Source organism: Vicia villosa, unplaced genomic scaffold, assembly GCF_029867415.1.
Source record: "Vicia villosa cultivar HV-30 ecotype Madison, WI unplaced genomic scaffold, Vvil1.0 ctg.003790F_1_1, whole genome shotgun sequence".
In the NCBI taxonomy this organism is placed as follows: domain Eukaryota; kingdom Viridiplantae; phylum Streptophyta; class Magnoliopsida; order Fabales; family Fabaceae; genus Vicia; species Vicia villosa.
In genome coordinates this window covers 70,594-142,682 of record NW_026706300.1, presented here as the reverse complement: position 1 = coordinate 142,682, position 72,089 = coordinate 70,594, and the positions used below count along the sequence as shown (strand labels likewise).

At 36.3% G+C, this 72,089-nt stretch overlaps 2 protein-coding genes across 6 annotated transcripts; both read right to left on the bottom strand.

Annotated features, from left to right (window-relative positions):
• Positions 1-22,310: 22,310 nt before the first annotated feature.
• On the bottom strand, positions 22,311-40,172 carry LOC131641505 (uncharacterized). 5 transcript variants are annotated; one of them, XM_058911807.1, is made up of 8 exons: positions 39,981-40,169; positions 39,377-39,410; positions 38,830-38,961; positions 37,956-38,019; positions 34,140-34,393; positions 32,196-32,312; positions 24,681-24,729; positions 23,461-24,407 (listed from the first exon to the last, which is right to left on the bottom strand). In XM_058911807.1, the coding sequence occupies exons 3-8, from the start codon at positions 38,914-38,916 to the stop codon at positions 23,986-23,988; spliced, it is 993 nt and encodes a 330-aa protein (XP_058767790.1). In that variant the 5' UTR covers positions 38,917-38,961; positions 39,377-39,410; positions 39,981-40,169; the 3' UTR covers positions 23,461-23,985. The 5 variants fall into 5 exon arrangements, with proteins under 5 accessions (XP_058767793.1, XP_058767792.1, XP_058767790.1 ...); XM_058911810.1 differs by lacking the exon at positions 37,956-38,019 and having other exon boundaries at positions 22,311-24,407; positions 39,981-40,172; XM_058911806.1 differs by lacking the exon at positions 39,377-39,410 and having other exon boundaries at positions 23,467-24,407; positions 39,981-40,167.
• Positions 40,173-57,144: 16,972 nt separating this feature from the next.
• Positions 57,145-58,711, bottom strand: LOC131641503 (probable UDP-glucosyl transferase 73B6). The gene has a single exon (XM_058911805.1). It carries the CDS (start codon positions 58,664-58,666, stop codon positions 57,215-57,217), a length of 1,452 nt encoding a protein of 483 aa, XP_058767788.1. The 5' UTR covers positions 58,667-58,711; the 3' UTR covers positions 57,145-57,214.
• Positions 58,712-72,089: the final 13,378 nt, after the last annotated feature.

Sequence of the window (72,089 nt, the reverse complement as noted above, 5' to 3'; positions counted from 1 at the left end):
TGCGACTATTGATACTGGAGCGACTTATTCTTTTATTTCTTTGGATTGTGCTAAAAGATTGAATTTAGAAATATATGATATAAATGGAAGTATGGTTATTAACACTCCTGCGTTGGGTTCAGAGACTACTTCGTTTGCTTGCTTGAATTGTCCGATTAACATTTTTGGTAGGGAGTTCAGAATGGACTTAGTGTGCCTTCCGCTAGAACAACTTGATGTCATCCTGGGAATGAACTGTTTGGAATTCAACCAGGTTCATATCAATTGTTTTATGAAGACGGTTATTTTTCTTGAAGTTGCTGGTGTTGAGTGTCATACCCCAAAATTTGCCCGATCAAATCTACGTCTGTTAAATCATCAAGGGTTAGAATTAAGAGCCATGGGGTTTGACATTCCTATTGTCAAACCCGCCCTCTTATAAAATATCCTGAGTTAAAATGTGGTTAAGGTTAGAAGGTGTTTGGGCCCAGTCATCTGGCCCATCTATTCCATTTTTTGAGGTTTTTAGTCCATTCTCACAAATTATTCACATGGTTTATTATTTATATTAATAATTGGTTTAATCATTTTATTATTATAACTAGCTATTATTATTAATTAGTAGTGGTTTTAATAATATTATTATTAAGATTATTATAATTATTTTCAACTATTATTGTTATTATAAATATAATATACAATTAATTAATGGGTTAGTAATTTATTTTGGCTAAAATGATTAATTAGACAATAGGCCCATTAGGAAAAAAACCTAAATAACTAATATAAAAAAGAAGCATTTTTGTGCACAAAGGGGGGATTTTGGGGCCACAACTAATAATCCTATTTTTTTCTGACCTGGAACGGTAAAAATCAAAAAGCAACAATTTACTCTTCCCTTGCTCCTTGTTGGTTTTTCTTGTTTACAGGTGAAGACTAATAGTCATCAACACCCCCCATGGATGCCCCCCAGTAACCCCGCGAAGGCGCGACGTCAGCCTCACGCAACTCCCTCCACCACCACTCAACGTCGGTCAACAACACAACCACCTAACAACCTCGACGGACCACAGCAATAACAACCACGCTCAGCCGCGACACTCCCTCCGATTCAGCCGCATCCAGATCCGCAAGTACCATCCGCGGCGACCATCTCCTCCGATCAGAACCGCATATACAACGCAAGCCCACCGGAAAATCATCGTTCATCCGCACGACCACCACGCCGGTAGACGAACAAACCGAGCAGCTCCACCCCGCATAACCATCACCGCCGTGGTTTTGATTGAAATCTTTCAGAAATTGCTGTGTTCTCTAAAACACCCCACGAGGAAGATGAAGATAGGGGCACGAATCCCCATTTTTTTCATTTGAGTTCTCTGGCTTTGTTTGTCTTAAATTATGTTGGTGTTATAACTATAACAGATTATCATCGCAGCAGGAATGGCTAAATAAGCGCGCTGGCAAGGGGAAAGGCCTGGATTTGACTCCTTCTGGCCACAATAATTTTTCTAAATTGTCTGTTTACAGATTCAGCGTTGCTCATCAACGAAGGACTACGGTGCGCCCTTCCACATCCACCGCTAGATCGTCAGCAATCCAAATCCAATGATCCAGAAAACTTATGTCCATGGTGCACTCTCAAAGGGCTGATGCATTGGATCTAGTACCCAGGTTCTATACATTGTTAATTATTTTATTATCATTATTATTTAAATACTTAGATTAAGGTATAATTAAATATGTTTAATTTAGTTAATTATTTAAATTAGGATTAGAATATCAATTAGGATTAGGATTTAGGATTATAATATTTTCCCAATTATTTTGAGTATCTCGATTATTCGAGTTAATTTATTTTAATCAATATTAATTATAAAAACCCTAGAAGTCAATTCTTCCATTAGGGTTCGCCCAATCCCATTGGTCACTTGGCCGAAATTTTAGGATTTAATTTGTTACTCGTTCCGACTAAACCTATTGGTCGCAATGATTAACAATCGATTAATTTAATTAATCAAATCCTAATAAAAACATCAATTCTAACTTCCCCTTTAACGGATAAATGGCGGATGAATATCTATTTCATCCCGCCTTCGAATTAGTCGACTCTCTATGTCGTACTGATCAAATATCTGAATAAAGCAATAAAATATAAAACTTAAAACACTTTATTTGCTGCCCGCGACGATCGAATTCATCGATCAGAGTAACCAGCAATACCCCGTAATCTGTTAGCTATAATGATCAAATCTATTGATCATCGCATCTAACGGTGACATATTAAATCAGGGTTGTACGCCAAAACATTCAAAACACTTCAAATCAAACTACGGATTTTCATCCTTATTCAAAACTACGATAGGCCATTCAAAAAGCCTATAAAACAACTTCAAACCATATCAAATCAAATTCAATTCTAAGGCGTACAACCCTGTTCCCGAACTACGTTGACTCTGATTCTCCATAAGGAGATACGTAGGCACTTGGATAACCAAGGCGAGTCCCCCTCCCTAAAATCTCAATTCACTTGAAATCTCAATTTTCCCCCTATTCGCTTCCTTAGCTATTAACCTTAACGTTTAGCCATAAAACTTGACCATTAGATTCAAAGCCATAGGAAAGGGTTGAGGGTGCCTAACACCTTCCCTCAACCTGATTATGATAACTTACCCCGATCTCTAAACTGCGTAGGGTTTCCTATTCGCCCTTCAGAATAGGTGGCGACTCTAAGTCTTAATTTTTAGGCAGGTTGCTACAGCTAGCGACTCTGATGGGGATATCTATAATGGTGAATTATTAGGCTCCTAAGGCTTGAAAGGGTTTAGGTTTTTGGCAAACGGTTTAGGTTTTTTGGCGAAATTTTTAGAGTTTCGGATTAGGGTTTATGGTTTATTGTAAATATTTAAATTTTATTTTATTTATTTATTCACAATTTCATTTATTTGCAGCAATTTCATTTATTTACAGTAATTTAATTAAATATTTGTTTATTTTACTGCATCTTTTGGGTTGTATATAAAACTGTTGTCAAACCTAAGCGTGGGAATTATATTTAAGACCAGAGGGGAATTACATCGCCTACGAGTCTTATTATAATTCCACTCAGAGTGGGTTGAATATCCGGAAATGTCTGATACGAAGCTTGACTTTGTTGAGGGCAGGACTTGGTATTTGGCTTATCTCTCTGGGAACCTACCCCTAAAATTTGAACCTCATGGATAAATGAGTTGTTCTAAAATCCAAAGAGACAAAAAGTCTCGGCGGCTACGAACGACCCCATGAGACCTTCTAGAACATACCAATGGGAAGGGTAGGCACCCTAAGCCGTTACGTCGAACCTATGAACCTAGGGCTTATGTGCTTACGTGCTTATTATATATGCAATTTATATACTGCGAATGTATGGCGTTTTGATTTTTGGAGGTATTCCTACGCGTTCCCTGGCCTGCAGGGACTCTATTGCTAAAACCATGTCCTTCCCACGAAGGACACCTCCATTTAGGCACGTTGATTGGCCTCTCGATGGCCATGAGACTTAGTGACTGTCATGAACAGTCACCCCGCGCCTGCATCTACGCACTCCCTAACCTGTAGGGAGTTTCCTTTTATATCTTTGTATTTTACAACTACGTGTCCTTCCCACAAAGGACATCTTCGTTTACGCACGTCAATTGGCCTCTCAATGGCCATGCGATTTAGTGACTGTCATGAACGGTCACCCCGTGCTTACTCCTACGTACTCCCTAGCCTATAGGGATTTTCTTTTACATCCATGTGTTTTCACAACGACGCGTCCTTCCCCGAAGGACAACTTCATTAGCATGCGTTTGATTGGCCTCTCGATGGCTATGAGATCTAGTGCCTGTCCTGAACGGTCACTCTATGCTCGTTTCCGCGCACCCTCTAACTTGTAGGTTTTGGATTCCCATTCATACATTTTTCAATCCCTAGCCTGTAGGGATTTCACTTCATCCGATATCATCCTTAGATAGGTTGTGTTCCGCATAGAGAACCTTCCCACGAGGGACAACCTCATTGGTACACGTCGAACGGCCTCTCGATGGCCATGAGACTTGGTGACTGTCTTGAACGGTCACCAGTCGCTACCTTCTGCATACTCCCCGATTTAAGGGATTTTCATTGGTGTGTCATAACATCCACCTTGCAAGGATTTCACTAGGGTCTAATATCGCCTCTAAGGCTATCCCTAGGATTATACGTCACGCGTCTGCATTGCATACAAGGAGTTATAATACAAAAAAAAGGAGTCCCACATACCCACGCATTCGCATTTTCATGCAGTCATACATTTGCATATACATTTGCATTTCTATCCACACCTACCGCGCTAGCCGATTTCCTGAGACTCGCAAAGAAAAAGGATAAATTATCGAGAACGAACTTGGTTTCACAAGGAGGAAAAAGGATGCCTTTCGTCATGCCACATGTCCATGCCTTGTCGCAATAGAATTATAAATACAACGAAGGTCATCGTCGAGCAAGGATTAGTTCAACAAAGAAGTTCCCTCATAGATACACTCAAGGGGTATCTAGTCATAAAGGGGTTCGTCTTAGAACATATCAAATTTACAAGGACGCTCTACAATAACCTGGGGCAAGGATTAGTCCAACTGGGGCAAAATCCAAAACAAAGATGCATAACTACGATGGAGAGAAGGCGACGTGTGTTAACTCCACACCAAGGGGAAAAAGGGTCATAGGTTCTCTCTATCAATCTACAAATTCTGAAGGTTACGAATGGTGTGATATTATCCTTATGAAAAGCAAAAGAGGTTCAGTCAAAGGAAACTCATGAAGTTCCGATACGACGAAAACCCACCGCTAATAATTCATTTCCGACAGGTTTGACGTGCCCAAGGAAAATTCGAGGTTACCCTTACTTCTACAAGTCCATGAACCAAGGAGTAAAACAAGGTCAATGGATTTACAAAGGAGATTGTCCCTGAGGTTAATAGGTGTTTATCATGTCAGAATTTTAACCCCTACGATCGCTAAGTATTACTCACGATAAAAGTTGTACCTTCGGATTAGCAATTCTAATGGGATGACCATGCAGGTTTTGGAGTCAATTCATTCGCTCGCGCACTTCCATTCTATTCTATTTCAAATTTAGGACTATTAACAAACTTAAGGGAGAATGACGAATACAAATAACTAAGTCCAGCTAAACATATACTTTCAAGGTAAGACCGAGCTGAGGATGTACAGGCATTGTTTCAATTCCAAAATAGTGGAGATATAAGGATGTTAATCCCTCATCACCCCCTCGAGCCAGGAGTTGGAGTTTGTTTCTAATTTTTCAATTAAACCTTGATTTCAACCAGGGGCAGGGTAGATTTCAATTAATCCAATGGCTTATTTTGGTTGTCAAGAGAATTAGTAAATCCAAGCAAGGATTCAAGCAAAGGTTCAAGCATAAGGACCAAGCAAAGCAAAGGTTCAAGCACATCTTCTTCCTCGTATTCATCCAAGAATGAGGAAGTAATGGAGATAACATTCACAACAACCTTCTTCCTCATTACATCATTAAAGATCGAGGAAGTTGTTAGGAGTAAATTAATGGTAAATTCATGTGTTAATATAAGCGATTTCTTCTCTAAACTAATGCAAATTGTGATAAATCCATAGGTTTTTATTAAGAATTGAACTGAACAAGTTTAGTTCGTGCGTAAAGCAAATCGAATCACTTGTGGGTGTTATTGTTGCAGGTTTAGAGCTGAATTGAAGCTTGAGAAGAACATGAGGAGGAAAGAGAGCTGGAAGTCTCAAAGGCAGAAGAAAAGGATGGAAATTGCAAAGAGCGCGCCGCGAGAGTCCTAGAGCGCGCCGCGAAAATATCTCTGTTTTGAAGCGCGTCGCGCCAGTCCGATGCCGCGCCGCGGCCTCGGCGTTAAAAGCCCAAAACTTCTATTTAAAAGCCCTAGCTTCCAAGTGGTTAGAGAACTTTGTGAAGAGCGAAATTAGGAGAGCATTCTGAGTTTGCAATCAAGAACAACAATTGAAGGCCAATTCTTTACCAATTGAAGACATTCCATTGATGAAGATGAATCCTTCTATTAATTCTTGTGTGTTCTTCATGTCTATGGAGAGCTAAATCCCTCTTGTTGAGTCTAAGGTAGTAGTTAACCTATGAATATACATTACCATTGATTAATTCCTGTGAACAATTATTTGAATTCATTATCAATAAGAAATCTTGTTTTTATTCTTAAATTATCGTTGAATCTTTGATCGAAAGAAAGGATTTAACTTTTGCCCTAGGTTACTATATTGATTCAATTGCAATTTGCAGAGATGGAATTGTAATTGGGTTTTCATAATTATCGTGCTTAATTACTATTATCGTTATTGATATTTGGAGAGATCGAATCTCATACCGGTAAAAGTTATCTAATTTGATTTGCAGACATGGAATCTTATTTGAGGATAAGTGAAGATAATGATTCAAAGGATTGTTCTATTGTGAATTAATTGATAATTGTATAGGATTAGGTTGATGAACCCTAAAGGCTCAACATCTTTCTTTACTTGTTAACACAAAGTCCTTTACTTGCTTTTATTTTATTATTTGTTTTTGATATTATTAGAAGTATAAAACAAACCAAACTCAATTTTCCTAACTCAAAATAAACAACTATAGAACGGCAGTGATATTAACCAATCCCTGTGGATACGATATATTACCGAAAATATTTACCCAAAAATACTTTCAACAAATTGGCGCCGTTGCCGGGGATTGGTTTCAATATTGCACGCATTGCAATAGTTTTTTATTTTGAGTTATTTCCTTATTTTTAGTTATTTACTTATTTTTAGATTTTTTGTTTAGTTACTTATTTTTAGATTTTTTTTTTTTTTGTTTAGTTACTTAATTTTAGATTTTTAGTGTAGTTCCTTTATTTTAGATTTTTAGTTAGTTACTTTATTTTAGATTTTGTTATTGCAATAGTCTTTTAATTGTTATTTTATTATTATTATTATTATTTTTTTATCCTGTTATTTCACTTGTTTGCTAGTTTTGTAGAATTTTGTTTGTCGGCATGTTCGACCCAAATATAAATGCCGCGATTCATGCTCAAAACGAGATCCTAACTCGACAAATGGAGTATCTCTTTCAAAGCGTGTCACAGTTCACACCTCAAGTTAGTGAGTTTCATGATATCGGATGGGGCATACCGGAAGATGCGATGGAGTATCAGATGGCTAACCATGAATACCAACAACAAGGGTTTTCACACTATACTCAAGATTATCAAAGAGGACCCTCTGAGTTAGAGGAAACCATGAATCAATTCATGCAATTCTCTTTAACCATTCAACAAAACCAGGAAACTCAAGATGCTCAACTTACCAAATTCTTAACCGAGCAAAACGTAAGTCAAGTCTCAACTTTTCAAAACCCTACGACTTATGTAGAAACTTGCAATGCTACTTCTATAAGGAGTGTAAAAGTGATTGGTAAGGATGTTGGAAAGAAGAGAGTGGAGGAGGAAGTTGATGACAAAGAAGATGTTGTTGAAAAGGATAACATAGAGTATGTAAACATCAAGAAAAATATAGAAGTTGAGTATGAGCTCTCAATGAAGCTACCTTATCCAAGACCTCCTAAAAAAGTAGATGATGTGTTAGTCGAAGGAACAAAAAAGGAGGATATAATCAAAGAAGTCATGAATGAGTTAGAAACTTCAAAAGTTGAAACTTTTTCAAAAGGGAATAGGGTGGACTTAGAGTTGCAGAAGAGTAGTAATGCAAATGAGCATAAACTCTCATTGGAATTACTTCCTCCACAAGTTCCTAATAAAGAAGGGAAGGAGAGTCATTGCTTTCGACCAATGGAAATGTTTAGCCGTTTGCAAATCACCATCCCATTTTTAGAAGGTTTAAAGTTAAAGCCAACATTTGTCAAGGATAGGTTCTCACCGACGAAGAAATTAACGGATAAGGAGGTTATCTCTCTTGAGGAGAGGAAAAAACAAATGAAGGAAGAGAGATCGCGAGTTGAAGTGGTAAGAATTAAGGATGAAGAAACCAAACAAGCAAACTGTAAATACTTTTGGGGCTTCACATTGGTAAGAAAAGTACCAAGAAAAAGAGACAATGGTTGATGATTCAACCATGAACCGTCAAGCTATGTGACGTTAAACGAGGCACTTCGTGGGAGGTAACCCACACTTCTAATGTTTTATTTTGTTTTGTTTATTTTTATTTTTATTTCAGGAAATAATAAGGGAACCTTTCTGGTGAAAGCTAGGAAGAGGAAATTGATATTGCAATTCCCTCTGTGAGTCAACCCTCTCGGGCTTGTTACGAAACATTGAGGTCAAGGTTTAGTTCAAGTTTGGGGGTGGATTTACTCTTTTGCATTTTTCAATTTTATGCTTTTATGTTTGTTATTTGCTCCCAGTTAGAGTAAGTAGTCCCATAACAAAACGAGAATCGCAAGCGAAGTATCAACAATGAAGCAACATGTATGAAAGTGGTAGGAAGTGAATGTTCAAAATTTTTCAGTTTCACTCTCTTTTTCAATAAAAGTAACAAAGCAGGTATGATTTTTCGAACTCAAACTCTTAATGTGTGCATGAAACACAGGTTGTTAGTAAATTCTTAACAGAAGTTCTTTATGGTACACTATTGTATTGGATTGGTTTAGCCTTAACCATTGTGAGGAAAGCTTTCCATTGTTTACTATATGCAGGAGACCATCAATTGTTTTGACTTGTTTGTATCATGCTAAACCATTTGTTGCATCGTCTGTGGAAATTGGTGAAAGTGATTTAGGCACTTGTTTGAATCTGAGAGTTCTTTTAGCCTGTTCTAATGCACAACTTATTTTCTTCTGTGAGAGTGTGATCCTTTGCTAACCATTCTTTGAGCCTGAGGTCAAGATAAGCATCATAATATGCACCAAGGAAAATACCTGGTGAGTTTTGATCTCAATAAAAAGTTTTGTTCTGGATCATCAATCATAAAATTTGGTGATGTGTTCTCTCTTTGACCCCTTTTTAGAAAGTAGGGGAGCATTCATATAATCTGAATACAGGTTGATCTCCAAGTTGGGGAGAGTCACATTCAAAAGAAGAGTAAGTACTTATGGCAATCGGTGAAAGATAAAAAAGTCGTAGCTTGAAAAAAAAAAAGAGAAGTAACAACGTTTGAATATAACGATTGTTGAAAAAAAAAAGTGAAAAAGAAAAACCAAGCTACGAATGGAAAAAAGATGAACGGATGAGAGAATTAAAGTTATAGAGAAGAAGGAATGAGTTATGATTTGGATGCTTCCCTAGATTAGGAACAACCCTTGATTATCTTCTTTTCTTTGAATCTAAACCGCATTACAACCCTAGAAAGACCTTCTGATTCTCAGATTCCACAGTACTTGATGCTAGCAATTTGGTGAACGTATGATATGGATCTTTGTTGATTTAATTGTTTGGATGAGTGTTTAACCCCTCTTTTATTCATCATACTTTTTGATGAGAGTGATTAGTGCTGATTCAATTACAATTGTGTAGTGTCTTGAACTCCTGGAGGTAATTTGCTTTCAAAGTCTGTTTCATGTGTATATTCTGAGTTTGCAGGTAGAAGAGGAGTATTTGACTTAGTTATTGGATTGAACCACTTGAGAAAACCCTTTTTGAAAAACTTGTTGCTTGATTGTCGGTAAACTTTGCTGGAGGAAAGTAATTTTGTTTAGGGACAAACAAAACTCTAAGTTGGGGAGAGTTTGTTAGGAGTAAATTAATGGTAAATTCATGTGTTAATATAAGTGATATCTTCTCTAAACTAATGCAAATTGTGATAAATCCATAGGTTTTTATTAAGAATTGAACTGAACAAGTTTAGTTCGTGCGTAAAGCAAATCGAATCACTTGTGGGTGTTATTGTTGCAGGTTTAGAGCTGAATTGAAGCTTGAGAAGAACATGAGGAGGAAAGAGAGCTGGAAGTCTCAAAGGCAGAAGAAAAGGATGGAAATTGCAAAGAGCGCGCCGCGAGAGTCCTAGAGCGCGCCGCGAAAATATCTCTGTTTTGAAGCGCGTCGCGCCAGTCCGATGCCGCGCCGCGGCCTCGGCGTTAAAAGCCCAAAACTTCTATTTAAAAGCCCTAGCTTCCAAGTGGTTAGAGAACTTTGTGAAGAGCGAAATTAGGAGAGCATTCTGAGTTTGCAATCAAGAACAACAATTGAAGGCCAATTCTTTACCAATTGAAGACATTCCATTGATGAAGATGAATCCTTCTATTAATTCTTGTGTGTTCTTCATGTCTATGGAGAGCTAAATCCCTCTTGTTGAGTCTAAGGTAGTAGTTAACCTATGAATATACATTACCATTGATTAATTCCTGTGAACAATTATTTGAATTCATTATCAATAAGAAATCTTGTTTTTATTCTTAAATTATCGTTGAATCTTTGATCGAAAGAAAGGATTTAACTTTTGCCCTAGGTTACTATATTGATTCAATTGCAATTTGCAGAGATGGAATTGTAATTGGGTTTTCATAATTATCGTGCTTAATTACTATTATCGTTATTGATATTTGGAGAGATCGAATCTCATACCGGTAAAAGTTATCTAATTTGATTTGCAGACATGGAATCTTATTTGAGGATAAGTGAAGATAATGATTCAAAGGATTGTTCTATTGTGAATTAATTGATAATTGTATAGGATTAGGTTGATGAACCCTAAAGGCTCAACATCTTTCTTTACTTGTTAACACAAAGTCCTTTACTTGCTTTTATTTTATTATTTGTTTTTGATATTATTAGAAGTATAAAACAAACCAAACTCAATTTTCCTAACTCAAAATAAACAACTATAGAACGGCAGTGATATTAACCAATCCCTGTGGATACGATATATTACCGAAAATATTTACCCAAAAATACTTTCAACAGAAGTACCAAAGGCGAAGCTTACAAATCAAAGTCAATACGGCAGTCACAACATTCAATATCCAAGGATCAAATCTCAAAAGGAGCCTTCAAAAGAAAAACGCCCGCTAAGTCAAAATGGAAAATTTCAGGAAAGGAAAAAATGACTTAGGCAAAAATTAGGGTATCCCGATGGACCAAACTCAAAGGAGTTGGTTCATGCAAAAATAAGGGATAAAAACAAAGGAGAAATACAAAGGATAATCTTGTGACTGCTAAACCATCAAAGCTTCTCATAAACGCTTGGATCTTTACAACATTTTTCATCAATGCTTGGATCTCTACTAAGGCTTCTGCTCAACATCAAAACTGAAGCGATTCTCTTGCAAACAAAGCACATTCATTGGATTAGGCGAATTCTTAGGATTTGGAGAACATCAAGGAGAAAGGGGTGGGTTAAATAAATTTTTGAGCCTTATATCTATTGTTTCTTAAAACCGGGAACCAGGCCAAATTACAACATTCAAAAGTCCTAATTGAGGCAAGGTTAACTACGAAAGCATATTAAGCAGGATTTTGTTATACCGACTCCGAGGTTTGTTGAAACTATCCCTAAATCACTATGCTTCTTCAGGCATTCATTTCTAAAAACATCCAGTCCTAATTCATAATGGATTTCGATTTCAAAACTTGCATACGCGTCGCATTGGAGTTACTTCTCAAAGGGTACAACGTCATCCACGAATATACACTTAGCATCGAGGAGATCTCGAAATGGGTTAATCAAAGGCAATCATTTCTATTAAAGACTCTGGAATAAGGGAACCACATCTAGGGGGTTCTCCTAAATAGGGGCAAAATTTCAAGGATTACAGGGGCATGCAATCAAACATCCTATTCACTAGGGGCATTCTTCCTAAGGTTCAATCGACTTGGGTCACGTCTCGAAGCAATCAGGGGCATGTCAAACATGGGAAGAATTCAAATTCAAAGGATAGAACACTATGGATAGCCCTCTATATCCTGGAGATCAAGGGCACACCCTTCAATCTAAACGCCGAGGCATATGACAAGGTTATTTCCCGGGGCACTTCCCTTCATAGCTTGGAGATCATAAGCATCTTTTCCCACTAAACACTGGGGCATTGGATATCAAATCCATAAGGTGATCAATTCAAAGGTTAAAGGTGTGGAGAACCTCCAAAGGTTAAAGGTGTAGTGAACCTTGAAAAGGTTAAAGGTGCGAATTGCAAAAGGTTAAAGGTGGGGAGAACTTCAAAATTTAAAGGCGTGGAGCAATTCAAAAGGCTAAACTGGGGCAAGGCGCACAACAAAAGGGAAAGGCGTTCTCACGCTTTACAACATCGAACAAAATTTTCTCCTAACTACGATCTGCAGAATTCAAAAAAATATGGATTGGGAAGTTGCGCTAGCATTTAACAACCTACGAGCTATATACGCGTTGGTTATCAATAACCTATCATTGGAGCATCATGCAAATACATATAAATCATGCATTACATACATTGGTTGATGCATTACACCATACCTTTTCAGGTAGTCTTCTTTAAGACAAATCCTACGATCCTTCCTAGGAACCTCTTCAGGTAGTCTTATAGAAGACATTGCTTCGTTCCACTCATTACATCAACCAACATATGCATAAGCATTATCCACATACATAAACATTACCAAGTCGGCATAAGCATAGCCGAGGTATAGGTGCAAATATGGTTTAAACAAAGTTCAATGGGTTTAAGGAGATAAATTATTGGGATTGCATCAGCATACAGGCATACGCATTAACATTACAAAGGGTCTATGCATATGCATATACATGGGTCATATACACTCATCAACTTAACTTTGTGTGTACAATACGCAACACCAGGTTATTGGGTTCTCATACTTCTAACAGTCTGCGGACATGTCAAGAAATTTATACAGGTGAGTTTGCTATAACCATAGCAAATGATCCTATTGGTGCAGGTGAGTTTGCTATAACCATAGCAAATAATCCTATTGGTGCAGGTGAGTTTGCGATAACCCTCACAAATGATCCTATTGGTGCAGGTGAGTTTGCTATAAGCATAGCAAATGATCCCATTGGTGCAGGTGGATTTGCTATAACCCTAGCAAATAATCCTAATGGTGCAGGTGAGTTTGCTATAACCCTAGCAAATGATCCTAATGGTGCAGGTGAGTTTGCTATAACCCTAGTAAATAATCCTAATGGTGCAGGTGGATTTGCTATAACCCTAGCAAATAATCGTAACGGTGCAGGTGAGTTTGCTATAACCCTAACAAATAATCCTAATGGTGCAGGTGAGTTTGCTATAACCGTAGCAAATGATCCTATTGGTGTAGGTGAGTTTGCTATAATCATAGCAAATGATCCTATTGGTGCAGGGATTTATTTTCCCATATCAGGATTTTCTACACGGAGTTATCAATACATTTCAACCACATAGTGGTCATTCTACAATCAAATGAATATTATTAGTCCTTTTCAGGAACCTTTCCAGGCAGTCTTCTTTAAGACATATTCCATCCTTTTTAGGAGCCTTTCCAGGCAGTCTTCTTTAAGACGTATTCCATCCTTTCTAGGAGCTTTTCCAGGAAAACAGGGTTTTACAAATAATTTTACAACAAGGATCTACAAAAGGGTTTCTCAATTAGGTTTCTTATCACGTTAGTCCCTCGGCAGTGATATCTTTCAAAACATCATCAATAACACGCAAAGGTTTTATCTTTCTTTTCAGAATTACTAACATACTTCAACTAACATAACTAACAATCATGCATCATTCAACTAACATACCTCAATCATACATAGTGCATATACATACGTCGCTCTCATTTATTTTGAGAAGCTCACTGCATCGTACATCGCATGCATCATGACATCGCATAAAATTCAGGTTGCCTTTTTAGGCTATGCTACAATCAAAGCACCTGGTTCCAAAAAAACATTTGCTTCACATACTGAAAGATGGTCTTTACCTCGAGTGGCATCTTCAAGCCCATCTCCCACGGAATTTCTTCCCAACAGATGCAAATTTTAGGGCATTCTCAGTGTTCAATCATCTTCTACCTTTAGATCGCGATCGGCAGACGTGCCTATCTGACTCTTCAGGTTTAAGAAGATTGAACAGGGGCAGCTGTCATACCCCAAAATTTGTCCGATCAAATCTACGTCTGTTAAATCATCAAGGGTTAGAATTAAGAGCCATGGGGTTTGACATTCCTATTGTCAAACCCGCCCTCTTATAAAATTTCCTGAGTTAAAATGTGGTTAAGGTTAGAAGGTGTTTGGGCCCAGTCATCTGGCCCATCTATTCCATTTTTTGAGGTTTTTAGTCCATTCTCACAAATTATTCACATGGTTTATTATTTATATTAATAATTGGTTTAATCATTTTATTATTATAACTAGCTATTATTATTAATTAGTAGTGGTTTTAATAATATTATTATTAAGATTATTATAATTATTTTCAACTATTATTGCTATTATAAATATAATATACAATTAATTAATGGGTTAGTAATTTATTTGGGCTAAAATGATTAATTAGACAATAGGCCCATTAGGAAAAAAACCTAAATAACTAATATAAAAAAGAAGCATTTTTGTGCACAAAGGGGGATTTTGGGGCCACAACTAATAATCCTATTCTTTTCTGACCTGGGACGGTAAAAATCAAAAAGCAACAATTTACTCTTCCCTTGCTTCTTGCTGGTTTTTCTTGTTTACAGGTGAAGACTAATAGTCATCAACACCCCCCATGGATGCCCCCCAGTAACCCCGCGAAGGCGCGACGTCAGCCTCACGCAACTCCCTCCACCACCACTCAACGTCGGTCAACAACACAACCACCCAACAACCTCGACGGACCACAATAACAACAACCACGCTCAGCCGCGACACACCCTCCGATTCAGCCGCATCCAGATCCGCAAGTACCATCCGCGGCGGCCATCTCCTCCGATTAGAACCGCATCTACAACGCGAGCCCACCGGAAAATCATCGTTCATCCGCACGACCACCATGCCGGTAGACGAACAAACCGAGCAGCTCCACCCCTCAACACCATCACTGCCGTGGTTTTGATTGAAATCTTTCAGAAATTGCTGTGTTCTCTAAAACACCCCACGAGGAAGATGAAGATAGGGGCACGAATCCCCATTTTTTCATTTGAGTTCTCTGGCTTTGTTTGTCTTAAATTATGTTGGTGTTATAACTATAACAGATTATCATCGCAGCAGGAATGGCTAAATAAGCGCGCTGGCAAGGGGAAAGGCCTGGATTCGACTCCTTCTGGCCACAATAATTTTTCTAAATTGTCTGTTTACAGATTCAGCGTTGCTCATCAACGAAGGACTACAGTGCGCCCTTCCACATCCACCGCTAGATCGTCAGCAATCCAAATCCAATGATCCATAAAACCTATGTCCATGGTGCACTCTCAAAGGGCTGATGCATTGGATCTAGTACCCAGGTTCTATACATTGTTAATTATTTTATTATCATTATTATTTAAATACTTAGATTAAGGTATAATTAAATATGTTTAATTTAATTAATTATTTAAATTAGGATTAGAATATCAATTAGGATTAGGATTTAGGATTATAATATTTTCCCAATTATTTTGAGTATCTCGATTATTCGAGTTAATTTATTTTAATCAATATTAATTATAAAAACCCTAGAAGTCAATTCTTCCATTAGGGTTCGCCCAATCCCATTGGTCACTTGGCCGAAATTTTAGGATTTAATTTGTTACTCGTTCCGACTAAACCTATTGGCCGCAATGATTAACAATCGATTAATTTAATTAATCAAATCCTAATAAAAACATCAATTCTAACTTCCCCTTTAACGGATAAATGGCGGATGAATATCTATTTCATCCCGCCTTCGAATTAGTCGACTCTCTATGTCGTACTGATCAAATATCTGAATAAAGCAATAAAATATAAAACTCAAAACACTTTATTTGCTGCCCGCGACGATCGAATTCATCAATCAGAGTAACCAACAATACCCCGTAATCTGTTAGCTATAAGGATCAAATCTATTGATCATCGCATCTAACGGTGACATATTAAATCAGGGTTGTACGCCCAAAACATTCAAAACACTTCAAATCAAACTACGGATTTTCATCCTTATTCAAAACTACGATAGGCCATTCAAAAAGCCTTTAAAACAACTTCAAACCATATCAAATCAAATTCAATTCTAAGGCGTACAACCCTGTGTTAGAACAAGATTTGTTCTGATCAATATTTTTAGTTTTGATGATAACAATGTATATGAATTTTGTATGAGATAATGTGGTACTCTAATACTATGCAATTTCCATTTCAGGAATTATATAAAGAGTATGCACAAAATCAGCGCAAGAAGCACTGACTCAGAAGGTTCACCATGCAACATCAGAACATGGTCTGGCAAGACATCAGAAGATGGTCAAGCAGAATCAGAACATGGGTCTATGGAAGCATCAGAAGAACTTGAGATCAGAAGACGAAGCACTGAAGTTCTCATGGTATCACGCTCAGAAGCACTTCAAGGTCAGAAGACAAGAAGATGCTCTGCACCAAACTGTTTGACTCTGATGATATTCAAACGTTGTTCACACAAACATCATATCAGAAGCAAGTACTAGCTGGTAGGCTACGCTGACTGACAAAAGGAACGTTGAAAGCTATGAAAGGCAATGTCAGTAGACACAGCGAAAGCAAGGCTCGAGGTAGTTGACAAAAGAGTGAAACATTAAATGCAATGCTGTACGGAATACGCAAAGCATTAAATGCTCCCAACGGTCATCTTCTCAAACACCTATAAATATGAAGTTCTGATGAGAATCTAAGTGACGAATTCTGAATACAAGACTCTTATGCAAAAACGCTGAAACGCTGTTCAAATCAAAAGCTCTCAAACTTCATCATCAACCTCACTATATTGCTGTTGTAATACTTTAGTGAGATCAAGCTTAAACTTAAGAGAAAATCACAGTTGTGATAATAGCTTTATAAGAAGCATTGTAACTCTTATAATTTGTTTACATTAAGTTGTAAGAACTAGAGTGATCAGGTTGTTGATCAGTATACTCTAGAAAGTCTTAGAGGGTATCTAAGCAGATTGTTCCTAGAGTGATCAGGTTGTGATCAGTATACTCTATAAGACTTGGAAGTTGTCTAAGTGGAAAACCATTGTAATCTCGTGTGATTAGTGGATTAAATCCTCAGGTGAGGTAAATCACTCCAAGGGGGTGGACTGGAGTAGTTTAGTTAACAACGAACCAGGATAAAAATCATTGTGCAAATTGTTTTTATCTTACAACTTTTAAAGCTACACTTATTCAACCCCCCCCCCCCTTTCTAAGTGTTTTTCTATCCTTCACCCTGTGCCCGAACTACGTTGACTCTGATTCTCCATAAGGAGATACGTAGGCACTTGGATGACCAAGGCGAGTCCCCCTCCCTAAAATCTCAATTCACTTGAAATCTCAATTTTCCCCCTATTCGCTTCCTTAGCTATTAACCTTAACTTTTAGCCATAAAACTTGACCATTAGATTCAAAGCCATAGGAAAGGGTTGAGGGTGCCTAACACCTTCCCTCAACCTGATTATAATAACTTACCCCGATCTCTAAACTGCGTAGGGTTTCCTATTTGCCCTTCACAATAGGTGGCGACTCTAAGTCTTAATTTTTAGGCAGGTTGCTACATTGAGGACTTAGCGATGACTGCTAGACAGGTGTATGAAGCTGTTAAAGACGGGGATGCCGTGTTCATGTTGCTTGCATCAATGGAAGTGAAAGGAAAAGCGGTAAGTAGTGAATTACCAGTTGTACGTGACTTTCCAGAAGTTTTTCCAGAAGATGTGAGAGAGTTACCACTTGTGAGAGAAGTGTAATTTGCTATTGATTTAATTCCTGGAACTAGTCATGTGTCGATGGCGCCTTATCGTATGTCGGCATCTGAGTTGGCTGAACTGAAGAGTCAGTTAGAAGAGTTGCTTGAGAAGGACTTCATTCGTCCTAGCGTTTCTCCGTGGGGTGCGCCGATGTTGTTAGTTAAGAAGAAAGAGGTTTATAAGAGATTGTGTGTGGATTATAGACAGCTGAATAAAGTTACTATCAAGCATTTGTATCCATTGCCGAGGATTGATGATTTGATAGATCAACTAGTTGGAGCATGTATGTTTAGTAATATTGATCTGAGGTCTAGATATCATCAAATTCGTGTAAAAGCGGACGATATTCAGAAGACTGCATTCAGAACAAGGTATGGTCATTACAAGTATACAGTTATGCCATTTGGAGTAACTAATGCACCCGGTTTTTTCATGGAGTATATGAATAGGATCTTTCATCCTTATCTTGATAAGTTCGTGGTAGTATTTATTGATGATATTCTAATATATTCCAAGACCGAAGAAGAACATGCGGAACATCTCAAAGTTTTATTGGAATTGTTAAGAGAGAAGAAACTTTATGCAAAGTTGTCGAAGTGCGATTTCTGTTTAAGTGAAGTAAGCTTTCTTGGTCATTTGATTTCCAAGAATGGTATTGTCGTTAATCCTATGAAGGTAGAAGTGGTATCCCAGCGGGAAGCTCCGAAGTCGGTTTTAGAGATTCGTAGTTTTCTTGGTCTTGCAGGTTACTACAGAAAGTTCATAGAAGGATTTTCGAAGCTAGCACTGTCGTTAACTAAGTTGACTAGGAAGGGTCAAGCATTCTTTTGGGAATCGAAGTGTGAAGAAGGATTCCAAGAGTTGAAGAGGAGGTTGACTAATGCTCCTATTCTGATTTTACCAAATCCGGCAGAACCTTTTGTAGTGTATTGTGATGCTTCACTGATGGAATTATGTGGTGTATTAATGCAGAATCAACAGGTAGTGGCTTATGCGTCGATATAACTTAAAGTTCATGAAAGGAATTATCCGACTCATGATTTAGAGTTGGCGGCCGTGGTCTTTGTGTTGAAATTATGGAGACATTATCTGTATGGTTAGAGGTTTGAAGTATTCGGTGATCACAAGAGTCTGAAGTATCTCTTTGATTAGAAAGAGCTTAATATGAGATAAAGAAGGTGGTTAGAATTTCTTAAAGATTATTATTTTGGGCAGAATTATCATCTAGGTTAGGCGAACATCGTTGCTAATGCATTGAGTAGGAAGTCCTTACATATGTCTATGTTAATGGTGCGAGAATTGGATTTAATTGAAAAATTCAGAGACTAGAGTTTGGTATGTGAAGGTACTCTAAATAGTGTTAAATTGGGTTTGTTGAAGCTGACAAGTGGTATTCTTGATGAGATTAGAGCGGGTCAGAAAACTGATGTTGAGTTGGTTGATAGGTTGACTTTAATTAACCAAGATAAAGGAGGTGATTTCCGAATTGACGAGAATGGTATAATGAGATTTGGTGATTGAGTTTGTGTTCCTGATATTTTCGAGCTTAAGAAGAGTATTCTTGAAGAAGGACACCATAGTGGATTGAGTATTCATCCTGGTGCTACCAAGATGTATAATGATTTGAAAAAGTTGTTTTGGTGGCCTGGAATGAAGAAGGAAATTGCTGAATTTGTTTATTCTTGTTTGACTTGCCAGAAGTCGAAGGTTGAGCATCATAAGCCGTATGGAGCTATGCAACCGTTGTTTATTCTGGAATGGAAATGGGACAGCATATCTATGGATTTTGTTTCTGGTTTGCCGAGGACGGTTAAGAACTGTGAAGCTATTTGGGTTATTGTGGACAGATTGACGAAGTCTGCTCACTTTATACCGATGAGAATGGACTATCCGATGGAGAAGTTTGCTCAGTTGTATATTGAGAAGATAGTGAGTCTACATGTAATTCCTTCAAGTATTGTGTTCGATAGAGATCAAAGATTCACATCTAGATTCTGGGAAGGGTTGCAGAAAGCTTTTGGTACTAAGTTGAGATTGAGCTCTGCTTATCATCCGCAGACTGATGGTCAGACTGAGAGGACGATTCAATCGTTGGAAGATTTGTTGTTGTCTTGTGTGTTGGCGAAATGTGGTACTTGGGATAGTTACTTACCTTTAATTGAGTTTACCTACAACAATAGTTATTATTCAAGAATTGGTATGGCTCCGTTTGGGCTTTGTATGGTAGGAGGTGTAGGACGCCTTTATGCTAGTATGAATCCGGTGAGAGTGCAGTGATTGGACCAGAAATTGTGCAACAGACTACCGAAAAGATCAAGATGATTCAGGAGAAGATGAAAGCTTCTCAGAGTCGTCAGAAGAGTTACCATGAAAAGAGGAGGATGACTCTTGAGTTTCAAGAGGGAGATCATGTATTTCTAAGAGTTACTTCTATGACTGGTGTTGGCCGAGCGCTGAAGTCAAAGAAGTTGATGCTGCATTTCATTGGTCCGTTTCAGATTACGGAAAGAGTGGGAGAAGTATCTTATCGTATTGCTTTACCGCTGATGCTTGTGAATTTGCACGATGTATTTCATGTGTCTCAGTTGAGAAAATACAATGCGAATTCTTCTAATGTGATCCAAGTGGATGATGTACAAGTGAAGGACAATCTGGCGGTTGAAGCATTGCCTATGAGGATTGAGGATCGAAAATTGAAATAACTGCGTGGCAAAGAGATAGCATTGGTCAGAGTAGCTTGGGGAGGACCAGGATGTGGTAATGTTACCCGAGAGCTGGAGAGTCAGATGAAGAACTCGTATCCTTAACTCTTTACTTGAGGTATGTTTTCAAGAACAAAAACACTTTTAGTGGGGGAGAGTTGTAACACGCCATATTTTCCACTATTTAATTTAATTAGAATTTAAATTAATTATTTGGATTATTTTGCATTTTATTGGATTAATTGGAGGAATTATGAAAAAATTTGATAATTGGGCTTGGTGTGGTGGTTAGTAGAAGGGAAATGCTATTTGTGTAGGCCTTGCTAACTATTAGTCTATTTTAATAAAATAGAAGAATTGCGAAAGAAAAGAAAATAGAAAGCAAAAAGGGAGAAAAGAGGAGAAGAGTAAGAACGTGAAAGAGCTGAAGAAGAGAGGAAGAGGAAGAATCAAGAACTTTGACCAACGTAAGGGGTGACTAATCCCTTTAGCCTATATTATCGGTTTAATGATGATAGAATTGAATTTGTATGTTTTTGTTCAATTGGGATGTATGTTAGGTTTAGGGATTTGAATTGTAGAGTTAAATGGGATGAATTGATGAATTGGAATGATTACGGAACATGGTTGATGATTAAAGAACCCCTAGATGTGTTAAAAATGCGTTAAAATATGTGGATTGATTCTGTTTTGGTGTTATAATCGAATTGGTGCAATTTGGATTAAGTTGGAGGAAGTAAGATGCTGTTAGTAAGAGGAATTTCTGCTACAGACTGTGCGTAATCGGTTACAGTAACCGATTACGGTAACGTGAATTGTTTAGGAATTGGATTTTGGGGCTGGTAACCGGTTACGGTAACCGATTACCAGTGTTTTCAATAATATCGAATAGAGTTACGTCAAGCGTAACCGGTTACGCTATTTCTTGTAACCGGTTACACTGAAGGATTTTTGGAAAATTTTAACATTTTCGTGGGTGTAATCGGTTACACCATTTTGGTAACCGGTTACACTGTAGCTTTTTGAAAAAATTAATTTTTTTCTAAAACTCATAAATTTCAAACCGTGTACTCGTTTTAAGCGCCGTTTTGAGCGTTGTGAAGCTAATGAAATACTTTATATAATAAAATGATGAGACGGGATGTAACTCGATTTTATTTTAAAAATCCCGATTTAAGTATTTTGGTGAGTTTATACATTGTGTGTATATATTGATGAATGTGACAATGTGGTAATATAGTGATGATATGGTTGTGATATTAATGTCGTGATGTTTGTGATGATGTATGATTGATTATTGAATGATGCTGAGACATGAACATACTGAGTTCGGTGTTGATAACAGTGAGTTATGTTAAGATGAAATTGTTCATCGTAACGGTGATGATGGTGAGCATGTTATATGTTTTGCATGCATTCATAATCATTTTTAGTGGCTGAATCCTGGTGACGTTTGGATCAGTGGAGGCATAATTCCCATTGTGTGGAATTAGTGCTGGCAAGGCCGTATCTCAGTGATGTTTAGATCGGTCATCCCATGATGATTTGCTACCACATGCATAGTGTCTGTACATTGCATATGTGTTGTTATAACATGATTGGAAGATTTTCAGTGTTATTTCATGGTGATGTGATTGATTGTATGTTGTGTTGGTGAATAATTTCTGAAAATCTAAATATGTTGCAGTTGAGTGAATGATATGCTTAAGATATTTTGTTGTTATGAACTTATAATATAGTTTAATTGTGATGTGCCTCACCCTTATTATTGACTATTTCAGATTGAGGAGTAGCGACATTTGAGCTTGGTGAGGATAACTTATAGACTAGTCCGTTAGTTAGCGTCGGTGTCATGCTCTGATCTTGTAACACTGGGGAACGCTAGTTTTAGAGTTGATTATTATACTCTCATTTTCATTGGGTTTTGGATTATGTTTTAATTGGTTTATGCATCGGTGAAGATTTATGTTATTCCGTTTTAAATTATTCCGTTGTGTTGAACATGAATTGCTAAAATGGTATTTCGTTTCTCGTGAAGCATGACAATCGATCTGATATTTTGTTATTTTTGAGTTGTGACATCCTTGTTTCATGTTTACTCTGAGAATTTATTTACTATTACGCGGAGATTTAGAAGGGTGTTACAGTGACGTCGATCTGCATCTTCCAGGAATTTTTGTAGCATTTTGTTCATCTCTACAAGTGAGTTCTCCATGCACTTCATACGTGTGTTGTCAGTCATGGTTTAACTCAACGAAAGCGTCAATTGTAAGAATTATGTAGCAGAAAATGAAGAAATTATAAAAGGAGTTGAAATTTGTACTTCAACAATGCAACAGTACAATTACAACTCAACATAGTAATGGAATGGCTAAGCCAATTGTAGTAATGAATACATGGAATTGAAAGAAGGATCAAGAAAAGCTTAAGCTTCAGGAAAATAAGGGAGTCAGGTTTCCACCAATTAATTCCACACCCAATCATTGGTGAATCCTACTCTATTTAAGAAAGTCACCCACATACTTTCTGTGTGGAATTTTGGCTCTCATTCCACATCTTTGCTCCTGAATGTTAGAATCATGTGCCAAATGTCCCTTCTCATCATAAGAACTCATCATAAGAATTAGTTATTGTAATGACTACTTTGCCCTTATTCATAATACAATACCATTAGCTGCAAATACACTTTAACTATACTTTTTCAAGTATTAAAAATATTGTACTCGTTCTATAGGTATTATCAGTACATATATTTTCTATTTATTACAGACTTTTAACTAATCTTATTGACAGCAGATAACAACTCAAACTAAATAATCTTAATTACTAAAAATTCAAAACTTCCAGAAGAGAAAATACTTTTGGAAGCATTCAGATGATAATTTATTTTTGTGAGCAATAACTTTTTGATTTATAGGAATCTAATTTAAGATTTTAAAATGTAAATATAATACAGTATACTAATCATAGGGTAAAAAAAGGACCAGCATTTTGTATGCATTCAAGCTTAAGAACCAAACAATTTGTAAACATAGCATTAGATAATTTCTCAATCTATCCGTTATATTTCTTATTTTATTTGATTTTAAGTTCAACTATACTTTAGTACATTGTTTTATGCAAGAAAAAATCTGAATGTGCTGCTGTCACTGTCTTCACACAATCACACGGTCAATATTCTATTAGCCGTTAAATTTGATCTGATGATCAGAAGCAGTAGATTATTGTAACTCAAAAAATAACAAGCTTAAATAAAGACCGACATGACTGCGTTCTTTCCCGACTGCAGCAAATCATGATGCGGCAAGAACAGAGTCACGAAAAATGCAGGCAATTTCTGCCAAGAGGAAGAGACAAAAATGGAGAAGGAAAAAAAAAAAGAAACTTTGGTATTTTCCGAACCAGCCGCGGGGACAAGGCATTATTCAACAACATCAGATTGTATGCCGAGGTCTTACAGTTGTTAGAAAACAACTAATTGCATGACGCATGATGCTGCGAAAATTGCCAAGATGGGCGTTTAGCACCTGATAGAGGCACCTCACATTTCAACACACTCCTTAACCATTTAACTCTGTTTAAAAGTTCCTCCAAATCTAGAATTGCCGAGTCTGTTGTATTTGAAGAAGAGGAATTCAGACAAAGGCTATTACTGGCGGTTCTCATCTTAGCAGGATACTCATCATCATGTCTATTTATAGGAGCCGTTTCCAGAATCTCAATTGATGAATCAGAATTATGTGAGCTTGAAATAATATCGGAAAAGGAAGTTCTTCCATTTTTATTGTCAGCCACTTCAATATCCATATTCTCTCTAGTATCCATGGATCTAGATGAAGGCTGATCAACGTTTACGGCTCCATCTGTAGCAGCAGTTATGTTCACAATACTCCCTGCTATAGCAAAAGTGGTTTGAGGTTAAACTCACGATTTTCCCATCTCGACTGTACATAGATTGTAAATTGCTACATTTTATATGCTTAAACTATTAATGGAAAATAAACAAGGAAATTTGATACTATTAAGGGGGGAAAAGGCAGATTTGTAAATCAAGAAAACATGAATATTCTTCCTAAAACATTGCTACCCACATAATATAATTATATAACCACGGCAAACTAATATTTCATTAAAAAAAATCTAAATAGTATATTTTAATTGCATTTTACCTGAATTTGCTGGATTCATTATCCGAGCAGGACACCTACGTCCATCCTCCTGTTAATTTTGCAAGAAAATGAAGCATTGATCATTCAAACATATATAAATGGTCTTTAATTACCTAAACAAACTTAATGCATAACATAAGAACCATAAACAGTATAAAGACTTGCGGAATGATGTTATTGAAACAAGGAATGGAATACTTCCCAAGGGAGAAGGGTCTCGCAAAATGAGCTTGGAATGCTTAACCTCAAATCTAGGAGATCGGGAGTCTTGGTGAGTACAAGAATTTGATTTGAGCTTAATTTAACTTTACAAAATTGACTTGTAAGGTGAGGATTGCTCTCACATATAAATCTATATTTAGGTCCTATCTATATGGAACTTGGGTTTTTTTCAAATAAACCCGCCCCTTAACGCTCACTATTAATAAACTCGGTACGTGGATATAAATAGTTGGTGGTCTAGATTGACAGACTCTTATACATATTAGAATTTGAGCCGAGTCTAACTCAATTTTACAAAAATGAGAGGAAATCTTATTGATTCTAAACATTTCTAATATTTCCAGGGTCACATAGGACATTTGTTACCAGGGGCATATGACCATATGGTTCAACAAAGAAGCTAACAACCCAAAAGAAACCAATACCTCCCTAATTTCAAAATGGCCCCTTTCCTGTCAAATTCCACAATAGCGAACTCTCACTTATCTTCCCCTATTTATTCTAAACATAACCCATATAATCAACAAAGCATAACTATTCGTAATAATATAATAACAGTTACAAAACTGAGTAGTCAGTTTTCCATAATTTTTTTATGAGAGGTCTAACACAACCATCACATTGCAGCTAGGATGGACAGATAGGCAAAACAACCCAAGACTCAAAACCAGCCTTATCATTTATGTAGAAAGGAAAAACGAACCAAGACTCTTTAAAAATCCAGGCTACCTTCATTGGTTTTTATACTAAGTTGTTTGCTTCTTCCTTCCCAAATAACAGAAGTTCAAACCTTTATGCTAACCTTAAGCACCTTAGCCCTAAGATGGTTAAGGAGATGGGGAAAAACTTTGAAGCTTGTGAGGTCCTTGAAGCCATCAAGAAAATGAGCAACATGGCTGCTCCCGGCCCGGATGGCATCCCTGCTTTATTTTTTAACAGGTTTGGGGAAATCATTGGTAAGAATGTCGCCCACTTTATTCTTCTTATTCTTAACAATGTGGGTGACCCCAGTTTCCATAATCATACTTATATCAATTTAACTCCTAAAACTAAGAATCCTACTAGTCCCTCTGAGTTCAGATCCATCTCTCTTTGTAATATCATGCTTAAGAGAGCCACCAAAATGCTAACAGAATTAATTCTTTACATGCCTATGAATCTTTTAACTACCGCCATTATGAATGTACGCAATAAATGGTCCAACTACAGTTCTTGTTGATCCGGATGATTCATCCTTTGCTCTTATCCCATACTTCACTTCTTATGTCCTCATTCTACTCCTAATCTTCATTACAAATTTGATTACAGAGACTAACAATCATATCTAGCTAACAAAACATGTGAACTTTTACAGTTGAAATGTCTGCTGCAAAGTATTAAAGTTTTGCAAGATTCATCGACACCATTTCCAATATTGTTTAGATAAAGATTCTTGCATGTGTTGAATGGGAAAAGAGACAAGACATGTGATGGAATCTGTGTTTGAATTACACACCAACAAATATGGATAAAGATTTATGGAAAAGATTCTTTTTAAGAAGGAAAAGAGATAGGAGACAAGTGATGGAGTCGTGTCTGGATTACGCGCAGAAGAATTTACAGAAACCGAAAAGAAAATAAAAAAATGCGGGCGAAAATCAGAGATGCTAAGGCAATCAGATACCTTTCAAGAAAACAACACACCTATTACGATAAGGTAATCATATACCTTTCAAGAGGTATAATAATATGTACGAACAATATTATATGTACAAAGAGAACAACATACATAAGGCTATTGCAGAAAACTATTATATAGCACTAAATTCAAACTTCTCATATTCTTATTATAGTTAATAGAGTAGCTTACTAATATGCCTTTGATTTTATCTTTCTATTTTGTTATGCTGAGCTGTCAGCTTGTTAGTGATGTGCTGTTAGTTTGTTATACGCCTCACACCTTTTCTGTTTTGTATCACATGGCTATATATATAGTAGTCTCTTGTATTATTGTTACTCACTGAATACAATGAGAGTTTCTTTTCATTCTCTCTCTCTTTACCTAATTCTATCATGGTATCTTGAGCGTGAAATTTTTTTTTCGATCCATGGAACCTCTTTTCCCTTCCTCTCAGGTGAAGCTATCTCACCTGATTTCTGTTAAGCTAGACGACAAAAACTTCAAACAGTGGAAGCAGCAGATTGATGGCGTCGTCCGTGGCCATCGTCTACAACGCTTCGTCACTGTTCCGGTGATTCCGCCACCGTCTCCCTCAGATCCTGCATCTCACAGTGCGTTTCTTGAGTGGGAGAAACAGGATGCTCTCATCTGCACCTGGCTTCTCTCTACCATCTCCGACCTCTTCTTCCCAAGCTAGTTGACTGCAAGCACGCGTGGCAGGTGTGGACAGAAGTTCATCGCTACTTTGATGTTCTTCTCTCCACCAAGACGCGTCAACTTCGTTCGGAGCTCCGGCGACTTACGAAAGGTTCGCTAACGATTGCTGAGCTTATGACACGTTCGCGTGAAATCAGTGAGTCACTAACCTCCATCGGCGATCCTGTTCCTCTCCGTAACCTAATTGAGATTGTTCTTGATTCGTTACCTGAGGAGTATGATTCCATTGTTGCCGCTGTTAACAGCAAAGATGACGTTAGCTCCTTGGAAGAATTGGAATCTTCCTTGCTTGCTCATGAGTCGCGATTGGAGAAGCATCGCAAAGCTGCGATTACTGAACCAGCGACGGCGACAGTCAACCTCACTCAGACTACCTCTTCTCCTGCTCCGTTCGCTTCTGATCAAGTCGTCTCAGAGGCCTTTCCTCAAGGAACGAGTCACGTTACTGCTAATGCTGATAGTCATTCTTATAGTGCTCGTGGTGGTCGTTCTGGTCGCGGTGGTGGTCGTTTTGGCCGTGGTGGAGGTCGCTTTGGGAAATCACCGTGTCAGATCTGTCACAAACCTGGTCACGATGCCTCAGTGTGCTACTATCGTTATGCAAATTCTGGTGGTGCTAGTTATTCACATCAGCGCGCTCCTTTCAATCCGTTTCTTGTGGCTCCTCGTGCTGTTTACCCTGTGCAACTTGCTTATCCTTCTCCTAGAGCTGCACCTCCTAGATCCTCTGCTCCACAAGCTTTTTATGCAGGCACTGAAGCCAGCAGTGCAAATCAGTGGTGGTATCCTGACTCAGGGGCTTCTCATCATGTCACTCCTGATGCTTCTAATGTGTCTGACTCTTCCTCCGTGCCTGGAACTGAACAAGTCTTCATAGGTAACGGCCAAGGTTTGTCCATTAACTCTGTAGGATCTATGTCTTTTCCCTTACCTCACAAACCTCACCTATCTCTCACACTTAGAAATCTCTTACATGTCCCTCACATCACCAAAAACCTTATGAGTGTGAGCAAATTTGCTCAAGATAATGCTATTTTCTTTGAATTTCATCCTAAGTTTTGTGTTGTCAAATCTCAGGCTACTTCTGAAGTCTTACTCAGTGGTCTTGTTGGTGCTGATGGCCTCTATAAATTCCCCAATCCAGCTGCTCCTCCAGTGTCCAAGTCTCCTTGCTCTTCTAGTTCTAGCCATAGTTATCCTACTACATACAATTGTAATACTTCCTATAGGACAGATTCTATAGATTCTATATCTCAATGTACTGAATCTATTTCCAATCATACTATAGATCATTTATCTCCTTGTAATGAATCTTACAATCATAATGTTACAAGCTCCTTTTTCAATCCTTCTCTGAATTCTGCTACTGTTAGTACATTATCACCTTCTTCACATTCTAATACTGCTAACTCTATTGCATCAAATAAATATGTGCTTTGGCATACTAGGCTGGGACACCCCAACCATCATGCTCTCACTGAAATTTCTAAACTATGTAATCTGTCTTTTCCATCTAAACCACCTACTGAATTATGTCATGCTTGCTGCATTGGCAAGTCACATAGACTACATTCCTCCTTATCTACCACAGTTTACTCTCATCCTTTTGAGCTGGTTGTTTGTGATCTCTGGGGCCCTGCCCCTATGCAATCTTCCAGTGGTTATACCTATTTTCTTACATGTATTGATGCCTTTTCTAGGTTTGTTTGGGTCTTTCCTCTCAAACTTAAGTCTGACACCATGATTCAATTCCTTCAGTTTAAGAAAATGGTTGAACTTCAGTTCAACTGTCCCATTAAATGTGTTCAAACTGATGGGGGAGGTGAATTCAGACCTCTCACCAAATATCTCACAGACCTAGGAATTGTTCACAGATTCACCTGTCCCCATACACATCACCAAAATGGCCTTGTTGAACGTAAACACAGACACATTGTTGAAACTGGTCTTACCCTTCTTGCTCAGTCCACTCTTCCCTTAAAATTCTGGGATCATGCCTTCGTCACAGCTGCATATCTTATCAACAGAATTCCCACTCCTATTCTTGACAATGTCTCACCCTATTTTAAACTGCTTCACAAAAATCCTGACTATACTACTCTTAAAGTCTTTGGATGTGCATGCTACCCTTTCCTTCGTCCCTATAACTCTCACAAGCTTGACTTTAGGTCTCAATTGTGCATTTTCCTAGGGTACTCTACCTCTCACAAAGGCTACAAATGCCTTGCTTCAGATGGTCGCATCTTCATTTCCAAGGATGTTGTTTTCAATGAAGCAAACTTTCCTTATTCCACCTTATTTTCTTCCTCTAAATCTTCCTCTCTTCCTAACTCTGCATCATCTCTCTCTCCCTCTCCTAGTTTTCCTCCTGTTCCCTCTGCTCCCTCTACCCCTACTCTGTCTTCCTCAAATTCTGCTTTTCCACAACATAACAGTCCCACTGTACCTCATATTTCTCCCTTATCTTCTCCCTCTTCCTCTGCTGCCCCATCTAACACCTATTCTCTTTCTGGTCAGCAGTCCATTCCCCAACCCCTAACTGCCATTCCTATTATCTCTTCCCCTTCTCCCTCTCCTGCTCTTATTCTATCTGATCTAGCTGAAGCTAGCACCCTTTCTCCCTCTTCTTCACATTCCTCCTCCTCTGTTGGCCTTTCTCCCAGCCCTAGCCCTGTTTCTACTTCTGCTGCCACACCCTTACCTTTACCTTCAATTCATCCTCAAAACGTTCACCCTATGCAAACTAGAGCCAAAAGAGGAATCACCCTCCCTAGACTTCACCCTACTCTTCTTTTAGCCCACCTTGAACCTACATCTGTTGAGCAAGCCTTGGCTGCTCCTAACTGGTTTCAGGCCATGAAGGAAGAACATCAGGCACTGCTGAAAAATCAGACCTGGACCTTGGTGAAAGCTCCTGCTGGAAGGAAGCCTATTGGCTGCAAATGGGTGTTCAGGATTAAGGAGAATCCTGATGGTTCCATAAATAGGTATAAAGCCAGGTTAGTGGCTAAGGGTTTCCATCAAAAGGCCGACAGTGACTTTCAAGAGACTTTTTCTCCTGTTATTAAACCTGTTACTGTAAGAATTGTTCTTTCTATTGCTGTTACAAACAGGTGGCCATTGCAGCAAATTGATGTTAACAATGCCTTTCTCAATGGCATTCTTGAAGAAGAAGTTTTTATGCAACAGCCCCCTGGTTTTGAAGCTGCTGACAGAACTCTTGTTTGCAAGTTAAATAAGGCTATTTATGGTTTAAAACAGGCTCCTAGGGCCTGGTTTGATAAGCTCAAAAGTGCCTTAATTCATCTTGGTTTCTCTGCCAGTAGATGTGATCCTAGCCTGTTTTTGTTGCATCAAGGCAAACTTCAGATTCTAATTCTGGTTTATGTTGATGATATCATCATCACAGGCAATTCTGCTCCATTTATAGCTTCCTTGATAAAGCATCTCAATGATAAATTCTCTCTTAAGCAGCTGGGTCAGCTTGATTACTTTCTTGGGATTCAAGTGACTCACCTCTCCAATGGTTCTCTTCTCCTATCTCAGACTAAATATATTACAGACTTGCTTTCAAGGCTCAATATGCTAAATGCCAATGGCATGCCTACCCCTATGGTCTCTAGTAGCAAACTGTCCAAGATTGGGTCTGCACCTGTTGATGACCCTACTCAGTTTAGGTCTGTGGTTGGTGCTCTTCAATATGCTACATTAACTAGGCCTGAGATTTCTTTTTCAGTCAACAAGGTTTGTCAGTTTCTGTCTAATCCTTTAGAGGACCATTGGAAGGCTGTTAAACGAATTTTAAGATACCTCAGTGGTACTCTCCACCATGGCCTCCTTATTCAGTCAGCCCCTGTTCAGCAGCCAATGCAGTTGCTAGGGTTCTGTGATGCAGACTGGGCATCAGACCCTGATGACCGACGCTCCACTTCAGGGGCCTGTATATACCTTGGTCCTAATATTGTTTCTTGGTGGTCTAAGAAGCAACAGCTTGTTGCAAGGTCCAGTGCTGAAGCCGAATATCGAAGTATGGCTCAGCTAGCTGCTGAACTCATTTGGATTCAGTCCTTACTTAAGGAACTCCATTGTTCTTCTCAAGTTCCTAAGGTACTGTGTGATAACTTAAGCACAGTTACATTGGCTCACAATCCCATTCTCCACAACAGGACTAAGCATATGGAGCTTGATATCTTCTTCCTGCGGGAGAAGGTACTCAGTAAAAGTCTGACTGTTGTTCATGTACCAGCTCAAGACCAATGGGCTGACATTCTCACTAAGCCTCTCTCTGCTGCCAAGTTTGTTCCTCTTCGTTCCAAGTTGCGTGTGTGTGATAAAGCTGCTTTGACAAGTCTGCCATCAGCTTCTAAGGGGGACTAATAGAGTAGCTTACTAATATGCCTTTGATTTTATCTTTCTATTTTGTTATGCTGAGCTGTCAGCTTGTTAGTGATGTGCTGTTAGTTTGTTATACGCCTCACACCTTTTCTGTTTTGTATCACATGGCTATATATATAGTAGTCTCTTGTATTATTGTTACTCACTGAATACAATGAGAGTTTCTTTTCATTCTCTCTCTTTACCTAATTCTATCAATAGTTTACTTTATTCAAACAGTACTCCACTTCCTCATTTTCAAAACATGAATCAAACAGAATTGACAAAATGACATCAATAGAAACACAAACTTTTGAAGATGAAATCCATTTTTCATTTCGGATGTTCAATGGAATTTTTAATCAGATTTACCAAATATAATGAATACCGCAAATTTGAAAATTAAAAAATAGACACTGTAAGCCTTATTAGAAGAAAATATCATACTAGTATAATTTATTAATAGATAGTTTTGGCAGTAAATTTAACAACAAATTCAAAATTAAAAATATAAGTCAGACTAAGGGATTACAAGTACACACCGTAGGCATAGGCACAGTCCAACCATTCTGTGGGCACCATTCCAAGGAAGGGCGCAGGTCCTTACTTAAAGCTTCATAAGAACACCCTTCACCATGCGGAGGAGGTAGCAAATCAATCTAGAAAGAAAACTAAAATTATAAATCCACTAACCTTACAAATACATATGTATCAGTTGTCCATATCTAGGTAGAACCAGCAACAAAATAAATAACCATAACTACTATGGCCCAAATTAGATGCTTGAAAAAATGAAGCAGGGAAGAATTGAAAAAAAGATGAACTATTCAATTGTCTACAATTCATATTTAAATAATCAATAGCCTCGGGCATGGAACAAGAATTTGCCTGTGTTTTTTCATTTAAATAAATCCATATTTCTCAAGTGGTGGAATTAAAATTATAACTTCAAATCATTTATTAAGGGTATGTCTAGGAGGGGAAATTAGGAGAGAGGAGTTATTTTTCTTCTCTAAATTAAGTCAGCTATAAAATATTGGGCATGGGGTTCAGTTTAGCACTTTATCTAATGTATGTAACAGTTTCACACACTTTATCGCTATGCTAGAGGTTCAGTTTAGCACCAAGCTTAAATCAGTGCAAGTTGATGGTGGAGGTGAATTCAAAACTTTGGCACCCTTCTTTAATGCTTGTGGCATCACTAACAGATTGACATGTCCTCACTCACAGATTAATATGTTCTCACATACACCACCAAAGCCGATCTGTTGTATGCCCATAGTGGTTCTTAATATCGAATCTTCTTATCTTGTCCTATATAAAACAGTCCCTGACTAAAAGTTTCTCGAAGTTTTAGTTGTGCTTGTGACTCCAACCTTAGACCCTACTATCCACACAAGTTTGCTTACCACGCAAAGGAGTTGGTCTTCCTTGGTTAATTCTCTAACCATAAAGGCTATAAATGTTAAAGTGTTGATGGCCAAATTTATATCTCAAAGAATGTCATCTTCAATGAGATCATATTTCTCTATCTTCTTTTGTTTCCCACCATCTACCAGACTACCATTGTACCGAAATCAATGCTTGTTCCACCATTCTTTTCTCCCACCATCTACCATACCAACACCCTCCCTTGAACCTAGCAAATCATTATTTTCTTCAACCATTCCTTCTGTAGAAACTTCACCTATTACCAACAATGTCTCTTAGGTTCTGAGCATGTTAATCTCAACTAGCTTAAACAGTCACTTATGACTTCTTAGCCTCACCTGTACCCAATTCTCCCACGCCTCTGTTTGTTAATAACTCACTAATACCCTATCCTCAAGTCTCAACACACCTTCACTTAACTCTTCACACTTAACTTCCAGTTATCTACTTTACGTTGATATGGCGACATGATGTTGAAGAACTGTATGCACTTCAAAATAGTGAGGCTTGGAACCCTGTTCCTTCTCCTCCAAATAAGTCGGATGTCGGTGGATCATCAAGTTTAAGGTTGGTCATTTTATCAGGTTAATATTAGAATTAAAACTTTGCCAGTTGCAAAAGGTTATTCATAGTATTATAGGCTAGGACTACGGGGATACTTTCTACCCAGAGCCTAAACTGGCTCCAGCTAGGTCATTATTGTCAATTGTTCTTTGCCATTGCCATCTTAAAAAAATGCTTTCGTTCATGTTGATTTCAATGAAGCTTATAAAGAGTGAACTCTTGGATTTGTTGCTCAAGGGGACTAATACGACCTTGTTTGTGGTCTTGGTAAATAAAACTCAATAAGATCTCCCATAATTTCCAAGATTTTGTACATTTAGCATTATGGAATACTAGTCATAAGTAAAAAGATTAAAGGAGTCAATGAATTAAAGAGAAAATGGAAAAATGCAAAATCATTATCCAAATAGGATAAGACTTCAAAAAAATTCAAAAATCATGTCTCAAATATAAACATGCAACAAAAATTACACAAAAATAACCAATATTACCTGAACTTTGTCATTTCCAATTAGTTCAGTCACTTTTCCACACCAATAGCAACCATCAGAAAACCAATCTACCAAATCCCCAATCTTCCATGTGTCATCAACAATAACGACCACTTCTGAGATGGCATTTACATCAAGCTTTTCACTTTCACGATATATGGTAGGAAAGCGAGGTCGCACCATCAATACCTTGTTGAGTCCCTTTGACTTGTTAATGTGAGTGGGTTTTTGATACACCTTGATTTGAGTACTCTCTACAAATAAGTAGTATGACGATTATTATCTTCAAATGATCAGCTATCATTCCAACTTGTAATACAAAGATTTTGTTCATCAACAACGAGAAAAAGTAGTTATTTGACATTATCCCTCAATTAAATGAAATATTTTTTCTTTTGAGCTAAGTAAAGAATTTAAAGTAAACCATCAAGTTAATCTAAAGTTACACACATAAATTAGTCCTTCGAAAGTGTTCATTCATCAACAAATTGATCCTTAGTTTTCAGGAGATGAAATTTGTGACTAGATTTTTTAGGGAAAAAATTTGTTAAAAATACTCCCTCATCCCAAATTATAAGTCTCTTTACAAAAAATATTTGTCCCAGATTATAAGTTAATTTACAATTACATTTAAGCATAATATTTATTTTCTTATCCCTTACTATTATTATTCTTTCTTCTTCCCATTCTTTAAATTTTTCTTTTCAATATCGTTAATGAGGGATAATTTTCCAAAGATTAATGTGGTGAGAAACGTAACTTTGAAGGACTTAATCTCTATTAAGACAAATGTCCAAAATAGAGAGAGGACGAGTTGTCAAAGGTAGGGTATGGACTAAAAGATCTTGAAAGAGACAATGAACTCGAGCTCTCCATTTTTTTCCTTAATGTTAAAAAATCCCAACAATTTTCTACAATCACTTTACAGATTCAAGATGACGAGGAAAAAGACTAGAAACTTTTGCAAAAACCAAATACAATGATGGAATAGGATCATAACCCAATTTTGAGTGCTGTAGCAAGACCCATTCTTTGGAAAAAAGATGGATGACAAGACAAGCTCATTGGGTTGAGAGTAGATACATGGAAAAGCTCTCTAAAGGGCAGTAGAAGAAATCATTTGAGATGCAATAACCAAATACAAAGATGGAATGGGATCATAACCCAATTATCTAAGGTTAAGGTATAAGTCAAAGATGGAGATGCAACCAGCGTTTTTTCAAAAGCTCAAGTTGGTTGACATAACCAAAAAAAGGAGAAACAATAATCATCATCAAAATTGCCATACTCAAAGTAGTTCTAGTGGCGGGTGGAGCATTGTAAACAAGAGAAACTTGGATTCCAAACTTTATGGCAGAGTCTCTAGCGTTGAACTTGGATGCATATATGACTAGAAGCGTAATGAAAGAAGAAATGTAGAAGAGAGGTCTGGTTACTTCCATGGAGATATGGTTAAGTGTTACCACCAACATTGGTTGAAGTCGCTAAATCTAATCTCACGTGTTGTGGCTATTGATCTTCATTAGAGTTGCTAATTGAAAAAGAGTCGTTGTCAGTAGAGATGTTAATTGTGATGAAAAAGAAAGGCAATTTGATATTATGTAAGTTGGGTTTAATTTTAGACCTTATTGGCCACCCCTTATTTGATGTTTAACATTTGGGTGATAAAAAGGGTTTTACCAAATGTGATTCAAGGGTAGACTTAGTCAAGTCAAACACAAGGCATATTTAGCCTAAATGTGAATTCTAAAGATGAGCCAATAATTTTACGAGGCTTTTTTGGGGGGGCTTAATTACTCCTAAACATGTTATTTGGGTTGTTCACGATGTTCATAGCCAAGATGAGACCATATTGTGATGTGTGGGATAGATTGGGATGGACTAGCAACCATTTGTAGTAAAGTGCATGTTGATTGGACCTTGGACAGCATTTCTACCCCTCACCCACTTCAACACTTCAACAAGAACCGTAAAACGCCTATTTGCATATAAGGATGAACCACTATCTCAAGCAAGCACCACCACTGAAGGCTCTAGATATAAGTCCTCTTGAGACAGCCCCATAACAATGAGATCCACCGGACACGTGTCCACTGGCATCAATTCCGACACTAAAAGAACAGTTGACTGCCATTTCATTTTGTGAGTCAAGGTTGAACGATTCACCATGGGAGCATACCTTCAAAGACTTGATTTTGTGCGAGGAAGATATGGAGGAAAAACACTTAAATTGTGTAGTGATTCTCATTCTAAACCTTATGGGCCAGCCCCAATTGGAAGATAGTTTTGGATTTAGGCAAAAAGGGACTTAGATAATCTAATTAGAGATCACACTGTGTTGGCCTTAACCCAAAGCTCTTTGAACCCAATTCATAGTGTTGGCCTTAACCCAAAGCATTTCGAGTCCAGTTCATAATACAATCCAGGTGGTTTTACTCCTATTTTTGTAAACCTTTTATGTGTTAACCTAAATGATCACCAACTTTGCTACCAGGCTGAACTTGCCACTTAGGTGTTGGGGAAAGATTGCCCTTTGTTGGCAACAACACTGGGTTGGATAATATTATAGGAAAATGCAAGGCAGCAACCCGAAGTGAAATTGGTTCATCACGCTCTAAATAGTGGGGTTTATTAAAACTCAAGTCTCACATAGAAAAAGAAATAAGGTCTGGTAAGAGTTTAAAGAGAGAGGCATCATTCACCTTATAAGTCAGTTTTGTAAAGATGGATTAGACCAAATAAAAAATATCTAATAGAGTATCAGTGTGGTACCATCCAATGCATAAACGGGGATTGAGAAAGGAGGGGTGACAAGTATGCAAATTCTTGATGGAATTAATAAGAAAATGAAAATTGGTGACAGGTTTCAATGTATTAGCAAGACCCATTCTTTGCCAAAAAGAAGGACAAGACAAGCCAATTGGGTTGAGAGTTGAGACATGGAGAAGCTCTCCAGCCTGAGATGCAAAAACCAAATACAAAAACGGAATAGGATCATGAACCAATTGTCGAAGTAAAGGTTGAAGTCAAAGGTGGAGATGTAACTTCAGATTTTTCAAATGTTAGAGTTGGTTGACATAACCCAAAATAAGGAGAAACAATAATCATTATCAAAATTGCCCTACCCAAAATCGTTCGTAAAGGATTCCAAACAAGTTAAAATTCTCCATCTCCAATTTTAACTTGTTTTGAGTACTTTTTCTCGTTGATTATGAACAAAATCTTTGTATGTGACGCAATGTATAACACCAAGTTAAAACTTTAATGTCCAGTGCAATGGTATTAAGGAACCAAACTGTGTATGAACTTTCAAATAGCTACATTCAAAGGGTGGGTGGGGTATCTCAAACTTGTTGAGTGAACCTAAACCCTAAATCCTATATTCTAAACATTGTAGACGCAGGAAACTTGGATTCCAAAAAAGTTAAAATTTTCCATCTCCAATTTTAACTTGTTTTGAATACTTTTTCTCGTCGATTATGAACAAAAACTTGTATGTGACGCAATGTATAACACCAAGCTAAAACTTTAATGTGCAGTGCAATGGTATTAAGGAACCAAACTGTGTATGAACTTGCAAATAGCTTCATTCAAATGGTGGGTGGGGTATCTCAAATGGTATGTACTAGTTGAGTTAAATGGGTGTAGGTTGTTGGTCCAGAGTTCAATCCATGCCGGCAACATTTCTTTATATTTATGTATTAATGTAAATAAGTTGTTGATATTTATAAATCAACAACTTTTTAAAAAAACAAATAGCTTCACTCAACAAGCTAATAAACTCTAGATTTGTTATAATTGAAAGCAAGAACATACTTTGATCAGGGTAGTCAGGATACTCCAATAGATAGCTCATCCCACCATATTTAATCTTTAAGATCTGAAAGAATGATATAAAATAATAAGGAGACCAACTATGAAATTTTAGATTCGTAAACAGATCCAAAAAAGACACTAGACAATAGCTGAGCAGCCCAACAAAAACATGATTTCGAAAAGGCCAATAGCACAAACAGTTTGACAGAAAGCTGAAGAATTCAGCAAGGAGTTATTTTGAAGATAACAAGTTTTACTTGATAAAACTTACAATGCAGAAAGACGCTCTGTTGATGACTGCATATTCATAATTATTGGTTTTAATAGGATTAATTGCATTCTTTCTTTTCTCTTTTTTTAGCACATACATGTGGATTCGTAGGAGATTAAGGCCCTTTATTTTAGGATTAGATTGATTTTCAGGCTCAGTTCTGTTCTCCTATTTATTCACCCTTACTAAGAATTTTAAATCAAAGAAAATCATTTTTCTGCAATTTAAACCATTGATAAAAAGACCAAACAAGGAGTGTAAAAGTTTGGACCCATAAGTTTATCACACACAATGTTACGTTATATTTGCAAGAAACTAATTCTGCAACTCAAAGAAATAACTCTTCTAGTCATGTGATAACTACTCTAACCATTACATCAAGAGCTAATAAAAGACTATTGACAATGTCAATTAACATATCATATGCAAACACTATTATAACATCATTGAAATATAAACAGTATTCTAAAGAACATGAACAATCAAATTGATAGAAAGAACAACAAAACCACAGTAAAATAATTAAAACATTAGCTTAAATGCACATAACATAATCAATATTCCTGCTCTGGAAAAAAAAATCAAGGATGGAATAATGTATACCTTGCACCTGAACCATGCACCACGAAAACCGTTTGAAAAGTATCGTGACTCAATCAATTCACCGACTTTAAATGGAAGGTCAGACATTTTGAACAAAGGTGCCTCCAAACTCCCAATTCGTAAATACAAAACCTTGATACATAAGAGAAGGGTTATACAGCCATTTTGAGAGTTGTAACTGAGGAAAAGTGACTTAAACCAAGTTAGTGAACAAGCAAAATCAGGTAGCAAATTGAGAGACATTTCATATGATAGTTAATTAGTTATGTTCAAATACCAAATAGGTAAAAATAATAATAATACTAATTATACACATTTAGCTTGATCCTTCGAATATTACTATATCAACACATGATCCTCCAAATATTTTTTGACAAATAAAGCCTATAAGAATATAAAAACATCATTCATTGTTATTAATAGCGAATCACAGAATATAGAGGATAGCAAGAATAACCGTATATATATAAAAAGTTTGCTCAATGGAGAAAAGTTTACTATTTCAATTTCCAATGCATTGAATACATGCATTTTCAAAAAAACTTGCCTTTTTAAGCCTTTAACGAGTGCCTAGCATTTCCCTATTTTAAATAATAAATATAAATCAAAATATTGATCACATATTTAATATTATAAATTATCAAAACTAAATAATAAAGTAGATAGTAAAATAATCAGGATGAATTTTCCCATTATCCGACCCAAACCCAGGCAAAGCAGAATTTTCCCGTCAAACTTGGGGCGGATTCGGGTAGATCCCCACGGGTATGGATTATGTTGTCATCTCTAGACAATAAGTGGCATCAACATATCTTTATAAGTGGGAAGAGTCATCGTCTTATAAGTCGGTTGTGTAAGATTGAGTTAGGTCAAATAGATAGTCGTTAAAATGTCGAACAAGTAAAAGGGATGCCTGAAATTGGTGAATGTACCAATTACAGATACTTATCATAAAAGAAACAAACCCTCAACCAAATGATTTCTTATATTCTTCAACCTAACAATGAATGGCATGAAAGCCCTAAATATGTGTTTGTAGAATTGTTGTAAAATCAATTCAAATTTTCAAAAGAAAAGCAAAATACATGCAATTACATGAATAAGTGTATCTTGAGAAATCCGAAAAATCAAGAAAAGGAAAGAGGGAATACCTGTGTACGGAGTATACGAGTGTTGATGACGATCGATGATAGACTCCGGTGAGTTGAGTTCAGTGTGAGTGTCTCTCATGCAATGACGCAAGGTGGCAGTGACAGCGGAAGCATTTCGTTTTCTCAATGGAGAGCCACTGGGTCCGTTGTGTCAGTGTTTATATGTATACTGTTATTCTCTCTCAAAAATGAGAGATTTACTTTTCACAATAAAGGAAAAAAGTAATCAAAAATTAATAAGTTGAACTTATTTTATAATTTAAATTCATGAATCAATTTGATATATATATATATATATATATATATATATATATATATATATATATATATATATATATATATATATATATATATATATATATATATATATATATATATATATATATATATATATATATATATATATATATATATATATATATATATATTATATATATATATATATATTATATATATATATATATATATATATATATATATATATATATATATATATATATATATATATATATGAGAAGGTGAGAATGAATCTGAACCATTGAATTAAAATAAATGGTGGAGATTATGGGTGATTTTTTTTTTTCTTTCTCCTACATTATAAAATAAATAAAATAGGAGAGAAAAAAAAAATTCACCCATAATCTCCACCATTTATTTTAAAATCAATTGATTCAGATTCATTTTCACATTCTAATATAAATATGTAATTCTAATATGATATGTCATATATATATATATATATATATGAGGAGGGTTATATTTACTCCAAGAGTAAGTTATTATAACTTACTCCAAATCTAGACCATTGATTCTTTTGAATCTAATGGTTAAAAATAATAAGTAGTAGTTTTCTCTCTCCATATTTAATTACTTATTATTTTTAACCACTAGATTGAAAAGAATCAATGGTCTAGATTTGGAGTAAGTTATAATAACTTACTCTTAGAGTAAATATAACCCTCCTCTATATATATATATATATATATATATATATATATATATATATATATATATATATATATATATATATATATTATTTTGTGAAAAAAGACTCTAAATCCAAAAAGAAAAAAAAAAGTTAAATAGGAATCTAACGAGGGAAAGCAATGCTTATCCTATTGATAGGTATATTTTTTTTAAGGAGAAAATTTGCTAATAAATTTTTACAATATCTCGATGCACCTGATCTCTTACACACCACACGAAATTTTAGTTTTGTCCCTGTTTTGATAGTGCACTTTCAAAGCACTTCATTTTTTTGAAAAATTTAGTTTTTTCCGTAGATGCATCTAAAAGAAAAAAACTAATTTTTTTTTTAAAAAAAATGCTTTCTGAAGTGCATCTACGAAGGTGGAAGGTTGATCTTGAAGGCTCCTATGTCTCAAAATAGAACCTTAAAGATCAAACTCGATGTGATGGAGCACAAGTGCCTTTTGACTGCAACTAGCAGAGATGAATGGATATGGCACTATAGACTAGGTCATCTCAACTTCAAAGATATCAGAGACTTGAAAAGAAAGATTATGGTTTAAGGACTGCCAAAAATCGACATTCCAAACAATGTATGTGAGGAATGTGTGCAAGCGAAGCAACACAAGAATAGCTTCAGCAAGGATGCAGGAAGTAAGTCGAAGGCCATTCTCAAAATCATATACTCTGATGTATGTGGTCCTATCCAGGTGGATTCAAATGGAGGTAACAAATACTTTGTTACATTCATAGATGATTTCAGTCGAAAATTATAGACTTACCTGATCAAGAAGAAAAGTGAAGTGATCGAGGTATTTGTCAAGTTTAAATAAAAGAAAATTATAATAGGCCAAGCTGCCCGTCACATGTAAGTTACATGCATGCCGCTCGCCATGCTTCCTTTTACCCCTGTGCCGCTCGTCACAAGCTTGCATGTGACGTCCGTCATGCCTTAGTCACACCTTCTTCAACAAAAACTTAATTTAGAACCTTAATGTTTTTTTAGGTAATAAAGAACTCATATTCATTTGCAAGAATGATATGACACAAAGAAAAGAAGATGAAAAAAACAACAAATTTGTGAAAGTTTGACAAATTAACAAAGATTAAGGGTATGTTTGGATGAAAGAAGAAATTAAGAAGAGAGAAAAAAGTTAAATAGGAATCTAACGAGGGAAAGCAATGCTTATCCTATTGATAGGTATATTTTTTTTAAGGAGAAAATTTGCTAATAAATTTTTACAATATCTCGATGCACCTGATCTCTTACACACCACACGAAATTTTAGTTTTGTCCCTGTTTTGATAGTGCACTTTCAAAAGCACTTCATTTTTTTGAAAAATTTAGTTTTTTCCGTAGATGCATCTAAAAGAAAAAAACTAATTTTTTTTTTTAAAAAAAATGCTTTCTGAAGTGCATCTACGAAGGTGGAAGGTTGATCTTGAAGGCTCCTATGTCTCAAAATAGAACCTTAAAGATCAAACTCGATGTGATGGAGCACAAGTGCCTTTTGACTGCAACTAGCAGAGATGAATGGATATGGCACTATAGACTAGGTCATCTCAACTTCAAAGATATCAGAGACTTGAAAAGAAAGATTATGGTTTAAGGACTGCCAAAAATCGACATTCCAAACAATGTATGTGAGGAATGTGTGCAAGCGAAGCAACACAAGAATAGCTTCAGCAAGGATGCAGGAAGTAAGTCGAAGGCCATTCTCAAAATCATATACTCTGATGTATGTGGTCCTATCCAGGTGGATTCAAATGGAGGTAACAAATACTTTGTTACATTCATAGATGATTTCAGTCGAAAATTATAGACTTACCTGATCAAGAAGAAAAGTGAAGTGATCGAGGTATTTGTCAAGTTTAAATAAAAGAAAATTATAATAGGCCAAGCTGCCCGTCACATGTAAGTTACATGCATGCCGCTCGCCATGCTTCCTTTTACCCCTGTGCCGCTCGTCACAAGCTTGCATGTGACGTCCGTCATGCCTTAGTCACACCTTCTTCAACAAAAACTTAATTTAGAACCTTAATGTTTTTTTAGGTAATAAAGAACTCATATTCATTTGCAAGAATGATATGACACAAAGAAAAGAAGATGAAAAAAACAACAAATTTGTGAAAGTTTGACAAATTAACAAAGATTAAGGGTATGTTTGGATGAAAGAAGAAATTAAGAAGAGAGAAAAAAGTTAAATAGGAATCTAACGAGGGAAAGCAATGCTTATCCTATTGATAGGTATATTTTTTTTAAGGAGAAAATTTGCTAATAAATTTTTACAATATCTCGATGCACCTGATCTCTTACACACCACACGAAATTTTAGTTTTGTCCCTGTTTTGATAGTGCACTTTCAAAAGCACTTCATTTTTTTGAAAAATTTAGTTTTTTCCGTAGATGCATCTAAAAGAAAAAAACTAATTTTTTTTTTTAAAAAAAATGCTTTCTGAAGTGCATCTACGAAGGTGGAAGGTTGATCTTGAAGGCTCCTATGTCTCAAAATAGAACCTTAAAGATCAAACTCGATGTGATGGAGCACAAGTGCCTTTTGACTGCAACTAGCAGAGATGAATGGATATGGCACTATAGACTAGGTCATCTCAACTTCAAAGATATCAGAGACTTGAAAAGAAAGATTATGGTTTAAGGACTGCCAAAAATCGACATTCCAAACAATGTATGTGAGGAATGTGTGCAAGCGAAGCAACACAAGAATAGCTTCAGCAAGGATGCAGGAAGTAAGTCGAAGGCCATTCTCAAAATCATATACTCTGATGTATGTGGTCCTATCCAGGTGGATTCAAATGGAGGTAACAAATACTTTGTTACATTCATAGATGATTTCAGTCGAAAATTATAGACTTACCTGATCAAGAAGAAAAGTGAAGTGATCGAGGTATTTGTCAAGTTTAAATAAAAGAAAATTATAATAGGCCAAGCTGCCCGTCACATGTAAGTTACATGCATGCCGCTCGCCATGCTTCCTTTTACCCCTGTGCCGCTCGTCACAAGCTTGCATGTGACGTCCGTCATGCCTTAGTCACACCTTCTTCAACAAAAACTTAATTTAGAACCTTAATGTTTTTTTAGGTAATAAAGAACTCATATTCATTTGCAAGAATGATATGACACAAAGAAAAGAAGATGAAAAAAACAACAAATTTGTGAAAGTTTGACAAATTAACAAAGATTAAGGGTATGTTTGGATGAAAGAAGAAATTAAGAAGAGAGAAAAAAGTTAAATAGGAATCTAACGAGGGAAAGCAATGCTTATCCTATTGATAGGTATATTTTTTTTAAGGAGAAAATTTGCTAATAAATTTTTACAATATCTCGATGCACCTGATCTCTTACACACCACACGAAATTTTAGTTTTGTCCCTGTTTTGATAGTGCACTTTCAAAAGCACTTCATTTTTTTGAAAAATTTAGTTTTTTCCGTAGATGCATCTAAAAGAAAAAAACTAATTTTTTTTTTAAAAAAAATGCTTTCTGAAGTGCATCTACGAAGGTGGAAGGTTGATCTTGAAGGCTCCTATGTCTCAAAATAGAACCTTAAAGATCAAACTCGATGTGATGGAGCACAAGTGCCTTTTGACTGCAACTAGCAGAGATGAATGGATATGGCACTATAGACTAGGTCATCTCAACTTCAAAGATATCAGAGACTTGAAAAGAAAGATTATGGTTTAAGGACTGCCAAAAATCGACATTCCAAACAATGTATGTGAGGAATGTGTGCAAGCGAAGCAACACAAGAATAGCTTCAGCAAGGATGCAGGAAGTAAGTCGAAGGCCATTCTCAAAATCATATACTCTGATGTATGTGGTCCTATCCAGGTGGATTCAAATGGAGGTAACAAATACTTTGTTACATTCATAGATGATTTCATTCGAAAATTATAGACTTACCTGATCAAGAAGAAAAGTGAAGTGATCGAGGTATTTGTCAAGTTTAAATAAAAGAAAATTATAATAGGCCAAGCTGCCCGTCACATGTAAGTTACATGCATGCCGCTCGCCATGCTTCCTTTTACCCCTGTGCCGCTCGTCACAAGCTTGCATGTGACGTCCGTCATGCCTTAGTCACACCTTCTTCAACAAAAACTTAATTTAGAACCTTAATGTTTTTTTAGGTAATAAAGAACTCATATTCATTTGCAAGAATGATATGACACAAAGAAAAGAAGATGAAAAAAACAACAAATTTGTGAAAGTTTGACAAATTAACAAAGATTAAGGGTATGTTTGGATGAAAGAAGAAATTAAGAAGAGAGAAAAAAGTTAAATAGGAATCTAACGAGGGAAAGCAATGCTTATCCTATTGATAGGTATATTTTTTTTAAGGAGAAAATTTGCTAATAAATTTTTACAATATCTCGATGCACCTGATCTCTTACACACCACACGAAATTTTAGTTTTGTCCCTGTTTTGATAGTGCACTTTCAAAAGCACTTCATTTTTTTGAAAAATTTAGTTTTTTCCGTAGATGCATCTAAAAGAAAAAAACTAATTTTTTTTTTAAAAAAAATGCTTTCTGAAGTGCATCTACGAAGGTGGAAGGTTGATCTTGAAGGCTCCTATGTCTCAAAATAGAACCTTAAAGATCAAACTCGATGTGATGGAGCACAAGTGCCTTTTGACTGCAACTAGCAGAGATGAATGGATATGGCACTATAGACTAGGTCATCTCAACTTCAAAGATATCAGAGACTTGAAAAGAAAGATTATGGTTTAAGGACTGCCAAAAATCGACATTCCAAACAATGTATGTGAGGAATGTGTGCAAGCGAAGCAACACAAGAATAGCTTCAGCAAGGATGCAGGAAGTAAGTCGAAGGCCATTCTCAAAATCATATACTCTGATGTATGTGGTCCTATCCAGGTGGATTCAAATGGAGGTAACAAATACTTTGTTACATTCATAGATGATTTCAGTCGAAAATTATAGACTTACCTGATCAAGAAGAAAAGTGAAGTGATCGAGGTATTTGTCAAGTTTAAATAAAAGAAAATTATAATAGGCCAAGCTGCCCGTCACATGTAAGTTACATGCATGCCGCTCGCCATGCTTCCTTTTACCCCTGTGCCGCTCGTCACAAGCTTGCATGTGACGTCCGTCATGCCTTAGTCACACCTTCTTCAACAAAAACTTAATTTAGAACCTTAATGTTTTTTTAGGTAATAAAGAACTCATATTCATTTGCAAGAATGATATGACACAAAGAAAAGAAGATGAAAAAAACAACAAATTTGTGAAAGTTTGACAAATTAACAAAGATTAAGGGTATGTTTGGATGAAAGAAGAAATTAAGAAGAGAGAAAGAGATGACAAAGAGTGTGAAAAGAGAGAAAGAGATCTTAGGAAATGGGAAAATAGAGAAATAAACCCAAAGTTTGTTTTTAAAACAAAAAGAGATCTTAGGTAGGGGTGTTGATTATACAAGGGAAAGGTTTTAAGCACCCCTCATATATGTGGTACTCCACAGGAACCGTTTTGAAAATCAGTGTTTATTAAAATATATCGTGTGCGAAAGAAAAAGTTTGTTTGAATTTTAAAATAAGCTCAGCAAAACATTACATCTTGTGCCTACATACCTCCTCAGTGCAATGGAGAAGTCAGAGCTAATGTAGTTCCACTTAAAAGGGACAAATTTTAAAAGGAATAAACACGTTATCACATAGGAGAGAATACCCAGCCATTGATCTTAAACATGAGAACAGGTGGATTCTTTGCATCACAAATGAAAGAAGGGCTCCAACTTGGATAAAATCAACAAGTATGCCACTAGATCTCTCAAGTGGAAAAGATTCTATCATATCAATCAATATCAAAATCGTGGGGTATCGTAACTCACTACAACAATTAATCGTGTCTAAACTTTTGAAGAAAAGCCATTAAGGGCAAAGGATATTTTTAAGAAATATTTTTTAAAAGAGTTTGCAAACATAAGAAGGTTTTGAAAAAGGGAGATGATTTTGAAAATCTTGTTAGAACATGAAATATTCTGATCATATTTTGTAGTTTTGATGATAACATTATATATGAATTTTGTATAAGACAATGCGGTACTCTAATAGATTACGTTTTCCATTTCAGGAAAAGTATAAAAGAGTATGCAACATTTCATTCTTAAGATGCTCTCACCTAGATGTTCTGGATGGCCACATCAAAACATGACCTTGAAGACATCAGAAGATGGTCTTGAAGTTGTCAGAACATGCATATGAGAAGCAAGCTCTGAAAGGTATCACGCTCAAAAGAACTTCTAAAGTCTGAAGCGCTGAAGTTCTGATCTGCACCAAACGCTGGAAACTTTAATGATCAAAGCAAATCACAAAGTCTGATTCCAGAACATAAGCAAATGATGAAAAGCTAGAAAGGCTAGTCTGTGTGTCTGACAAAAGGAACGTTGGAAGTATGGCTACAAAAGGCAAAGTCAGAAGGAGCAGTTAATGCAAGGCTCGAGGCAGTTGACAAAAGCATAAAACATTAAATGCAGCATTGTACTGTTTACGCAAAGCATTAAATGCAGAACTATTCAACGGTCTCATTCTCACGCCTATAAAAGGAACAAGTCTGTCCAAGAAAAATGCTAGAGCTTACGTTATAATTTAAAACACACAAACTATGATCCTCTCTCACGCAAAAGCTCTAGAACAAAGCAACCAAACTTCATCTTAAAGCTCACATACTTTTGTATACTTAGTGAGATATAGAAATTAAGCTTAAGAGAAAAATCACTTGGTGATTACAACTTTATTAGAAGCAACTTTAATCTCTTGTATTTGATTATATATTAGTAAACCAAAATTCCTTGAGTGATCAAGTTGTGATCTGTAGACTCAAGAAGACTTAGAGGTTGATCTAAGTGGAGAATTATTGTAATCATTTTTTATTAGTGGATTAAATCCGTAGTGGAGGTAAATCACATGTGAGGGTGGACTGGAAGTAGTTTGAGTTCAAGTGAACCAGGATGAAAATAATTGTGTTCATTATTTTTATTTTCCAAAAAGAAACAACCCTTATTCAATCCCCCCTTTCTAAGTGTTTTCACTCCTTCAAATCTAAGAAGGGGAGGAGATGAAAGGATTATCCTAAAGCATGAAATAAAAGGTTAAGGAAAGAACGATTTGACCAAAATAAGAAGCCAACACTTGACATTAAGAGTCAAGGTAGATTTCCCATCCTTTAGACTACCAACACTAAACCAACGCATTACCACTTGGGGATCCAAATGAACTTGATTATCCTTAAGACAACTTGCACCAAGCCTTTGGAATACAATATAAACTTTTGACAAAAATCGGACAGAGTAATGGTTGTGTACAGATGAATTCCTTATCACAATGCCTTGGAATTAACCATCAAGGACTTTCGACGAAATACCTGCATACACAAACAGACAACAACCCAACGCCAGACGGAATAACAACAGAATAATAAGGTCCAGAGGTGCTAAATCCAAAAGGTCCAGGTCTCCAAAATCGGGATAATAACCAATAGTCCATAGAGAGCCTTAAGTGTTTTTTATCGTTTTAAGTTGTTTATTAATGTCTTAGCACAAAAATAGAGTATGGTCCAAATGGACAAAAGGAAAATAGAGGAAAAATAAACAAAACGTCCAAATGGACAAAGGAAAAATAACGGAAACATAAACAATACGTCCAAATGGACAAAGGGAAAATAACAGAAACATAAACATGATGAATGATAAAGGCGAAAATAAAAGAAAGGATAAAGCAAGAAATATAAAGAGCAATATAATAAAATTTGGAAATTAAAGTCAATTGTTAATTGTTAGCAAGATGACCATCTTGAAACTTGTCACGTATATCATCAAAATGTTAGTAATGAAGATTGATGGTGAGTGAATGATGATCTCGGATTTAAATTCAATGAAAGTTTATCAGAAGCTTAATAAAATCATAGCGACTACACGATAAACTTCCATAAGTCTTAAATTAACTGCATACAATCTCTGCCATATTGGATCATTTTATTCGGGACACGAAATGTTGCACTATGTTAAGTAGATCGCCAAGTGACTTATGTAGAAGTCACCCTACAACGAGGCCGGTCAAAATTTTTTGTGCTAATGCATGCGAGAGAAACGATATGTCATTCGTTTTCAATACTGCACGAAAAGAAAATAGGTAGTGGTCTCATCTTCATCTAGAATCCAAAAGAATTCAAATGATGTTGAATATTTTCATCGACCAAAATAAAAAGAAGAAGAAAGATGGAATTATATTAAGATAAAATCACTCAAACTATCATTAATATCATTCATCTAATATTATGGATTTGGTTCTTTCAAACCTATCAACATCCTAGACCCAATGATATTAATGAAGTAGAGGGAGAAGAGATACTAAAAACAAGTTTAAAAAGGCAAAAAAATAACATTCTGTCAGCTGCAAATAGATTTGCACAGAGTGTAAATCGATTTGCATAACTCAGATTTTCAAATTCTGCGCAGAAAACAAATGTGTAAATTGATTTACATAAGATGCAAATCGATTTGCATTGCAAAGTTTTTCAAAAAAACAACAAATAAAGAGAGTAAAACTTGTTTAAACATAAAACCAAACACCTTGTGATCTTGAATACAATCATGCACGAAAATACCATCAAATAGCATCAATGTAGCACCAAAGGTGCATCACACACAAACAACAATGGATCACATCTTGGAATATGGAAATGGATCAAGAATTTACCAATTAGAATCAAATCTCTTCAAGCGCAACCACTAGAACACAGTGAAATAGCATAAAACGAAATTATTACGTCATAAGTGGGGTGTGCCGGTCGGCACCCCTTCTACTACACAATGCTGCCCGTCTTGGGCTACACTATCGACCGTCGTGGTTCCATTGCCAAACAGCAAGGCTCCCACCATTTCCTCATTTTGTTCCACTTCCCTCATTTCCACTACGCATAGAATTTTCATTATTGTTTCAAATTCAATTTCTACTTCCTACACAGTAATCTATTTCCTATTACTAAATCAATTTCTCTTTTCCATTGACATATTCTATGAACTCAGTATGCAATTTAACAACAACACAATCAAAGGACATTTTTATAGATTCAACAAACAACAAACCTAATCATGTTAATTTATTAATTGACCCAATCATACTAACCCATAATAATAAGAATTCTCCCCCCTACCTTGGTAAATTTGGACTTTTTCATCATAGCTCTAAGATTTTCTCCAAAAGAAATCCTTTCTAACATCATTTGGAGACACACCTAAAAACCAGTTCGTAAATCTGCTTATCAGACGAATTTAAAACCCTCAAAATGAAAATCGCTCCGGTCAGAACTTACTTTTACGAGTCAGGAACTCTGTGACCAAGTATCGGAATGATCCAACAGTTGGATTGAGATATACGTCTGATTTGCCAAGGTGGTTTTCTACTGAAACTTGCTGCAAAAATTGAGGCTTCCTCAATAATTTTTCTTCTTCCCTGAGGTGCTCTTCCCTTTGAGCTTTTCTCTCTTCTATTTCTTCTTTTTCCCCCAAAATGAGTTATGATTCTCCAACTCTAATCTCTATTCTTACTATCTCTTATCTTAATGGGCTTAACCCATAATCCATCTATTATGTTATATTCTACCACTTAGGCCCAAATCATTAGAATCTCTCTAATTACTTAATTAAGCCAAATAACACAAACACACACATAATTAAATACTTAAATAATAATTATATCACATAATAACTAAATAAATAAATAATTATTAAGTACATCAAATAATATAATTACTAAAATAATAGCGAATAAAATCGGGCTGTTACAGGCATAATCTAAATCCAGTTCCATTATTGTACACGAATAATATTTTCCAAAGATTATTTCAATTTTCGTTTTTAGCATTATCTCCGGGTTCTATTTAATTGCTTTTCATTTGTTTATGATTGTTTCGATACCATTTATGTGTTGTTGTCCCGTATTGTTATAACCAAGCATAAATTAATTATTGTTTTCAAAATCATGTTTCGTTTCATGTTTAATAACCATAATAGCATGTTTATGTTTAAAATCATGTCCGGCTAAGTCATTTGATACTGGTATGTGATAATCGTCGTCCAAACAGGATTTGGTAAAAATTGGCGTTAACTTCTATAAACTATTTTTCTGGTTTTAGTTTCTAATTTTAAAATTAAAAGGCTAAAAACTCTTTTTGGTCCCTTATGTTAACCTCATGGTTCATTTTGGTCCCTTAACTTAAAAACGTATCATATTGGTCCCTTAACTCTTCAAAAGGTGTCATTTTAGTTTTTTTGTCACATTAGCGACGGAAAAACTCAAAAATCTGTCACTAAATCCGTCGCTAATATGACAAAAAGGACTAAAATGACACCTTTTGAAGAGTTAAGGGACCAATATGACACTTTTTGAAGTTAAGGGACAAAAATGAACCTCGAGGTTAACATAAGGGAGCAAAAATGGTATTTTGCCAAATTAAAACGGTTTTTGTAACGAGAGTAAGAAGCCAATAAAGGTTACAGTTAATAGAGCGACAATTTGAGATTTTAACTGGATAGTAGAAACTAGGCATTAATCCTAAACACAACGAGAGCACTTTAAGATTAATTAGAACTTATTAGTTTCTAAAAATTACTTTTAATTCAAATGAGTGAGAGACAACAAAACATTATGGTTTAAGAGTATAGTCTGAGTCAATAGCACAACAGTGTGAGATGAAGTCTTTTAAATTATTATTTTCAGCTGAAAAGTATTTTGACACATTTTACACCAACATTTTACCGAGTCGCCGAAGTATGATGCGAGTTACATATCGGTGTCTCGTTATTTAATATTACTCCTAAAATTTTATTTCCTCGTTTAAATTTTATTTCTTGTTTTTGCAACTAAAAATCCTTTGCGATAGCCTTTGATTTACAAAGCAATAGTAGATAGCGGTAGGTTGACTATTGGTCTCTATGAGTTCGACAATCTTATATATTACTTCGATATTTCTGTGCACTTGCGGACGCATCATTCCCATAAATATTTAAGGGGACATTTATTAGATACTGTTGCACCCCAAAATTTGCCCATCTTGATTTATTTATAATTGGCTTAAGCTTTTGCATTCATGTGCATATTTCCATTAAGGCATTAACATGAATCATACATTTATTAAATTAATAAATCAAGCAGGAGATAAAGGATCTTGTTGACTTGGAAGTATCTATTGCTTTGGGACTTCTTATTGCCATTTAAGGGCTATCCATGGTGAATACCTCACTCAAACTGAAATTAAGGTTTTGAATCATGAGCACTACGAGCATATTCTTTGGAAAGGTTCATTGGGTTGCAAGTTTATCTGCTTCAAAATTTTGTCAATACTGAGTGCCAGAGTTCTACCGTTGGTTTAATTAAATTTGCAACTTGAAGCTTAATTCAAATAGAAAAGAAAGTTTCGAATTCAAATTCATATTGTGATGGAAATGTACGTTGGAGTCTTGATTTGTATTCGTGGCAATTACCGGTTTTACCCTATGAATCATTCAAGGTTCTTAAAGTCGAAGCTATAAATGAGAATGTCATTCAAGTTTCCGCCTTGATACAAGTATTACTGGACTTCCATTCCAAAAAAAAAAAACATTCAAGAAGCTTTCTAAAGCATTCAAGTATTTGTCCAAGTTTACAAGAAAGAAGGTGTTACAAAAGTACAAATCATTTATCAAAATTCATTACAAAATGTCCAAGTTTCAAATAAATAGCAAAAAGGAAAACAGTTCGGCACTTGTTCTACACTTTGGTCCCTATGCAACCACTTGAGCGGGCTTGATTCATATGACATTCTTGCTTCAACGAAACGATCCTTGAGCATCCTGTTCCGACTACTCCAGTCCCACATAAAGCCATCACTGCCTGCACACAGTCAACATTCAAACCGGGTCCATTTGATACTACGGCATAATTTCAGATGAGAAAAACAGAAGCACTTGACAAGTAACTGCTAAGGATCTTGCACTTGGCCTGTTGCTAACAGCATCCTGCAAAACATTCAACAAAACCGGTTCAGCCCCATACATTCAATCCAAACCCATCAATGAAAAACCAGAAAATCCACCCTGCATAAATAAGAAGAAACCAGCAGCCATGTTCATAACTTAACCACAAATAACTCTCAAAAGGCAGTTACAAATTCTAACATTTCCCAACAGAATTCTAACCTCATAACAGATTCCAACTAACCTAAAACCCTCACTGACAGAATTCAAACTATACCTAACTGATTTCTCTAACCAATCCTAACCAATTCATAACAACTTCTAAAGCCTATAACCAATTCTCAACAGAATTCTAACCTATAGCAGAAACAGAATTAACAGAAAATCAAGGAGACCTCACCTTCAATCCTTCAACAAATCTTCATCATCTTCACCACTCTGCAAAAAAATCACTTCTTCACATTCACCCATCATCTTTCAGACTCCACTTTCATCATTCATCAACCATTTCTTCACTAACCACAAATCACCACCTTCATCCTCTTCACTCGGTTCTCATCTTCATTCTCATCTCTTCTCTCCACCATTCTCAATTCTCAATTTTGTCTCTTAATCTTCAATTCGCATAACTTCAATCGATCCCGCAGAGAAATTCAAAACAGAATCAAACTTTTCATTTTGCACAAGATTCATACAACAGGAAGAAAGAGTTGAAGCCGAAGAAATCATAGATACAGAGGCATACCTTGAAGCTTCTTGGAGTCGTTCCGTTTGGAGACACAAAACCGACGTCCAACGTCTTCAATTTCCTCAGAAAAAATCAATTCCTTCTTTCATCTTCAATCCACCATAAGCTTCGAGGAAATCATCAGCATCATCAATCTGCAATTGTGCGAAGAACAATATCCAATTCAGAAACTCCTCACATCTTCAATCTGAGGTATCTTCATCGCATCCTTCATTAGTCAACATCTCCGTCAATTGCAACATCGAAGCGAGAAGAGGTCGTTGAGAGACGAAGAGAGGCCGAGATAGGGACGTTGTTCTCATCGGCGAAGATTAGCGGCGGTGTTCGGAGCTTTGCTTGGGATATCGATCGGAGAAGAAGAAGAGAGGGCCGCCGCTCGTGAAAGAGAAAAGGGAGAAAAGCTTTTCAGAATTTGAAGCGACATAACTCGTAACCCTAATTCCCTTCTATTTTCTTTTTTATCCATTTAATTGTTTTTTTTTCTAATTATTATTCTGATTAAGAAAATAAAATGGATCAAACAAATCACCTTGGGCCCGAATCATCATGTACACATCTCTGAGCCCATAACATCTTTTTTGGTAACCTGAAAACTCAAACAAAAAACCATAATCTGGGCCGAATTGCTTCATCAACCCCCCTGTGGCCCGTCACTGCCATTTTTGGCTAGGGATAATCTGTAACAAAAAAGATCTTGCTGGGCCAACATCCTAGGCCCAGCGCCTTTGCTATTCAGCACCTTAAAATCAGTTTACACCCCCTGTTTCCATTAATATTCTTATTAGTTTTTTTGCCATTTCTTTTTAGTGAATAAAAGCTATTTTTTTCCTATGAATTTTGAGACTTTAACATAATTTTTGACATAAAAAATAATCACAAAAATATTAGTTTAGGCTTGTATTTTAATTCTTTTGCTTGATTAGATTTCTTGCTTTTGTCATATAAAAATCATAAAAATAAATAGTATCTTTTAATTCAATTTCACACTATATTTTGAATCATTCATGTTTGGTGCTATATTTTCAAGTCATTATTTTAGTCAATTTGTGTACTAATTTTGTACCATTGTTTACTTGTAATTTTTACTTGTAATTGTGGTTTCACTTGTGTGTTCCTTTAGAATTTTAGGACCCATAATCCATGACTTTTAGGTTAGTCTTCCCTTTGAAATCCTATAATTTAGGTAGACTTTAACTTGACAATTTAGGACTTAGAATCATCTTTTAGTTCATATTAGATTAGGTTCTTTTCCTCTTTTCTTTTCAACTTTAAAACATTAATAAAGGACGACGCGAATCATGCTAATGCCTTTTTTTAGTGTGAAAGAAATGATTGGGGCGTAGGCCCCGATGTATGTTCTTTCCCACTTAGCGGAAGAGAAATGATTGAGGCGTAGGCCTCGGTGTATTTCTTAACCGTTATTTAGAGAAACGATTGTGGCGTAGGCCTCGATGTGCATTCTCTAATTATTCAAAAAACTGTATTTCATTTAGAGAAACGATTGTGGCGTTGGCCTCGATGTGCATTCTCTAAATATTCAAAAAACTCTTTTTATGGCATGATTCAAGTCACAAATTAATTTCCCTTAAAAGACACCCAACCAAAAACACTTCAAAATATCTAATAAAGGCTCAGAGCTAATCAAAGTGAGGAAGTGATGCGATGCCTTGTAGTAGGTTTTCGTCCATCATGGAATCACACATAAAAGACACAAACCAATCTCTTCTCTCTCTTGCCTCCGAGGCATTCTTTCTCTTGCCTTCAGGGCATTCTTCCTCCTAATCGGACACGTTATTTCCGCTCCATTCCCAGCTTAAGACTCCAGAGGTCGAGCAGCGGAGTGCGAATGTAACTGTTCAACTAAAAAACACAAAAACAAACAAAAACTAAAGAGCCGAACTACGGCGCTCTGATTCCTGAAAAGGATACGTAGGCATTAGGTCGCGGGGCCTAAGCGAGCACAACTATTTATAAACCTTATTTTCCCCGTGTTTCTTTTTCATTCATTTGCATGCATTCCCTTAGTAATTAAGCTTTAGATTTATAGTACACACCCTTTAGATAACAACAAACATAGGTGGATACCATCGAGTACGATGGGCGTGAGGGGTGCTAGTACCTTCCCCTTGCGTAACCGACTCCCGTACCCTATCTCTGGTCGAAAGACCTTTTCTTATCCTTTCTTTATTCTAGGTTTTCCGATATTCCTTTCCTTCTTTGGGATAAATATATTGGTGGCGACTCTGTTCATCATTTCGCGAGCGTGCGACAGATACTGCCAAAGATAAATTATAGCAACGCTTGATAATCGTCCCCAAAAGTAGTTTAGGGAACATTTGCGAGGTGTTGCGAGAATTGTCTTCGCAACACACACAAATCGTTGCCTGATCTTTTTTTAGGAAACAATTTACACATATTGCCTAAAAAGTGTTGCCAGAGACAATAAATGCTGTAAGGAATGGTTGAAACCCAATATGAGGATTACCCCACTTCAAGAAAAGCCTTTTCCAGGATACCCTTCTTAGCAAAAACCGACATAGTGGAAGATTATATGGACCCTTCCCATGGAGATGTTGGATTTGTATGATTCCCTTTCACGTTGTTTTGCAATTTTTTAGCCATATTACGCTAATGTTCTCAAATACAGAGAAACAAAGTATCAAGAGGGAAAAAGACAACTGTTTAAGAAATAGGAGAAAGGAATGGTCAAAAATGAAATGACTCTAGTTCTTCTTAGGCTAATGTTCTAAGGTTCCGAAAAGAAAAATGTCTTATCATGAATCACATCCCTCACACGCAACACTCAAGCGCTTCAGTTCCCAAGGAAATAACCCTTGAGTAGAAGTTTGAAGTTACAAACGATAGAAGCACGAAGTAGGGATGATCCGAAGATGAGGTGAAATTCTCCAAACCATTACCTTCTTATTCAAGCGGGAGTGCTTGGGGCTCTAGGCCGACCATATTCTCCTCGAACCGACCACCTCGAGTTAGACCGTCAACGAGCCACCACCTATCACACACCTACACGGTCATATTCCTAGAATATTCTCCTTACCACAGGACTACCCTATACCTCACTACAGAAGATCTATGCGCTAGCCACATCCAACGATCCTCTCCATTCCACACTTGAAACATAGCAAGCCTGTTATTCTTCCCCTCGATATATAGGGAATGACGCCATTTTAGGTAGTAAGTTTCAAACACAATATAAAAACTCTCTATTCTTTTACATACTGACTTGAGCGTCAAAATGCTAACCTTGCAGGTACAATCCCGCTCCGCCGTATTGTAAGCTCCTTTCCACTGCAACTTCCATAATTCTCTCTCTATTTCTTGTCCCATAACAGAATAATAACTAACAAAATCCATTAGTTACTCTTTAATTTAATTTTAAAATAAATAAATATTAAAAATAATATGATGTCCAACATTCACCATGGTTTCATTTCAAGTTTATTTTAATGATAACAAGTATCTTATTAATTAGAAAACATTGAAGAAAAGTTGAAAACTACAAACAAACTAGTTTTGCTCTACTGATTTAAACCGTACCACACTTTCAAGATAATCAACCAGTTTAGTAAGACAATTTTGTGACGATCCACCTTCTTGAACAGCTTTCCAAGCTTTCACCTTCATTTCTCTAGCCCTTTTTCTTATCTCTCCACCATCACCATCACCATCCATCAAACTCTTCACACCCTTCTCAATCCTTTCCCTACTCACCACCGTCTTCTTAGCATCATAAGGTGACATACTCCACTCCGTTGCACCAACCTCCACACCAATACAATGCACCTCCGTCACCAACTTCTCGTTATAATACTGATCTCCGAACCCCGGCATCGTGATCATCGGTACCCCGGAACTTATCGCTTCCACCGTCGAATTCCAACCGCAATGCGTCAAGAATCCACCTATTGATGGATGATCCAATATCAACGCCTGCGGAACCCAATCCTTGATCAATAGTCCTCTATTTCCATCCTTTGTTCTCTCTACAAAACCTTTTGGTAACCAATTATCATCCTCTTCTCCTTCTTTTCCATGCACCACCCAAAGAAAACTATGCTTCGAAGATTCGATTCCGAAACCTATCTCCTTAAGTTGCTCATTCGATAATCGACATAAACTCCCGAAGCTAATGTATACAACCGAACCTATCTCCTTTGTGTCGAGCCATGCGAGAGTCTCGTGTTTATCATTAGAATTAGTATTACTACTAATTGGGTTCTTCTCTTTGGGGTTTTCCACCATGAGAGAAGTAGGTCCTACGTGCCAAACCCTACGTCCGGTGAGATTCTCATAATATTCGGTGTAACCTTCGTCGAGTTCGGCAAAACTATTTACTATAACGCCATGCGAGCCTTTTTCTGCTTCGACCAGTGACTCAGTGACCCTAGCGAAGCCTGGTGATGGTTTAACAGGAAGTGTAAGTGGATGAGGAAGGCCGGGGATATGATAAGGTCCTGAATCAGAAGCAAAAGCTTCAGGATGAGATTTTATAGCTTCGATGAGACAAACATCGAATATCGAAATCGGGTTAAAAACAAGTCTCGGGATTCGAAGGTCTTTCGATGTTTGTTCACTCCACGTGAACATGATATCAGGGATGAAGACATCAGGGGGATTTTGCTTCATGAAGCTTTCGATATCGGGTTTAAGGAGGTGAGCAGCCATGGCGATTTTGCCGGCGGTTTGGTTATCGGAGGCGGCGAAGAGATTTTCGACGCCGGGTGGGAGGCCGAGCTGGGTGGAGGGGAAGTTGATGAGGCGGATGGTTATATCGTAGCCGGAGGATATGTCTTGTTGGATTGTTTTGTTGAAGAGCTGAGCGTTGGAGGGAGTTGTGATGATGGTAACTTGTTGGTTTTTTGAAGCTACTAAACGAGCTAGGTTGACGAGAGGGATTAAGTGTCCTTGTGCGAAGAATGGGAGCATGTAGATTTTCAATGGCTTTGATTCTGACCCCATTTTTCTTTTTCTTGGTGTTGGTTAGTAGTGTATGTTCTTAATGTATATATGTATTATGTAAGTAGTGACTTACACTTATCTAAGGCACAAACAGTTCATATAATGGGACAAGGAAGGAAGGATTAAAATATGTTGTAATTGAGAAACGCGAGCTACTCGTTCTATCGTTGCTTATTGTTTTAAAATCATAGCTCGTGGACTGCGTGGAGATTTTTTTAATTGACAAAAATTCCTGATTATTAGAAAAATAGAATAGAGTTATATTTAAATTAAAATACATAAAAATTATTTCAATTTTCAACTATTTATTAATTTTTAAAAATAACTATATAAGTTAAATTTTCAAATATTGTTTTTAATTTCAATATGGGCCACCTAAAACTAACTTTATTGTGCCTATAATTTCATTTTTGGTGATTGGTGATAATTTAGGAGGTATACAAGCATTCTAAAAATCTGTTACGTTTTCCATTTTTACCAACTTTTTTGTTTCATTTACTACAACTTAAGCGAAGGACAATATTAGTAACATAAATTATTTCATGATCTGAATTTTCAAAGAAAATGATATATGCTACAATCAAGTACATAACATGTGGATAGTGATGAAAGTATGTAAGCATATTTGATATTTGACATGTATATGATAATGATAAGAACCTTTTGGGATTTATATCACCATTACGCTCTTGTTCACTTCCTCTATTTGTTACCATCTGTTTACATCGTATCATATCTTTCTCAATTCTAATGCATCTATTAAAACTTGATTGCATATTCCTAATTTCTACTATTAAAGTATTATTCTGTTAATCCTGCCTAATCACAACTTGAAAACAAGGTTTGCCTAATCACAGCTCTAATGTATCTGTTAGTTGCTCTGATTACTGCTTTTCTCTAGTACTTTATCTCCGAATCAGCCGGAATTTAGGTTCTCGATTTCGCATCAATGGCAAAGAATCAGTAACTAGAGCTGTTCTTCCTAAATTCTATTCAGCTGATCTTCACCCCGAGAGCTGGCACGTGTTTTCGTCATGCGGGAAGCGTTGTGTTCTCACTGCGAATCAGAGGATCATGGTGGAAACTTTTTTTAAGGAGTTGTTGGGTGCTGAAAATTTATTGTTTTTAAAGTTATTTAAAGGGGTCTAAAACTTCCGCAGTCTATTTTTTTTTAGTGTTAATTTTAATTGACGTGACGTGACGTGACACGTAAGCCTCTGTTAGTGGAATCTAACGGAAATGATCAAAAATAGGGATGAAAAATTTTGCGAGGACCATTGTTTAAAGAATTTTTTTTGTAGGGACTAAAATTGAATATTGCCATATTTATAGGGACCCCTGACATATTTAACTCAAAATAAAATGATAATAATTTGTTGGTTAAAGTATTTGTTGTTTGACCAAATTTAATTTGTGAAATTCTAATTTTAGATAAACATGTACAAAACAGGTACAACAGCAAGAAGTTATATGGAATGTTAAGACATGTTCTGTGACAACACGTCTTATGAGATGTCATATGCAGAAACTCATGACATCACGCCTGCTAAGCTAAAAGATGGAGATTCCAGATGTAATTAACAGATGCATAATATTCTATGGAATATTATACAATCATATGTGGCGCAGTTTTAAAGGTCAAGAGAATCAAGTCAGAATATTGAAGATTATGTAGTTTCTAATTATGGAGACAATTTAGGAAACTTATGACTTAAAGACCTTTCTTTTAGCAGAAGTTTTCTGCTGATTTGTAACAGCAAATAAAGCTGTAATTGAAGGCCCAAGTCCTGTTGGGAATAGGTTATAAATAGGAGGCTTTGTAACCTAGTTTATTGAGCAAGCCGAGTATTGAAAAGATGTAAATATTAGGGTTTGTTAAGGTAGATCACCCAAATTGTGGGATGGCTACCATGTTCTTCTCTAAACCTGTAAGGAAGAGAAGTATTGTTCTCACTCTAAACCTGTACGTAAGAGGTGAGTGATATGTGTCTCTTGATCGAAGCTTGTAAGCAAGATCAAGGTGTGTTTAAAGTGTGACTTCATTCTATTCTTATTGTCGTCTGTTTGTTATCATTGGTCATGATTGAAGGGATTTGAGGGGGGCCTCATATCTAGGTGAGTCTTAGATAAAAATCTAACTTGGGTAGTGATTAAGTGAGAAGTTGTAAACGGGGGAGTTTAGCTTTGAATTGATACTATCATACTGGATTTATCTTTGGCTTGGTAGCCCCCATAGTAGGTTGGTTGAACCGAACTAGGTTAACAATTCTTTGTGTTATCTATTTTCTACACTGGTTTATTGATATGGTATAAGATGTTATAACATCGGTTATGACATCAGGGAATTCGTTTAAAGCATGTGCTTTCAACAAATCAACCTAGATCAAAACCTTATTATAATCTCTGTGCTATCATTATGTTTAAATGGTTTCAATATCCTTATGATCTTCTATCATGCTAGTGTTAAAACTGAAGATCATACTATCCTTCTTTTGCAGTTTTATTGTAAGTATGAAGTGCGCCTAAAAGGAGGGTGAATTAGGTTCTTAAAATTTATTAGTTTTATTTGGTAATATGTGGATAATTTTCTAGTTTATGGTGAAGTTATGAAAAGGGTAAAAAGCAGAAAAATAATTGACACGACGATATATCCTGGTTCCCCTCACAGTCCGAGAGTACTCCAGCCCCCTTTCAAACACGAAAGAGATTTTACTAGTGTAAGCAACTTACAAAAGCCTATGCAATCCACAAGAACAATCCTCTTGTGATTGACTAACAAATGATCAAGAGAACAATCCTCTCCTTGATCAAACCAAATGATTAAGAGAACAATCCTCTCTTTAATCAAGCAACCCTTGTCTCCAACAATCTTGAATGACAAGTCAACAATAAATATTTGTTTAAGTAAGAAAATATATGAATATAGTATCTATCTATAAGAAATATCTTTCCTTCCAAGCAAGCAATTATCAATGATAGTATAATGCTCAATGTTTATGATCAATGATATGAATTTTTCTGGACTTGCATGGAATACTAATGCAGAAAAAATCAATATGAAAGTTTGAATATCAAAGAGCACTTGGTGTGAAATTTGAGAGAGTAAGTGTATATAATTGCAAATGGAAGAGGTAATTATGAGATCTGAAAGTGAGGGTATATATAATGCCTTAACACCCCTAGGAAAGAGTAAGATTCAATGAAAAGGTGCAATGTTTGAGTGGAATAAAATCTGATTTGTATGCACTAAAAATGAATGAACAAATGCTATTATTTCAGCCGTAACGGGTTACGAGAATGGTCGTAACTGGTTATGCTGTACCGTTATAAAAGAAAATTTAATAAATGCATTTTTGTAACCGGTTACACCAAGAACCGTAACCGGTTACGCTGGAAGAAAAAGGAATTCCAGAAGCAAAAGGAAGTCTGGCTGCGTGACCGTAACCGGTTAAGCATATAACCGTAATCGGTTACACTGAAGGAAAAAACAAAAATTTATTTGTTAAGGCTTCTACAGTGCTAAGATCTTTTAGGGAAAGGACTTAGAGACCTTATGCAATAATGTATGGATTTTGAGCACTATTTTATCAAGATGATAACATGTTTATACCTTAACTCCAAATGTCTTCAAATGTTGTTTTAAGAAACTTGATGCTATATTTAGACTTGGATTGAATGCTCTTTGAATATTTTTCTCATCCTTTCTTGATGCTTATGCATAAGTGTTGATATCATCAAAACATGAAATTGAGGAAGCTTGTCTTCACATTCTCCCCCTTTTTGATAATGACAACCATGAGTTTTGATGATGTTCTTAGCTTGCTTGAGATGACTTAAGTGCATGCTCACCCTATAATGCTTACTCCCCCTTTTTCAATATTTTCCTTGACTCATGGAGTTAGTTTTGATCAAGTATTTTTATAGAGAGCTGCTTAACAAGCAAGATACAAGCAGCATATATATATATATATGTATTTTCTTCTCCCCCTTTGTTAACATAAAAAAGGACGGGGAAAAAGAAAAGTGAAATTTTTACCAATTGTAAATCATACAAACATAAAGGGTTACCAAGACATAAATGATTACCATTCAAACGACAAAGCAATAGGTGCTTTTAAACATTACAAGCAAACCAACAATATTGTCTAAAAGTAGCAAAATGCAATCAACATAGGAATAACATTGAACATAAAAGCATGGAAAGCTAAAGACTTAAACTAAGAACTAAGAATTAACATAGATAAAGCAAATATAGATCAAACATTCTAGTCATCATCAAGCATCTCCTCATCTCCTCCGTCTTCACCGTCTTCCTCTTCATTATAGTTGGCATTGGAGAGGGCGGCAAGAAAGTCATCACGAATATTGTCAAGGCGTGTGTTAAAGCGAGTTTCCATTGCCACCATATGGTTGTAGAGGAACTCATTAGTGTAACCTTCGGTTGGAGGTGGAGTTGGGTTTAGAGGTGGAGTTGGGTTTGTAGGTGGATGTGTGGCTTCGTCAAGGTGTTTGTAAAGGCCATCACTATTTCAGAAGATTCCCATATTCTTTTCACAAATGTTGGATGTTATCACATGTTTCCTACCCATAGGTTTGACAGGTTCTCTGCCGTTACGCTTGTTGCAAGATTCCAAAATCCTTGAAATGAGACGAGCATAAGGAAGGCTAGAGGTGATTTTCCTTTGATAATCCATATGATAAAGAAAGACATATGCCCAATTCACCTTGATACGGTTTTTGATTGCGAACAGCAGTTGCATCTCAGTGTCACCAATTTGAGATTGATTGGAACTTTTTGGAACAAGAACGTATGCAAGAAAATAGTGAAGCATACAGTCACTGACAGAAAGTTGTCTGCTAGGTAGGATTAATCTTTGGGATGAAGCGTACTGAGCACGTCGAGCATAGAACTCTTCCTGAGATATGAGAGCGATATTGAAAAAATAATCCATTTTGGCATAATTTTCAAAAGCCGGAGAATTTGGCGTATAACTCGGTAAAATTCTTTCCCCGACAGAAGAAACATCTAGAATGGTTCCTAATTCTTTTAATGTCAACCTAAGCGTAGTGTCATGAACCTTAAATGTTAGGATACAACCAGGTTCAATATGAAAATGAGCATAAAATTCTTTTACCGCGTCCGGGTAAAATGGACCGGAATCAACTACAAGGTCAGCAAGCCCCTGATATTGAAGAAGTTTTGGAAATTGAAAACTTGGAGGTTTAAAGGTTAAGAGATTACCATATTTTGGCTCAATAAGAGGACGCTGTCGGAACTTTGCGTGCAACCTTTGTTGTTTTAGAGAGAGATCTTTAGGAGCTGGAGGTTCCTCTCTTGGATGATGCCATGGATGAAGCTTTGTGAAGTTAGGGTTTAGAGAAGGTATTTTCGTATTTGGGTGTGTTGGTACTAAATAAGTGATTTTTGAGGAAGTGCTTATTTGGGTTTTGTAATATATAGGAGATTTGATTTTTTAATGAGATTTTGTTTCTAAGTGGAGGGATTTAAGTGGATGGTCAATGATAAGAATGAGTTATAAGAGGAATGAATGGAGGTAGGTGGATGCAATGAATCATTTGACCAAAATAAAGAAAAACATAATACAAATAAAGCATTTAAAGAAATTAAAAAACAGAACCTGAACAGTGTAACCTGTTACGTATAGGGGCGTAACCGGTTACGCTCACGAAATAGAGACAAACAGAGTTGCAGGAAGGCCAAAACGCGAATTTGTAACCGTTTACAAGTAAAACAATAACCGGTTACACTGAGTGAAAAATAAATAAAAAAACAATAAAAGTGAAGTAATATAACAGGGCCTAAACACAAAAACTATTATAGAGCATATATCAAATATCATTTGTAGATAGATTCCTATTTTTAACACATAAAGGACCTTCGCAAAATTAAATTGTGAAATATTTAAAGTAAAAGAAATGGATAGAATGCACCTTAAATGAAGAATTTGATTTGATGATGAGTTAATAGAGCTTGTCAAATGTCATGTTCATCCAAAATACCGAGTTCTCTTTGAATTTTGAAGAATGGTTCTTTGGCAAGCGGCTTTGTAAAAATATCTGCTAGTTGACTATGTGTGTCAACAAATGTAACTTCGACGACACCTTTAAGAACATGATCACGAAGGAAGTGATGTCGAATGTCAATATGTTTGGTTCTTGAGTGCATGACAGGATTCTTTGTAATATTAATCGCGCTTGTATTGTCACACTTAAGGGGAATACATCCAAGATTTACGCCGTAGTCTCTAAGTTGTTGTTTTAACCATAGGATTTGAGCGCAACAACTGCCGGCTGCAATATATTCTGCTTCAGCGGTACTAAGAGCGACACAAGCTTGTTTCTTGCATGACCATGAGAGTAAAGCATTTCCTAAGACGTGACATGTTCCACTAGTGCTTCTGCGATCAGTTTTGTAACCTGCATAGTCCACGTCAGAATAACCAAGTAAATTACATACACTACCTTTTGGATACCATAATCCGACGTTCGTTGTTCCCTTCAGATACTTCATAATCCTTTTTACCGCCATGAGATGAGATTTCTTCGGGTTTGCTTGAAAGCGAGCACACAAACAAACACTAAACATTATGTTAGGACGGATTGCCGTCAAATACAAAAGTGAACCAATCATACCTCGGTACTTGGTAATATCAATAGAGACACCGGATTCGTCTTTGTCATACCCCAATTTTTGACCTAAGATACCACCTCATATCATCTGCATATGCATCATTTGCATCTCTAACAAATTGCATAGCTTGTGTTTGCTACTTGTGACTCAGCAGGATTTAATCAGGAAATCACTCATCAGTACAAGTAATAATCAATTAGGGTTTTGTTCTCCCTTCATTTCAAATGATTCATCTTCATCAACAATCAACATTTGTTCCTCAGAGATTCATTTCAACAAGCTCAAAGGCTCTGAATCGACTGAATTAGGGTTTTGACTGAAGATAGCATACTCTTGACTTTTGCTCAGAATTTGACCTAATGGCTTGGGACATGATATCAAGACCTCAAGTGCATCATTTTGACCTAATCCATTGGCTCATAACATCTCCTACACCAAGATTGATCAGACAAATCCTCAGATCAGGGTTTTGAACTATCAGGGACTGAAATCAGGGATCACATTTGGGAAACCCTAAAAATCCCCAGGAAGTCAATCAAAGGTTTCAATCATCCTCAAATAATCCCTATGACAACATACAATGGAAGTTACATCTCAATTCAAGACCTACAGTCATCAATTTCATCTGGTCGACAATTAGGGTTTTTGACCTAATTCACTGAACAACTGACTTTTTAATCAGGAAATGATGCTACAACTCAAACCATGGCTCAATATCCTCTAAAGCCTCAATATGATCCATTCATACCATTCATATGGTGAGGATAGCCTGTTTCATTTGAAATCTCCAGAAACGCGATTCGTCTGAAAAAGTCAACTGTACAAGATCACCATTGACTTTTGGGGAATTTTGGTCAACCATGACTTTTGAAGTTTTAAATCATCAATATATGATATATGAAGTCATTTGGTCAAGAAAAATCAAGAAAATCAATCAAGAATCAAAAAGTCAAAAGTTTGACTTTCATACTTAGAAAATTTTTCTAAGTGTTTTTCATGGTTTTTTCCAAACTTTGGAGGGGAATAACTCAAAATTTCACCTACAAACTGAAAAAAACTTCCAACATGAAAGTTGTAGATTTTGATCCAATGAACAACTTTGTCACATATAATTTGTTTCCATAAGATCAACCATTTAAGAGATATGGAGCTTCAAAGTTGGTATCTTTTGAAAACTTCACTTAAAACCTCATTTTTCTCAAAGTTCATGGATCTTTTTCACCCACTTCCTTAAAGATCTTGAAGAAACTTTCAACTAGGGTTTTGAAGTATGTAATATGAGCTTTCCAAAATGTCCAAGAGCATGAAAAAATATGGAGTGTAGCTATGGTTTTGAATTTTGAAATTAGTGATCATTTTCACTTGAATTTTCACCATTTTTCACTAAGTTTCAAGACTACATGACCTATAATCCAAGCAATGATGCAAAGAGGCAATAATTGAAGAGATATTTTCTGATATGAGATCAGAATGGAAGAGGATAGGAAGCTTGGGATTTAACCATGGTTTAGTTACTTTTAACCATTGCATTAAATGTGAAAGATTCCTTTCTATCCCTTAAGCCAAATCATCAAACTTTGAAGCAAGTTGCAAAGCTCTGAGTGCAGACTTTTTGGCCTATAAATAGAGGTCCAAACTCCATTCAAAATCACACCAAAGTCACACAAATTATAGGCTTTCTCTTTCTTTCTTAGAATGCAAGTTTCTTAAGTTTCAAAGAGGTAAAATGCTCAACCTCTAAACCTTTGAATTTCTGACCAAAGTGATGCTTCCCACAAACCATAAACATCACATATGATGTGTTTGAACTATCCATACACCCCAAAAACACCTAAAACTCAAAATCACTACCTCACTTTCCAAATATGCATAACATGAGACTTATCATGCCAATTTTTGTTCAGGCTCAATTCTGTCCAAACTACCACTTCTAACACCATCCATGTACCATATATGAACTATCCCAATCATCATCCATGATCTGAAACATCAAAATCATCAAATTCGATCCTCACACCATAGCTCTGCAGATCGGGTGCCACAAACTGATCAAGAGGTTTCCAGTTCATTCCAGGCATTCAAACACATCACATAAGGTCCATTGAAGCTATCCAGATCATCACAAAGCATCTGTAACACCTCCAGGCACGATTTCAATTTCCAGTTTGGCCGTTTTTGAGGTAAGTGCTCATGAACTTCAAACTCCATCATACATGCATCATAAATGAAAAATGAACATACCATCTTGTTTCTGCACTATCACTGATCATTAACCCTCAATCAATTTCACAATTCATCAATCATACACGATTTCATGATCAATCTCAGAATTAGGGTTCTTCGTGTTCATCACAAAATTGACCACCTTAGAGCAGAAATAAATGAAATTAAAGACCACCATCATGATCCTTGTGAAAAAACGAGTGAGTTAGACCCTTCACTTGATCAATTTGGTTCAGTTTTCAGAATTTTCAAAATCAAATAGGGATGGTGTTCTTGGCGCCATTTTTTTGTTCAGAAATTCAAATACTTGTTTTTAAATATAATTAAATGAGCGTGTATCATTAACAAGCTGCGCGCGCAGCTCAGTTGGTTGTTGTTTTGGCTGATGAGCATAAGGTCACGGGTTCAACACCCTTAGGGACCAAAACATTTTTTTTACAACTATTTTTCTTTCATTTTCTTTTACAATTTCATTTAATTATTTAATACATCAAATTAATTCATTTTTCATTCATTTTTTACACACTTCTTGTTTAACACATATATTTTAAGAATATCAAAAAAAATCATCAAAAAATATTTATTTGATACATTTTTAATTGGTTTTAAAATGACTTGTTTTTAAGTAATTTTAATACTTTTAAATATTATTTTTCATTTGATTTTCAAATTTAATCACTTGTAAATATTTTTTGAAGCAAACCCTAATCATCTAAATGTTAATTGAAGACAATCTTCTTGTTTATCTCGATTAAATTGATTTCTTTCAAAATTCAAATCGTTTTAAAAACGAGCGATCCCGATTCCTTTTCAAAAACGGTAAACCATTTCTTTTTGATTTTCAAAGGAAACTATTGATTAAATCTTTTTAATTGATCAATTGATTTTCAAAACGATGTGGGGCCTCTCGAATATTAGAGAGTATAAGTCCCTTTCGTCTTTCTTTGTACAGTTTTTGTTTTAACAGAAAACTTTTTTCCAAATAAACTTCCAAACAGTTTTTTTTACAAACAAATCTTTCAACTCTTTTTTAAACCATCCACCATGTTTTATGAAAGTAAAACATGGGCCTCTCGAATATTAGAGAGTATAAGTCCCTTTCCTTTTCTTTATACAGTTTTTCTTTGTACAGAAAACTCTTTCAAAACAAATCTTCAAACCGTTTTTCAAACAACGCGTCTGTAAATAAACAGTCAACCATGTTTTGTAAATAAAACACGGGCCTCCACGTAGGTATAAGTCCCAAGCCCTTTTGTACATACCCACTCTAGTACATGAAATTAGGTATTTCATTGTACGCCTTTTGTACATATCTCAATCAATGTGTTTTTTAACTTTGAATAACAAACCAAAAATGAAGGTTTTCTTTAAATCTTCCCAAAAATATACCATGGGCCTCCATGTAGGTATAAGTCCCAAGCCCTTTTGTAAATACCTGTTTACATAGCTTTGAATAAATTCAAATGGACCTCTCCCCGAGTGTGAGTCCCGAGCCCTGTGTATACAAATGGATCATGCTTACAGGTATATTTCCTTCATAAACTCCATTATATACACACACTTTGTCATATATAATTGTTCATACCTGTTCATGTTTGTTCATACTTGTTCATGCTTGTTCATATGTGTGATGTGTGTGCTTATTCAACTTAGTACAACACTAGGTTCCCCATAGCCTCCTATTGGGCTTCGTACAAAGAATCTCCCTAGTTTAGGTTAGGACATAGAGTATGGTTTCTCGGTGAAATCGCTCTAAGAGCTCAAACCAACTATACCATGCCTCCCCTTGGGCTTTGTACAAACGAGTGACCCTCCCATAGCCTCCTCTTGGGCTTACAATGCAAGGACCCCGGATTGTCCCTCCCATAGCCTCCTCTTGGGCTTACAATGCAAGGACCCTCGGATAGCCTCCTCTTGGGCTTCGTACAAGGACCCACGGGCTTCTTATAAGCATCCCCAATATCCAAAACAAATACCCTAGGAGATTAGACATTTTTCATCTCTATGCTAGGAGTATCTCTTATATATCATCACAAACAATCAATCAATCAAAATCAAACGTTTTTGCCACAAGGCTGGCTAATTAATCAAACTGTTTTACCACCATACTGGATGATTAATCAAAGTTTTTGTCACAAGGCTGACTTCATTGAAACTTTTGCCACAAGGCTGGCTGATTAATCAAAGTTTTTGTCACAAGGCTGACTTCATTAAAACTTTTGCCACAAGGCTGGTTAAACAAACAAAAACATCTTTATCATTCTAAGCACCCTAAGTGGCATGGCCCCGGGCTTATAATGAAAAGATTTTCAAACAAAAACAAACAGATGTATGTGATGATATAGATTAGATACATCTAGCATTTAGACGAAATTTGTCTATTTTCCTTTGCTTCCACTAGCATAAGTGGGAACTACGATTGCTCTGACTTTCTCAACATCCCTTTGAGAATACGTAGGCACAAGGTCGATCCTTGGCGAGCAAAACAAAACAAAAAAAACCATTCAAACCTTAGCACCCGTAGACCCCGAGCTACAGATGCTCTGATTCCCTCTAGGGGATATGTATGCAGAGGATCGCGATGATCTTTGCGAGCATAATCAAACAAACACCTTAGGTCCCACCTATTTCACAAGAACCTCCACCACAACAAGAATGGAATAAACAAAACAAAGAAACCTATAGAGTACTATAGATACGTTGGGTGCTAATACCTTCCCTTCGTATAACCAACCCTCTTACCCGGAATCTCTCCCCCACTTTTAGGTTATTGCAGCTTTTTTCCTTTTCCTCCTTTGGAAATAATAAAAAGTTTGGTCGGTACAAAGAAAAATCATTTTTTTTGAGCACTCGAGCCCAAAGAAGGCATCAGGTGTCTCATCCACAAAAAAAGAGGCACAAAAACGATTTTTCGCCCGCGACAGTCTTGATCAACATAGGTTCCGGATCCCATTGGTGTAGACATTGCTTTACAACTATCCATGTCGAATTTTTTCAATAATTCTTTACAATACTTGGATTGGTTGATAAAGAAGCCATCCTTTAGTTGCTTGATTTGAAGTCCAAGAAAATAGTTCATCTTCCTCATCATAGACATTTCAAATTCTCCTTGCATTATTGATGAGAATTCTTCACATAATACTTTGTTGGTTGATCCGAAGATGATGTCGTCAACATATACTTGAACTAATAGAGTAGGGTTTTTGATTTTCTTTATAAACAATGTCTCGTCAACTTTACCTTTTTCAAAGCCATGTTCGCATAAAAAGTTGCTAAGATGATCATACCATGCTCTTGGTGCTTGCTTTAATCCGTAGAGTGCCTTTTTCAACTTGAATACATGCGATGGATTCTTGAAGTCTTCAAAGCCTGTGGGTTGTTTGATGTAGACTTCTTTGTTTATGTATCCATTTAGGAATGCGCTTTTGACATCCATCTAAAAAAGATGAAAATTTAAAGAGCAAGCATAAGCAAGTAAAAGGTGAATAGATTCAAACCTTGCAAACGGAGCGAAAGTTTCTTCAAAGTCGATTCCTTCTTCTTGATTATAACCTTGAGCCACCAACCTTGCTTTATTTCGAACAATTATACCATTCACATCAAGCTTGTTCTTAAACACCCATCTTGTTCCTATGATGTGTTTATCACTTGGTTTAGGCACAAGTTCCCAAACTTGATTTCTTTCGAATTGGTTTAACTCTTTTTGCATAGCATTTATCCATTGGTTGTCTTCTAAGGCTTCATTAACTTTGGAAGGTTCAATTTGAGAGACAAACGCCATGTTTAAGCAAGCATCTTGAAGGTTTAGTCTTGTTGCAATGCCTTGACTAATGTCACCAATGACTTTACCGATTGGATGGTCTCTATGAGTTCTCCATTCTTAAGGTAGATCATTGGTATTTGCATTTGGTGCTGAGACTTCTTCTTGTTGTTCAGATGGTTTGACATTTTTATTTGAGAAACTTCTTCTTGTTGTTTCGGTGTTTCTTTATTGACATTTTTTGAAGAAATTTCTTGAGGGATCTCTACTATATCATCATCATCATCATCATCATCACAAGTAATAATATCCTCCTTGGAGGGGTTAGATTCATCAAAAGATACATGCATTGATTCTTCAATTTTTAAAGTTATTTCATTATATATTCTAAAAGCTTTACTAGAAAGAGAATAACCAAGAAATATACCTTCGTCGGATTTTTCATCAAACTTACCAAGATTGTCTTTGTCATTGTTCAAGACAAAACAATTGCATCCAAAGATGTGAAAATAAGCAATATTTAGTTTCCTTCCTTTGAATAGTTCATATGGAGTCTTCTTTAAGATAGGTCGAATATTAACCCTGTTACTTACAAAACATGTCGTGCTTACCGCATCCGCCCAAAAATATTTAGGAAGTTTTGAGTCGCTAAGCATCGTTCTTGCAAGTTTCACAAGTGATCTATTCTTTCTTTCCACTACTCCATTTTGTTGAGGAGTCCTTGGTGCTGAGAAATTATGAGATATTCCATGTTCTTCGCAAAATTCTTCAAATGAAGCATTTTGAAA

Coding starts and splice junctions, on each gene's coding strand:
- LOC131641505 (XM_058911807.1), bottom strand. CDS start 38,916: ATGTCTGACCTTCCATTTAAAGTCGGTGAATTGATTGAGTCACGATAC. Junction 38,020..38,829: donor GTGCATGGTTCAGGTGCAAG/GTATACATTATT, acceptor TCATTCTTTCAG/ATCTTAAAGATTAAATATGG. Junction 24,730..32,195: donor GGACTGTGCCTATGCCTACG/GTGTGTACTTGT, acceptor CAAAATTAACAG/GAGGATGGACGTAGGTGTCC.
- LOC131641503 (XM_058911805.1), bottom strand. CDS start 58,666: ATGGGGTCAGAATCAAAGCCATTGAAAATCTACATGCTCCCATTCTTC.